Source organism: Rhipicephalus microplus, chromosome 6 (assembly GCF_043290135.1).
Source record: "Rhipicephalus microplus isolate Deutch F79 chromosome 6, USDA_Rmic, whole genome shotgun sequence".
In the NCBI taxonomy this organism is placed as follows: Eukaryota; Metazoa; Arthropoda; class Arachnida; order Ixodida; family Ixodidae; genus Rhipicephalus; species Rhipicephalus microplus.
This window is the reverse complement of record NC_134705.1, coordinates 148,852,961-148,925,049: the sequence shown is the minus strand read 5'-3', so window position 1 is coordinate 148,925,049 and position 72,089 is coordinate 148,852,961. Positions and strand designations below refer to the sequence as shown.

At 45.0% G+C, this 72,089-nt stretch overlaps 2 protein-coding genes across 3 annotated transcripts; one reads left to right on the top strand and one right to left on the bottom strand.

The window, feature by feature from the left end:
- Positions 1-16,827: 16,827 nt before the first annotated feature.
- Positions 16,828-26,086, bottom strand: LOC142764993 (uncharacterized). Its single transcript, XM_075865539.1, has 5 exons — positions 25,721-26,086; positions 24,699-25,033; positions 23,351-23,585; positions 20,822-21,247; positions 16,828-17,763 (listed from the first exon to the last, which is right to left on the bottom strand). Exons 1-5 carry the CDS (start codon positions 25,910-25,912, stop codon positions 17,215-17,217), a joined length of 1,737 nt encoding a protein of 578 aa, XP_075721654.1. The 5' UTR covers positions 25,913-26,086; the 3' UTR covers positions 16,828-17,214.
- Positions 26,087-26,796: 710 nt separating this feature from the next.
- On the top strand, positions 26,797-70,858 carry LOC119185163 (hapless 2). 2 transcript variants are annotated; one of them, XM_075865538.1, is made up of 15 exons: positions 26,797-27,086; positions 27,781-27,921; positions 28,983-29,078; positions 29,142-29,209; positions 33,168-33,339; positions 36,435-36,566; positions 37,458-37,579; positions 38,621-38,663; positions 42,239-42,429; positions 43,012-43,253; positions 45,212-45,309; positions 48,711-48,870; positions 49,764-49,929; positions 52,222-52,375; positions 70,670-70,858. In XM_075865538.1, the coding sequence occupies exons 1-15, from the start codon at positions 26,880-26,882 to the stop codon at positions 70,670-70,672; spliced, it is 1,995 nt and encodes a 664-aa protein (XP_075721653.1). In that variant the 5' UTR covers positions 26,797-26,879; the 3' UTR covers positions 70,673-70,858. The 2 variants fall into 2 exon arrangements, with proteins under 2 accessions (XP_075721653.1, XP_075721652.1); XM_075865537.1 differs by lacking the exon at positions 70,670-70,858 and adding an exon at positions 56,467-56,980.
- The last annotated feature ends 1,231 nt before the right edge of the window (positions 70,859-72,089 follow it).

Genomic DNA, 72,089 nt, shown 5'->3' with positions numbered 1-72,089 from the left:
ACCTTAACTGAGACACAGTGTTTCAGTTTATACACTTCGTATCACAAGCACCAAAAGATCGATGCGAACACTACAACAGCGTATTTTAACGGGATAAAAATACTCTCTTTGTGCAGTCTATGATAAAAACAGCACAATAATGACAATAGATGCTAATCGAAATAGAGAATGTAATAATCACGTCACTCAACATTAGTAGTATCCATGGCAATACTTAAAAAATACGAACAAGATACAAGAAGCCTGGTCATCCGAATGAATTATTACTGCGATGATTCACTGTGATTGAAGGAAGTAGCAGCACGCAAACAAGTTACGAAGAGTTAGGCAAGGACTTATCTCTCATCGTACATGGCATATATGACAGACTAGCAGTTCTATGTTTTCAATTATAAAACGCGTGAACACATTTTTGGGCATCTTTTAAAGATATTTTTTCGAACGGCCCAGTCTCTTTTAAAGTTTCTTTTTTCGGCAATATTGAAAGTCACATTTTTGAGGCGACAAATTGCTAAAACTTGTGCTATGTGCTACCTAAATGCCGGAAATTTGGGATGGAGAGAAAGAGTGGAGGATAATGAAAAAAAAAACAGTGAAACCATCTGAATTCTGCCAAGGTTGTTTTTTACCTAGATGAGCATTTTTGCAAACTTCGAGGGTAGAATTTTAACGATAAACGGGAACTTCCTTAAAACACAATCATTATTACAAAAAACTCATAATGTTGAACAAAAAGTCTTCTTTTTCTGCCACGTTGAATTCTGTTCTACCAGTAGTTCTTCAAGTTTGCTTCCTGAAAAAAGTCGAGAACACTTTGTTCTTTCTGCCGGCTCTCCATTCTGAACGATATAGGATTAGAAGTTGCACATAGAGGGCTTTGACGAAATGAAGGTATCGACATTTCTTTTCAGTCCTCAACTCGTATGTGGCTCTTCAGTTTGATGATATACGACTTTAGTGTTTTATTCTGTATGGCCAGTACATTAAAGTACAGAAATATATTAATAAAAAGTAAGTTTATTAGAACAGGAAGGAAGAAAGAAAAATTCACCGACGTTCGAAAACTCTACTGAACCAAGCTGCTGGATACAGAGAAAAACAAGGAACACACGCATAAACGCATGTACTTTTCAATAATTCATTGTTGGTCTAGTCGGGTCTTACTTGATCAATGATGTTAAAACTCTTTTTCTTTGTCCGAACTATCCTAAACCCGAGGTTGTGTTTTATGTCTTTAGAGGAAATGTAATCTGTTTTAGTCAATTATGCGGCAGTGCAGTGCATACGCGTCTATATAGTATGCATTAAAATAGTTTCCTAAATAAAGCGAAAAAAACGTCGTTGACATCTCCATCATAGAAACCAGTTTAACATGAACGTAAAAGTTCCGCTTACAGAAGTAGGTGAATATTTACTGTACTATGAGATGAGACAGCTTGCCACTATCTCCTGGCGTATGGCGCCGATAGCACTGTTCAACGCCGAGGCAGCGAAGCGGCCACTTGAAGGTATATCTTTATCCTAACGGCTAACGTTCGTGATCAAAGATTGTTCGATTCCTTGTGGTAGCTGTAGTAATTACCGGAAAGAGCGTGATCAGAAAAAGTGACATAACAGCCAGAGGAGCGCCTCCGATTGAGGGCAGAACTTGGATGAACTCTCCATTTCGTGGCATGTTACATTATTCAACACCATGACCGGACTAGAGGGAAGCTCAAAGCGTGTGCGTTGCGTCTTCCCTTTTGGCTGTAGCAGTCTGGCCACGTTTTCTCTCGGGGCTAGCGTTAGCGGAAAACGTAGTTCTAGTGCTAGGTGAGGCAGGTGCCCATTCACGGCAGTGCCTAAGCACACGTCGCACAGCTACGTTTGGTATGGATGATGAGCCAGGCAGAAGTTTTGGCTAAGGCCATCACATCGCGCTGTGTTAAAGCATGACAACTGTGCATAGCTTGGAAACATACCGAATGGGTTGGTGAATCACGGACGGCACGATGAAAGTGGAGTATTGTACCACATTCAGAGGCCGACATCAGTCAGTCGACAAAGGGCTCTGAGAGAGGAAAGTGTGAGGTATTAGAGACACGTTTCTAATGCCTCCAGTGAGTGTGACCATGACGCAGTGCCGGGCATTTGTTGTCGCGAAGCGACTGGTCATGAGTTCAACTTCTATTGAGGAAGGTGTTTTTTATGTATGATCGTTTCGTTTTTTCGATGTCATTTCCGCGACAAAATTACGTCCCTGAAGTCTTGCTGGACCCCGGCGTATACCACTTTCACCTTAAAGAATGCGTTGTTAAGCTGTTTATTAGCCGGCAACCAGCGATCATACGCTAAGGCAACAGTCACGGCCAAGCACGGACTAACAGCGCGAGTGGCGTCCTTGTTGGGTAACCCCACTAGAAGGTAGTCAAGAGTTCGACCAATTTCAGAGTTCGGAGGCTTCGCTACAATTACCCCTTGATCGAAGAGGGAGCCGCCTGGCGACCTAACAGCTTGTTACTATGAGCGGGTCATAATAAAACTTCAGGCGCTCCACGTTGATGATGTCGCGCCCGCGGCGGTGCATGTCGGAAGATTGTTCGACGGGTTGGATCAGATAGTCGACCGGAGATGTGCGCTAAATGACACGGTAGGGGCTTTCGTATTTGGGAAGTAGTTTGGAAGAAAGACCAGCTACAGAGGTCGGGATTGAGAGCCATACAAGCACACCAGGAAGAAACGTGGCTTCAGAAGTGGTGGAGCTATCACGAATACTCTTCTGCCGCTCTTACTGTCCTAAAAGTCTTGGCAAGCTCGCGACACTCTTCAGCAAGCCTGGCTGTCTCAGAAATGGGTGCACAATCAGATGGATCCGGCGTGTACGAGAGTGTCGTATTCATGGTGTGCGACGGGTGCCTTCCGTACAGCAAGAAGAAAGGTGAAAAACCGGTCGTGCTCTGAGGGGCAGTGTTGTAGGCATAGGTGACAAAGGGCAGTATATTATCCCAATTCGTATGGTTAGCGGCTATGCACATTCAAAGCAAGTCGCCGAGGGTTCGGTTAAAGTGTTCGGTGAGGCCATTCGTCTGCGGGTGGTAGGCAGTAGTTTTGCAGTGGACAGAATGGCACTCCGTCAGATTGGCTTTAACGACATCCGACAAGAAGACACGGCCTCGATCACTGAGAAGCTCTTGGGTTGGTCCGTGGCGCAGTATGAACTGATGCAGCAGGAAGGCTGCAACATCGCGCGCAGCAGCCGCAGGGAGAGTGGTGCTTTCGCCGTATCGGGTTAAATGGTCTACGTCAACAATGGCCCAGCAGTTACCAGCCGACGTCCCAGGAAAATGTCTATACAAATTGATATCTACGCCCCAAACAGACGGTTAGGGCAAGGTAACGGTTGCAGACTGGCGCGCGACATGTGTGCTGACGATATGTGGCATTGGCAAGTCAGGCAAGAGCGAACTAACTGCGGCACGTAGCGGTACATCCCGCGCCAGAAGTGGCGTTGTCGATTGCGGTAGTAAGTTTTGGATACCCCAGAGTGCGCGCAATGTGGATATGAATATCACATATCACATATCACTCAATATCACAGATCAGATTATAACATATCACATATCAAAATCACATATCTCCGACCGCAGACTGTGGGGTGACACGAGCAACTTCTGCAGGCCTTCGGCGTCGTAATTCCGTTGGTGTAGGAGGCCGTGACAGATAGCAAAATGGTGAGCTCAACGACGCAAGGCACGCGTGGATGGTGTTGCGGACGGATCAGAGAGCAAGCCAATCAGCGGGGCGATCAAATTATCCTTTCGCTGTTGGGTAGCGAAAATGTCAACATCGATGGCAGAAACAACAATTGAGATTACTGAGTAGGGCACGTCGTCTTCAGGCAGAGGGGAGCGCAACAGGGCATCGACGTCAGCATGCTGCCGTTCATTCCGGTACAGCACGTGGATGTCGTAGTCTTGTAAGCGAAGAGCCCAACGGGTGAGACGTCCTGAGGGATCCTTCAATGATAACAGCTAGCATAATGGTCGGTGATGAAATTGAATGGGCGACCATACAAATAAGGTCGAAACTTTGTAAGGGCCCAGAAGATCGCCAGGCGCTCTTTCTCTCTGACGGTGTAGTTTGTCTCGGCTCTCGTGAGCGTACGGCTTGCATATGCTACGACTTATTCAGGGAACCGTGTTAGCGCTACACCAGGACAGCGCCAAGGCGAAAATAGCTGGTGTCCGTGTGCACCTTCGTTGGGGCCGTAGGGCCGTAGTGGCATAGAATGGGAGGAGACATGACGAAACGGTGGAGCTTTGCAAACGCGCTGTTACACTCGGATGACCACGAATTGAGGGGCCCGTTACTTCCAAGGAGCTTCGTCAGCGACGATATGATCATGACAGAGTTTCGTATGAAGCGTCGGAAGTATGTGCACAGGCCCACGAAACTACGAAATTCTTTGACGGACGCAGTTTGGGGAATTCAGCCACGGCCCGAAGCTTGGCCAGATAAGGAAGAATGCCATCCTTGTACACGGCGTACCCTAGGACGGTGAGTTGCCGTGCTACAAAGCGAGACTTATTCAGATTTAGTTGCAAGCCCGAATTTCTCACACGTGCGAAAACTTTTTTCAGACGTTGGAGATGTCTGGAGATATCCGGAGCGAAGACAACGACATCTTCGAGGTAACACAAGCACGTGTACTGTTTCAAGTTGCGCAGAACGGTGCCCATCGTGCGCTCAAAGGTCGCAGGTGCATTATATAGACCAAACGGCATGACGTTGAACTTGTACAAGTGGTCGGGTCTGACGAAGGCGGTCTTCGGTCAAGTGTAGTCAGCCATGGGTACTTGCCAGTACCCCGACGGTAATTTGAGAGAATAAAAAAATCGGCTCCGTGAAGACTGTCGAGCGCGTCATCAATGCGCGGCATTGGATAAACATTCTTGCGAGTGATCTCTTTGAGCCGTCTGTAGTCCACACAGAACCGCACAGAACCGTCCTTCTTCACCACAAGAAGAACAAGAGATACCCATGGACTGTCTGAGGGCCGAATAACGTCGGGTCGGAGCATATCAACCTGCTCGTTAATTACCCAACGTTTAGCAGGCGACACGCGATATGGACGTTGCCGTAAAAGTACATGGGCACCAGTGTCGATGCGATGCGTAGCAGCGGACGTGCGACCGAGAAAACTTCGCCCGACATCGAAAGAAGAACGATATTCTGCAAGAGGTCCAGAAGCTGAGAACGCTGTACCGCCGTAAGGTTGCCAGTAATGGAGGGGCCAAATACATCAGCAGATGACGGATCAGAAGTCGAAACAGCATTGATGGTACGCGAACTGGGACAACGCGAGTCATCAGGTACGTCCAGGACTTGTGCGTCGTCGACTGGTTCTACTTTGCCGAGACATTCCCCTCGAAGCAAAGAAACAGTGTACGGGGATGGGTTGGTTACGAAAATAGCGGCGTTGCCCTGGGTGACTTGCACGGACGCGAAAGGTACTAGCCATTCTTTCCTGCTACAAGCACGGTTGGATGGCGAAACGAGTGCAATTGTGTCGGAGAAACCGGCGCAGTAGACCGACACAGCCGTCGTCGAGTTTGAAGACATTGTTGTATCGTCTTTCATGAGAATCTTCCTCAGTGTCGAGGGACTGTCTTCTGGCGTCAAGTGCGAGAAAGGTGAGAGTTCAATTTCGGCGGAGGCACAATGAATGATGGCGTCGTATTGGGGGAGAAAGTCCCATCTTAGGATGACATCATGAGAGCATGCCGGAATGATGATGAACTGGACGACATACAAAACATCCTGAATGACAACGCAAGCTGTGCACCCTGCTGTAGAATGAATACGATGCAACCTATCAGTACGGAGAGACAACCAAGAAAGTGGCGTCGTCACTTTTCGAAATAAGCGGCAAAGTTTTTCGTCCATAACTGATAGAGCAGCTCCAGTGTCAATAAGAGCCGATGCATGAACACCGTTTACAAGCACGTCAATGACACTTGAGGGGCCGCTCTGAGGGATTTCACATTGTGATAGCGTCGCAGTCTTTGCCTCTGGGACTGCGACGACTAGTTTTCCCACTTATGAGCAGCCGAACTTGGTCGCATGGGGGACAGGGAACGACGTCGTAGAGACGACGACCTTCGAGGAGATTGACCTGGGCGAGATGGCGGTGGAATAGACTGCGGTTCGCCGTGGTAGAGATGGCTTAGCTGGTCAGCAACAGGGGAAGAAACGGGAGCCGGCTTTACGCGAGGGCGATAACGTGCTACGTGACCGGCGTAACCGCAGGCAAAGCTGATGGGCCGGTTGTCGGGTGTGTGCCATCGGTTCGCCGGGGTAGGTCTCACCCATGTCGCAAGAGCCGATGGACGAAACGGTGGCTGGAAAGGCTGCATGGCGGGCTGAAGCTGAGGATGAAGGGTTGCGTCAACATACATAGAGGGCATACCCGCTGCATAGGACGGAGGTCGAGCGGCAGCTTCAGCGTAAGTAGGAGGGGCGGGTGCTGGAACGACTTGAGGCGGCCTGGTGATCACTTGGGCGTAACTCAGGTGTGCAGGAGCCCGAGGTTGTGTGTGGGGGTAGTATGCAGGCATGACCTCCGCTATTTCCTGCTCAATCGCTCGACGGATAGGAGGGAGAACGGTAGTGGCCGTTTGTCGAAGAGCCGGTGACTGGGCAAAGGGCAGGAGAGAGAACTGGCGTGCGAACGCCACTTGGTCACAACTGGCCTCCAAGCCAGCAAGCGTTGCAGCTCGTGGTGGAGAGCGACGGGTCATCGAACGCTGCCGGCGGAGCTCCTCGCAGCTCTGACCCAGTGTGATGACCTCAGCCACTGTGCCGGGGTTTTTGGCGAGCAGCATCGTGAAGGCGTCATCGTCAATGCCTTTCAAGATGTTTCGGATCTTGTCAGACTCGGACATGGTGTGATTGGATTTGTTAAATAAATCAAGGACATCTTCAATATAGCTGGTGAACGACTCACCAGCCTATTAAGCGCGTTCACGTAAGTGCTCTTTGGCTTGCAGCTTACGAACGGCAGGGCGACGCAAAACGTTGATTACAGTGGTCTTAAAATTGGACCAGGTTGCAAATTCAGACACATGGTTGTTGTACCACGAACTGGCTACGCCCGCAAGGTAGAGCACCAATTTCGTCAACTTACCGTCCTCGTCCCATCTGTTGGCGAAACTCACGCACCCGTAAATGGTGAGCCAGTCCTCCACGTCAGTGCCATCGGTGCCAGCGAAGATGAGTGGATCGCGGATCTTGGGGACACCGGGACAAAGGAGTGGCATGGAAGGAGGCGTTTGCTGAGAGGTGTCAGGGGGCATGGCGGATGGCAGGGTATGTGATGTAAGCTCCAAGGGCATCGAAAGGAAACGCCGCACTCTCCAGCCAGCGATCATACGCTATGGTGACAGTCAAGGTCCAGCACGGATTCACTGCGCGAGCGGCGTCCTTGTTGGGTAGCCAACAAGGACGCCACTTACAAAGCTTACAAACGTACTCAAGAGTTCGACCCATTTCAGAGTTCGGAGGCTTTGCTACAGCGTAAATGTAGTCTTCGCAATGGGGATTTTCTCGTGGTTCACGTTGCACCTAGTAGCAATAAAGAAAAAAAAATCTGCATGCTCCACGTACCTTGTGAATCGACGTTATGCGGAGCATGTGGAGGGAAGGTGACCGTGTTGTAACTTTTTCATTGAGTGGCACGTCACTAACCGACACTAATTAATGTATAAATTCTGCACGCACAGACATATGTTGAATAATTGCGGATGTTGATATAACAAGTTGCTTCCGTTTGCTCCACGATGTCAACATGAACATGAAGATTAGCAATACCAGAAGCAATAAGCTGATAAGAAAGCACTGGTGCTCGTGGGGAAGGTAACCCTGGAATGCTACCGAAATTAACTCCAGCGCACGGCGCCCTACTACAAGTCTTATTACGCTAACGTGATGGCGGTAAGAAAATAGTACATATTGCCACAGCTCGACCATCGCAGAAGACGCGTGCCACAATTCGCGTTCGTAAAAGCCGCCAAGCAAGTAGCAAGAAAGCCGCGCTATGGAACGCCGTCCTGCACGCGCCACGATGCTACGCCTCGGGACCGGCACGAGACTCGAGGGGCAGAGGAAGAGACCGACGAAGTTGGAGTCAGCGAGCAAGAGACATTTTCGGCTGACCATTTTTAGCTTTGAGTTTACGGGCACAAGTTCGCCCTAAATAAAGAGTTTATAAAGTACCAGGTGCTATATTTATTCCTAACAATCTGGTGAACGTACTGGGTATGATTCCAAGCCCACCACAGGCAAGGGAGAGAAGCCCAGATTCCAGAAGATTGGAGCCAGCAGAATTGACACCTGTGCACCAACGCACGAGCCACCGACTACGTGGTGAGCAGCCTAAGTTTGGCCCCCTAATTGACTCATCAAGACCTGTCGAGACCTCAAGCACAAGCGTCACTGCGATGGCCACCCAGTCGATGCCATCTCCATCTCACCTTATTGTCGATTCGCCACGTACACCAGAGGTCTTCCACGGTGAGACCTTTGAAGACGCAACGGACTGGCTTGAAGGCTTCGAGCGCGTTGCACGTTTGAATGGTTGGGACGAAGCCCGAAAATTTCGTTACGTTTACGTCGCCCTGCAAGATTCGGCACGTACGTGGTTTGAGAACCACGAAGCGTCCTTGCTGTCGTGGGACGACTTCCGACGAGAGCTAATCGCAAGCTATCCGAACACGGACCGCAAAAAGAAGGCAGAGGCTTCTCTTCAGGCGAGGAACCAACGGAATAACGAGAGCGTGGCCATGTACATAAAGACATGTCGTGGCTCTTCCGCCGAGTCGACGAAAACATGGCCGAGGAGAAGAAGTTGCGGCACCTAATGCGCGGAGTAAAAGAAGAAATTTGTGCAGGCCTGGTGCGTAATCCACCGCGCACTGTGGCGGAGTTCAGGTCCGAGGCAACGACCATGGAAAGGACACTACAACAACGTGCGCGACTGTACAACAGAGACTTCAGCGTCTCTCCAGTCAGGGTGGAGTCAACAACCCTACCCACCAACGTTGACGTCCTCCGGGAAATGGTGAGTGCAATTGTTAAGGAGGAGCTCCAGAAACTGCAACTCCCCCAAAGTCCTCCAGCGATGCCCTCGATTGCGGACGTTGTACGTGAAGAAGTGCGGCAAGCAATTATCCAACCGCAGCCTCAGGTGCCACCACACGCAACCGGAACCTCAGCCACAGCTGTCGTACGCGCAAGTCGTACGGCAAGACATGAGACGCCCGAGCTTTGCAAAAGCTCCCGTTATGCCACCGACCTTTCCTTGCAGTACGCCACCGCCGATGCCAAAAGCGAGACCCCGCAAAAGTGATTTATGGCGCACGGCAGACCGGCGGCCCCTCTGCTACCACTGTGGGGAGGCAGGTCATCTTTATCGGACATGCCACTACCGTCGGGTCGGGCTACGTGGCTTCCCAGTGAATACACCTTGCCCTCGTAACGGTGAGCACCCTTACGAAATCGAAGAACATTTATCTTCGCGCTATGCCTATCCAAACACTCAGCGAAATGAATCGCGGTCGATTGCACCAATGCATTGGTCGCCGAGTCCAAACCCATCTTCTACTTTCCCGAGGCGTCTTTCACCAAGCCTGCAACGGGAAAACTAGAACCAGCGACCTGTGGAGGCAGGGCCGCTGATTTTCGGAAAACTGAAAAACCTACATCGCTAACCGGATCAGACGACGACACTGACACAACGACGGACAAGCGCCGTAATGGTGACGTGACATCCGAGCTACAAGTCAGAATCGACGACGTCGAAACCATAGCGTTAATAGACACAGGTGCAGACTACTCAGTTATAAGTAGCATGCTCGCAAAGAAGCTGAAGAAAGTGCTCACTCATTGGACCAGACCGCAGATACGCACCGCCGGAGGGCATTTAGTCAGCCCCGTAGAATTGTGTACAGCGAGAGTGGGAATAAGAGACAATGTGTACGTCTGCAGTTTTATTGTTCTCCCCGAATGTTTCCGTGAGGCAATTCTGGGCATGGACTTCCTGCAAGCAAACAGAGCCATCATCGACTTGCAGAAATCCCAAGTTTCTTTCTCTACAGAGAACACTGTGGCCGTGTGTCATGCGGAGCAACCAATTGTTTGGTCTCTTCGTATTGTGGATGAAGGTGTGACAGTGCCACCACGTAGCAGCATGACAGTTTCTGTGAAAAGCGACGTTTTTCGTGAATATGCCGGACTAGCTGATGGAAATATCGAACTGCTACTCACAAAGGGGATACGCGTGGCGAGAGGTCTAGTGAACCTGCGGAACTGATATACTGATGTGCTATTGACTAACTTTACCAACGAGGTACAGCGTGTGGCGAAGGGAGCAGCCATAGCATCACTTCATGACTACGTACAAGTCTCAGATGTTTGCACCATAGAAAAAGTACCTACAACGCCCTCATCAGTGGACAGTGTCCTCGAGAAAATAGATATTGACCGAGAGCTTTCATCTCTGCAGAAAGACCAGATTGTGAAGTTGATCAAGGAATTCGCAGAGTGTTTTTCCTCTTCATAGAAAGTCGGATGTACGCCTGTAGCAAACCACCGCATTGTAATCGAAGGGCATGTTAGACCAGTATGTCAGCATCCATGCCGAGTAGCTTCGAAAGAAAGAGAGGCGATAAAGAAGCAAGTACAGAAGATGCTCGAGGACGGTGTCATACAGCCCTCCAAAAGCCCATGGGCATCGCCGGTAGTGTTGGTGAAGAAGGACAACACCATGCGGTTCTGTGTTGATTACAGAAAACTCAACCTCGTCACGAAGCCAGACTTGTACCCACTCCGACGAGTCGACGATACGTTGGATAAACTGCGCAATGCTCACTTTTTTCATCGTTGGATCTAAAGAGCGGGTACTGGCAAACAGAAGTCGACGAACGAGATCGTGAAAACACGGCGTTTGTGACACCCGACGGACTCTACGAGTTCAAAGTACTCCCATTTGCTTCGTGTTCTGCTCCCGCTACCTTCCAGAGGATGATGGACACTGTGCTCTCCAGCCTCAAATGGCAGTCATGTCTTGTCTATCTTGATGACGTAGTAATTTTTTCCACTACGTTCGAGCAGCACGTACAGAGATTGAGAACGGTACTGGACGCTATTCGTATGGCTGCACTTGCGATCAAACCCGAAAAGTGCCACTTTGGATTCCGGTAGCTTCGGTTTCTCGGGCACATTGTCAGTTCTCACGGTGTCCGCCCTGATCCGGATAAGGTCACTGCGGTTGAAAATTTCCCAAGGCCAAGAGACAAGAAAGCTATGCGACGGTTCCTGGGGCTTTGTGCCTACTATAGGCGCTTCGTTGAAAACTTCTCCAAGATTGCGGAACCACTGACACGACTTACAAACAAAGGTGTGCCATTCATCTGGTACCAAGAGCAAGAAGACGCCTTCTCTGAGTTACGACGGTATTTGCAGTCACCTCCCATACTCGCTCATTTTGACGAAGATGCCAAAACAGACATTCATACAGACGCCAGCAACGTTGGCCTCGGTGCTATTCTTGTTCAATGGCAGAACGGGGAAGAAAAAGTTATTGCTTATGCAAGCCGCACTCTGTCGAAAGCTGAGTATAGTTATTCAGCTACGGAAAAGGAATGTCTCGCCGTTCTATGGGCCATCAGTAAGTTCTGTCCATATTTATACGGTAGACCATTCCGAGCCATCAGTGACCATCATTCATTGTGCTGGCTTGCGAACCTCAAGGATCCTTCCGGAAAACTTGCTAGATGGAGCCTGCGTCTACAAGAATATGACATCACCGTAGTCTCAAGTCTGGCCACAAGCACAATGACGCGGATTGCTTGTCACGAGCACCAGTCCAGACTTCGTCTCCTGAGCATGAACAAGACTCCGCATTTCTTGGAGCTGTGAATGTGTCGGAGATGGCTCATGATCAACGAATGGACCCAGAATTACCTCTGCTCATTCAATACTAAGAGGGGCAGCAAGTCGAAGTACCGCGAGTTTTCGTACGTGGACTACGTTCCTACGTCCTCCGCAACAACGTTCTCTACAAGAGAAACTTTCATCACACCGGTGAAACGTTCCTACTGCTGATACCATCATCACTGCGAGCGGAAATTTTAGAAGCGTGTCGTGATGACCCATCGGCAGGTCACTTGGGCATTAGTAGGATTTTGGCAAGAATCCTCCGGAGATATTACTGGCCGAAATTGATTGATTCAGTACAGCATTACGTAAGATCATGTCGAGAATGCTAAAGACGCAAAGTACCACCCCTAAAACCAGCAGGTCTTTTGAAACCGATAGAGCCACCGAAAATTCCGCTTGAGCAGGTCGGAATGGATTTGCTAGGACCATTTCCTTTGTCATCGTTTGGGAAGCGCTGGATAGTTGTAGCAACCGACTACATGACCCGGTATACCGAGACGTCATCTCTCACAAAAGGAACGGCAAATGAAGTGGCCCAGTTTTTTTGTGACCCAGATAGTGCTGCGACATGGCGCACCTAAAGTCCTTATAACTGACAAAGGAACTGCGTTCACTGCCAGGCTAGTACAGTCTGTCATGAAACTAACGCACACCGACCACAGAAGAACTACCGCATACCATCCGCAAGCTAACGGGTTAACTGAAAGGCTGAACAGGACGCTTGCTGACATGATCGCGATGTATGTGGACGTCGATCATCGGACTTGGGACACCATATTACCGCATGCTACATTTGCATACAATACCGCAGTACAAGAGACAACCCACTTCATGCCATTTCAACTTGTTTAGGGTCGGACAGTAATAACGACATTAGACGCGATGCTGCCTGTCAACAGCACGAATGAAGAGGACCCTGACATAAGCGAATATGTAGAAAGGGCAGAAGAGGCGCGACAACTAGCACGGAACCGCATCATTCAACTACAGGACGTCGACGCGCACCGTTACAATCTAAGACGAAGGGACGTTCAGTACTCCCCCGGAGACCAAGTGTGGGTCTGGACGCCTGTACGTGCACGTGGCCTATCGGAAAAGCTTATGCGGCGCTATTTTGGCCCTTACAGGGTTCTTCGTCAGCTAGGCTCATTAAACTACGAAGTGATCCCTTAAGGTCAAGTATGCACAACACGACGCAGGAATCTCCCGGAAGTTGTACATGTAGTACGTATGAAACCGTACTACGACAGGAACTGAACAAGTGAACTGACTCACGTCGTCTAACACAAGGACAAGTCCTATTGTTTAGAAGCAGTCAGCCGGCTCTACGCATCGGGGCGATGCTTGCTAGGAGGGGGACTAATGCCACAGCTCGACTATCGCAGAAGACGCGTGCCACGATTCGCGTTCGTAAAAGCCGCCAAGCAAGTAGCAAGAAAGCCGCGCCATGGAACGCCGTCCTGCACGCGCCACGATGCTACGCCTCGGGACCGGCACGAGACTCGAGGGGCAGAGGAAGAGGCCGACGAAGTTGGAGTCAGCGAGCAAGAGACATTTTCGGCTGACCATTTTTAGCTTTGAGTTTACGGGCACAAGTTCGCCCTAAATAAAGATCAATAAAGATCAAATAGTACCAGGTGCTATATTTATTCGTAACAATATAAAAGCTTTATAAAATGAGATAGCCAGCACTGCAACTCCGACGGACGCTTCACGAACATCGCGGACTTATAAAAAATAGTTTTGAGGCCTGGCGTGGCTCCGTGGTATAATGCTTGTTTGTCACGTAAAACGTTTGGATTTGATTCCTGCTGCGACTCTGACGCCAATTCTTTGCATTCGTTGGGTCAACGCTGCCGATGTCAGGTTTCTTCTAACGCTCGCGCATTAAAATTGCCAATCTGTGTTCTCCTGGTTCCTGGATAGATGTAAAATATCTCACAGCAGTGGCACATACCCGCATACACTACCCTGGGTATGTGCAACTGTTCTTTGGGAACTGAAGACGTACGCGACAATATTGTGACTTTATTCGTGTCATGACCAACGATTCCTATTAGGAGCGAAGCTCCTTATGGCGTGGCTTGGGCGTCCCTCGTATGTAACCACCAGTGGCACATACCCGAAATAGGTATAACACTTGACCTCCAAGGTGGTGCCAGTGAGAGATTTCTTCTGTGTGTTGTTTAACAATAAAAAATAGTGCTCAATGTACATGCCAATGGCTGCTAATGGGGAATGAGAGACATGAGCATTCGGCTTTTAGTCAACGCGCACGCTGCGATCCCCATTAGCAGCCATTGGCATGTACATTGAGCACTATCGGACAAGAAAGGGATGCTACATTATACTCGCTGAGTGTAACCTCCTTAGCTTTAGAAAGGTTTAGCGAGCGTTGAGCCGCAGTGCCATGAATACAATGAACTTGTATATACCATGAATGAACTCAAGGTGGTTAAAAATGAGAAGTAGATACGAAGCGCAAGCCGTAAGAAAGTAAAAGCCGAATTCTCCTGTCTCTCATTTCTCATTAGCAGCCATTGGCATGTAAATTGAGCCCTATCTGACAGGGAAAGGTTGCTACGTTATACTCGCTGGGCGTAACCTCCTTGGTTTTCGAAAGGTTTAGCGAGCGTTTGGTCGCAGTGCCATGAATACAGTGAACTAGAATATACCATGAACTCGAGGTGGTGAAAGGTGGGAAGTGGACCCAAAGCGCAGGCCGTAAGAAAGTGTGCGTGTGCCACCTCTCGTTTAGTCCTTGGAATGTCCGCTGGATGGCGGTGCTTCTATATGGGGAATATATGATAAAAAGATGCGAGATGGTGGGACTTGGAGTGTTGAATAGATGAATGAATGGACACACAAACAGATGCATGGATGGACGCATGAACGGACGCAGGGGCGGATGCACGAAATAACGCAGGGACGGGCGCACAAACAGACGCATGGACGGTCACACAGACGGACGCATGGACGGACGAATGCTTCGCCCCACTCTCCATCATTCACTCCGTGGATATGCTGCCATTTTCTTTTGTCAAACTATCTGACCTTCCTCTTTTAATTTTGGTGCACGTCAATTTAAAAGGCCACTCACCAGGCTCCCAAAATACAAAAAAAAAATTGCCCGCAGCTTCCCTCGGGGGAACACTGAGGAGGATGCGGACCATATAATTGGTTAACGGGGTGTTAAAGTGCGACTTACTTGGGTCGATGGCTAAATTGGTTAACGTGGTTGTGAAATGGGGTGTTAAATTGCGACTTACTTGGGTCGATGGCTAAATTGGTTAACGTGGTTGTAGGAGGGGGTGTTAAATGAGTGAACACGTACACACGTATGCGAAAGGGCGGCGCTGGTCAAAGGGACGTCGATCATTGTGTTTGTGGATTCGTTGGAATTCATTTCACCGCGACCTTGGACGTCGACGCGCCGTACAAACCAACCGACGAGCGGCAACTGAGCGAGCGAGCGCCGACCTTGAGTATATATACAGCACGACGGCGCATGCACTGTCAGCTGTTGAATGTTCTCGAAGCGCGACGCCACATGCGCGTCCACTGGAGAATCAGGAGAATTGTAGATGTCGAACGCGGTGTGTAGAGGAGGAAGGGTGCACAGATGGTGGAGGAGTGAAGCGCGCGCGGTGTGTAGAGGAGGAAGGGATGCACAGATGGTGGAAGAGTGGGCGACGGCGCGACGGCGCATGCGCGCGCGTCAGCTGTCGAATGTTCGAGAAGCGGCGCGGACGGCGCACTACAAGGCGCGAGTATAAGATGCTCCGCATCTAAAACAGCGCAATATTTTTCCCCGAGATTTGTCGTACTTCTTGACACACTATTTATACCGTGACGTCTACAGCATACATACTCCCGATTCTTTGATATACGCGAAATATTACACGTGATTTGTCTCCTGCACTGCTTTGCCATGCAGCTGCCCTACCGTTCTTCTTCGTGTCGCATGAATATTGTGCACAATCAACCGATCAAACTTCATTTTCTGTGTTTACAACTGTGCAAGCAGCGATAACTGCGTGCAGCCATGAAGCGCTAAATCCTGATAGGCTCTAGCACTTAGTGCTGATATTGTTCACGTGCAATCAAGAACTAAAAGATGCGAGGAGGATGCACCATGTGCATGAAAGAGAGGAGAAAACAACGCCTCGTCTTTAAACGCGGGGGTGGCGAGTTGGCTTTTAAGAGGGTGCTCCATACGTCGGTGCATAGATAGATAGATAGATAGATAGATAGATAGATAGATAGATAGATAGATAGATAGATAGATAGATAGATAGATAGATAGATAGATAGATAGATAGATAGATAGATAGATAGATAGATAGATAGATAGATAGATAGATAGATGACAGACAGACAGACAGGCGGATAGATAGATAGATAGATAGATAGATAGATGACAGACAGACAGACAGGCGGATAGACGGATAGATAGATAGATAGATAGATAGATAGATAGATAGATAGATAGATAGATAGATAGATAGATAGATAGATAGATAGATAGCGGCAGGCGGACGCGTACTGAAACCCACGTTAAAAATGGAAAGTCAAGTAGAAATGTTTGATTTCACTTGATGCTGTTCTGCTTTTTATAGGCAGCGTTGGTACAGATGAGCCTAAGTAAGGGATGGCAGCGCGTTCATTTCATAGCAGGTATAAAAATAACAGGAATATAGAAATTGAGAAAGTTTTGATAAATTTGTTTTTAAAGGGAAGTTAGACTGATAGGTATTCTTGTTGTTTATCAAATGACACAAATTTCTACAATTGCCACGTCGATGATAGCACATGAGAAACAAAGGTTATACCAGATTCGAGACCATCGCTTTGCAACAATTTAATTTCGGCTTATTTTCAGAGAATTTCTTCGGAGTGCACATCCAGAGTGCCTGCAATGTTCATTTGTAGCTAGCACTTTGTTAAGAATACCAAGCCGGGTTCATGGTCACCTTCTCCATAGGTATCACTCCAACATCGCAGGTACGGTTCAACCCTCATGAACCTGATTCATGAATATTTGAGCCCGCTTTTTTATATTTATTCAACTTTTAGTTTTCACCGGTTTTAATTTCTGAGATTCAGCTTCCAATACCGGTTTGCCAATACAGTGCGTGTAATTGAAGAACAGAATGATTTGGCATAAAATCCAGTGCTTCTGTGAAACGCCTTTTAAGCACGTGTTTTCTTCAGCCGGCTTTAAAGTTTTTAACTCGTCTACGCTTTCGAGTTTGTCTGCATGGGGTCGCAACATATGCATACGTGGCAGAATGGGCAGCGATACGGCGCCGGTGACTGCGCCGAAGTTGGCACAGTGGAAAAGGAGTCTGACGACGTAGTGCGTCCGAACTGGGAGGTCTGACCGGTGCGTGAGGCGCGATGACCGTGTGGCGGGTGGTTATGACCAGGTGCCGAATGGTTCTGACTAGGTACCGGGAGGTTATGTCCAGGAGGCGACGCGTGATGGCCATGCGCCGACATGTGATAACCGGGTGCCGAGGTGTGATGACCAGGTGCCGACATGCAATGACTGGCTGGTGTCTTGTGATGACCGGGAGGCGAGGCGTGATGACCGGCAGGTGGGGGGTGATGGCCATGTTGCGAGGTGTGATGACCATGCAGTGCGCCGTGACCAGGCCGCGCGGCGTGGCCGGTAGTCACTTCAGACGTGCCTTTAGTGGCTGCACAAGCGAGCACGTTTTCGGTACGCGTGGACACCTCGATCTCAGTCGTGGAACCGTCACTGCTTAAAGTGGTCTTCAGAACCTGCGATATAACCCAGCGTTTGTGAGTGGACCAGCATTTACTTCACGCGTAGTGATCTCTCGTTGTAGTATTTTTTTCAACTTTTCATTAGAAGGTGTTTTTTCGTAATTAGAAAATTAAAATATTTGTGCTTGTTCACAAAGGTTATCTTTACCTGCAGCCTTTCAGAACTTACAATGAGGCAATTTTGTTCATTGCATTTTCTTACTGTTTGCGCTGCTTCTAGCCGCCTACTGGGGCAGAGCAGAGATCACCTCAGCCATGTTGGAATGTGTGCCAGTGGTCAGCATTTTCGTCAAATTAAACTATCATTGAAGTCAATCACTAGGAATCATTCATACTATTTCTCACCTTTGGTGAACAATAAAATGGTTGTGATATAGAGCGTCGGATAATAAAGGAACGAAGAGGAAGGTGTAAGCTTCTGATGATAAATGCATAAACTCGAATGGATGTTGAAACAAGTGTTCGGACAAGCGGATTTCTTTTTTATTGCACCAGCTCCAGCGCACTTCCTATAATACGAATTTCTCAAAACATTGTAAAACACTGTTTACATATTGTGTTATGTAAGATGATTCCACGTATATTTGACACGTATCTGAATGGCTTCTCCAATACTGTGTCGGAAGCAACTGAATCCTCCTGTGGCTTACCTAGTATCTTGCCAACACATAATCATATCAGTACTCTAACCCACGGGTCGGCATTCTTTTGAGGCGAATGGTTAAGTTGCGTGAAGCGGACTTTGCGGAGCGTCGCACAATAAAAAGTCAAGGGGGTGGGTGTAGGGGTTTTGCTAACAAAGAAAGAAAGAAAATGGGCTGATAGTCAATATCTGTTATTGATAATAAGTAGACATAGGTAGTTATGAGTGGTATAAATAATAATTGTGTCTAATATTAAAATATGCATATATAATCGATATGCGTAATATGTTATGAGGCTAAGTGGTAAGACACAGCACAAAGTGAAGTGGAAGCAAACTTTCTTTTTTTCCTCTCTAATGCCGTTTGGCGTTCAAGCTGCTTTGTTGGCTTCAGATAAGAAGTGAGAGGGGCTGGAGGGAGGTGTAATGTCGTACTTGAGGCTGCATATTACTTCCCCGCGAGCCGCACGTTGCGGACCAATGCTATAATCTATTACATGCAATCATTTGGCTGAGCAGCTACGCACAAGTTACATTCCGGTATCCCATTCAGCCTGGGGCTGGATAGCAATTAAAATTATAGTTGGCATCTTTACTGACAAAAGTGTGCCCTTACTATAAACGCTTGTAAAACGTAAAAACAGCAAGATAAAATGCATGATGATTTTTAAGCATCCGTTTCTCCGTTGAGTGGTCGTGTCGCCGTCATCAATAGAGTGAACGAGTATGGACAATAGAGCGAACGCTGAACGCCATGAGCTGATTTGTTAGCGCTGGAATGCCTCGTGAGTGATCCCGTTTGTTCTGACAGCACATCGCATGCCTCTAGCATACGGGCACAAGGAAGGAGGTTTACCTGGGAGGATTGCGAGAATAAGACGTACGTTGGTTGAAGACATTCTTTGTCTTAGCAGGTTATTTGTTTCGAGTTGACTTTTCAGGAAACAAGTTCTCTCATAAAAAAGTTAAACCATCTCCCGTTAAAGAAAACCATATTGAGATGTGAAGCAGCGGGCACTAACGCTTACACTGGTGGTCACGTTGACGCTGGCGCTCATCAAGCGAAAGCTAAGACGCCCTTGACTGAATTCCTAACGTGCGATTCAGTGCCTGCATATATGGGGTGACCAGTGAACGGTTGCGCAGAGCGAGCAGTTGGTTTTTCTAATGCGAAGTAGCTCTTCGACCAGCCTGTGTAACGCTGTCCCTCCATCTGCACTACGACTCCTGGCCGCAGAAATTGGGATGGTGCCAAGCAAGTCCCGCCTTCCATCGCAGTGCGCGCGCGTTCACGTCACTCTCTCCCTAGCCTGCCACCACGCGCCACGTATCATCTCTCCCGCTTCACTTTTTCAGCCACTCGCAATGTTCGAGCGCACATCGAGTGAATAATCATCATCCGCGATTAAACTTACGCGAAACCCAAAGCACCTCGCGTGCATTTGCGATTTGAACAAACGCTTATTTTAGTAAACGCTCTTTTAGAGAGGGAGAGGGCTGCTGACCCGCAGGTCACGGGTTCAAATCCCGGCTGCGGCGGCTGCATTTCCGATGGAGGCGGAAATGTCGTAGGCCCATCTGCTCAGATTTGGGTGCACGTTAAAGAACCCCAGGTGGTCAAAATTTCCGGAGCCCTCCACTACGTCGTCTTTCATAATCATATGGTAATTTTGGGACGTTACACCCCACAAATCAATCGAGAGGGAGAGGGGATGGATAACTTTGCGGGTGTCACACGTGGGAAGCAGTGACAGGCTAGGGAGAGAGTGACATCAAAGCGCGCCCACTGCGAGGAAAAGCTTGACCTACTTGGCACTGCCCCAACACCTTCGCACAGAAGAGCGTGGTGCGGACAGAGTCAGCGTTACACAGGCTAGTCAAACTGCTGCTTCGCATCTAGTAATCAAGTTTTGAGCCCAGCTACTGGACGCCGGTATCCGCGTTGAGCGTTGTCGGCGTCGTCGTAATACGGCAGCCGGAGATGGGCACCTCCCTTGGCCTCTTTCCTCGTTATTTATTTGCGCGACATAACCACAAGTACGGCTTTTAATTGAATATGAACCAACTAACCCAGCAACGTTTCCTTCTAGGAAATGTTTTTGAAGATCATATCCAGCAAGAGGCCCTCTGCTATAGCAATCCAAGAACTGTTGTGTTCGGTTCCTTAAAGCCAGGATTCAGTCACAAGCCATCCGGAGATGCATTTTGCCTCTTATTTTCATTTTTACGTGCATTGCGAGCATGCTGTCTTGTGCACTGTGCAATGGGATCAAGAGTGATGTTCGCGCATTCACCGCCTCCCCCTCCCCCTCACCTGACCTCACGGGACCACCGTAACCTTTAGTGAGCATGGATGAATTCATCAGTAGAATATGAATACGCTGGCGTTAGACAAAATTTTCGTCCTACCTCGGTCGTATTTGAAGCTTGCGGAGGCGATGAAGATAAAGATAACTGCTGTTTCCCGTCTTTGCGGTGTGTCTCGTCTTGCTGGGGATGCCCCTCCTTGTGGTGCGTCTCTTCTTTGTGGTGTTTCCCCTCTTTGTGGTGCGTCTCCCCCTTGTGATGTGTCTCCTCTTTGTGGTGTTTCCCTTCTTTCTGCTCAACCTTTTCCTTCTTTTCGACCGACGCAGCTAACGATTCTCCTTTCTTGACTCGCTCGCGGCGCACGAACTCCTCGAGGCAGTCTAGGCAAGGCTGAAGTTGGCTACCATTGGCTTCCAGGTGTATCCCAGCCGCCGATGCAGCGGCGGCCACGATTGCTGCAGCTGCCGACGCACTACAACCTGACGCCGAGGTTGTCAAGCGTGCTACATCCATGGCTCCTCCCCATTTCTGCATAATAACGAAACGATCTACCAATACACTACTCCACCATGCACTGCTCAAACATGAGTCTTACTAATAGGTTGACGTCATTACCATAACGTTACGCTTATTTTGAAGACACAATCATACAGCACCGGCCTGGGCACTGGTACGTTGTGGCTCCGACTGACTCAGGATTGCCCTGACTTAGGAATCTTCCAACTATGTAATGGTTGAATGGTCTCTATTATATCTGTGGTGTGTCACCTTGTTGAAAGCGAAATGCACAGAAGTGTGGGATTGGCCTGGTTGGTAATCTTTTATTAAACTTTTCAGCGTAAAAAATTCAGACAACGAACACAACAGGAGAAAACGAGCGCTGACTTTCAACTGATTTATTACTACTAAGGCACACATATATATGTTACAAAAGAAAAAGATAAGATCGCATGCTTCAGCAAAAAAAACAAAGAAACTCACAAGCAAAAGCCAAAACAGACTCCAAGAAACCACGTGCTCACTCCGGACCATCACCTGCCGAATTTAAATAGGCCAATTCTTTTTCAGATAAGGCTATAGATGGTTTGCTGATGCAGCTGCCTCGAGCAATTGCTGCAGCTTCGATTATAAGTCTTCTGCATTCGTTAGGGTGACGCATGAGCCCTTGCCTTTTTTAACAATGGCTGGCGCCCACATTCCGAATGATGAGCGGCCGAAAAACCATCCCGTCCAGCACTTCTTACATTCTGGCAATGTTCTTGAAGTGTAACATTAAGGCACCTGCCTGACTGACCTACGTACTAATGTCCACTAGACAGACGTAAACCATAAACTATTCCTGTTGCACACTCAACAAACTTTTTATGGTGCTTAATTTTGCAGTTGCTCGCGGTGTTTCCTACGAGACTAGTTCATACACATAACTGAGACATTTTATTAACTGAGCAGGTGATTTACTGTACTCTCTTTTGGCTTTTGGTTGTGGGGTCTTCTTGGTTTTTTGCTTAATCATGCAATCTTCTCATCTTTTCTATAACATATGTGCGTCACAGTAGTAATAATCAGTTCAAAGGCTGCACTCTTCCTCGTCTCTTATGTTCGTTGTCTCGATTTTTGCGTGTTGCGAAGTTTAATAAAATAAATGCGCAGTTTGTTCACCGGTTTTCAAATAAAGGAAGGTGATCATGTCGTGAGCGATAGAAATACGTGTCACGTCATCATGACATTATTGTGGCGTAAAGTAGCTTGAATTTACGGAGCTTTCATCATGTTATACCGTCGCTCGGTGATGCCTCTGCTTTTGGAGGTAATCTAAACGCACCCTATGCGCTGAAAGCTTTCGCAGGCAGGGCTAATAATGTTACCAAGTGGCAGAAAAAGAAAAAAAGAAAGACAGTCGCTTTCCCCAGCAAATTTTTCCTGCGAGTCCGTAAGGAACCCTGCCGGTTTTAATAGTGCAGCTATTTAAGGTGACCGTAAAAATTGGTAACCGCAGAAAACCACAGGTAAGCATGCTAGATGCGATTTCGGCAAGCCCTCCTACAAATTTTAGTAAATGCGAGCGTTTAGCGAATGTTCTGCTAGGCGAAATGGGGCCCGTGAAACATGTATGTGAAAAAAAGAAAGCAAAGATAGGAAGAGAAATCGCTATATACTCACACAAACGCACCCGCACTCTCACTCTCTCTCTCTCAATATATATATATATATATATATATATATATATATATAGAGAGAGAGAGAGTGAGAGCAATAGGGTGAAACAACAATATACTTTTTATCATAAGATGCGGAACAGTAATGAAATGCATAGGAATAAAGATAAAGATACAAAAAAATGCAGAGCCTAAGAAGACCCCTCATGCACCTCCCTCTCTTTTTTTTTCAGACTTTGGAGGAATAGTAAAGAGAAGCAATTTTTTTATAAAGTATCATGTTTGTATTTTCATGTCGATTGATTTAAGAATATGTTTGCAAGAATAATAGCTTATTGCTATGTTCAGTGATGGGCTACTGCATGCATACTAGTCACTACGAGTTCTCGGATGATTTACTACAACTTCCTAGCAGAGAGCGTTTATTAACAACGTGCCACGTGGTGAACGAAAGTGGTTCCCGAAGAAAGGTTACCTGCAATTGGTTGCGGCTTCCGGGCTGATGCGCACGTTCGTTTTTCGCCATGTTCTTCTGGCTGCAAAGCATACATTCCTCCATTATCTTGATCAGAGTTGTTCGTGACTGGGGGAGAGACGGCGGTAGCGACCTCCCATGGTGCCATGAGCCCGAACGACCCTGCTTTTGACTAGCGTACGGGCAAACTTGTGCCTGATGTGTGTACCGTGGAGGCATGGGACTTCTGATGATACTGTAACGAGATTCACGAGTGTTTCATCATTCCTTAACGAAACTTCGGGGTTCTGTTCGCGAAATTCGAAATGTTGACATGAGGCATATTGTAACAAAGAATTTCGGTGTGGTCTTAACCAACTGGGATCATTAAGACGCACTTCTTTGAAATCGTTCGGGTGATTTTGTATGTCAACCATTTTTTAAAAAAATACGGATGCTTCTATGTTACGAGCAAGCATGAACAGGTATACCAGACAAAAATACACGACCACCACACCTTGTGCCTGATGCGATTGTAATGTCCTGACCGGCTCTCCTGCATCTTTCTCTGGTGTCCTTGTGAGTGTTCGCTAGATATATGAAAGCATTTAGTCAATGCCAACTAGACCACTGAAATGCTTAGTGATTTAAAATACGACTTCAAGATTCACAATTCTGACCACCACGAATATAAAACCCTACTTACCACTGCATCTGTCATTGAACAAATGTTTGGAAATAAATATACCAAGCATTGCCATGTTGTGTTCTAGAACTGAACGTGTAGCACGTGCATTTTTGACGCACACTTGCGATTTTTGCCTCATGTTTAAAAAGCGTAGTCATCCAGCAGCCAAAACAAGTGGTATTTATTTCGATCAGATAACATGTCTAGAAATTAATTATGGTTTTAGAGTTTTCTTTTCGTTTTCGAACTGAGTAAGGGTACTAAGAATGTCTTTTTTGCATGGTCGTTGTAGATCGCTTAACTGCGGAGCTTGTGGAGAGACTGTGTAAATTATTGCAATAACAAAATGCTTCTTCGAAGGACTATTGAATACAATTCATAACATCCACATAGTTGATGGAGGTATACCCGTGACATGCCTTTTTGAAGACTATAAAATAGAGGATAATTTTATAGTAGCTCTCACACTCATTTTTTTCTCACCGCAGGCGCTCACTACGTATTTATTATTAGAACTTGAGGCCACGTTCGCATTTTATTGCGGGCCTGCTTCCCAATCAAAGCAAAACAACGTGGGTACTCCTAAATTTTGTTAGTGGAGTTTCCCTCAAGTAAGGCTGACAGCCATCCTCGAGAATGATTCCGGCTTCCCTTAAAGACTACAACGGCGTGTATTCTCACCCAGAAGACATCGCCCTGAACGAACTCAACCTGGCCGCCTGTTGCGGTGACATGGCTCTGAATTTCGGCGTCGAAGAGCGCGCGATGGGCGTTGGTGGGCGGCTGAAGGGCGAGGAGGACCGGCTGTGCGGTGACGGCGAACGGCTCATGAGCATGTGCTGCTGCGGCGACATCGAGTGTCTGCTCGTGTGCGCCTCGTTGTCGAGCATTTCCACGTACGAGCTGGGCCCGTGGTGAATGATGCGCACCACCGGCGTTACACCATCTTCATCCACGGAGAAGTTTACGTCGCATTCGAAGTTCTGCCCGGGGGCCTCCTCGCCAATTGCTGCATCCTGTCACAAAATGTAGATCAGTAAAGGCGAGGAATGTGGTTTAAATGTGCAATAATCGATGTGTACTTGGGAATAAGGAACAATTCAGTGCAAGCCAGCGACAATAATATTCGAGGAAAATCACAAAGAGGCTCCGTAAAATTTACCAGGGTAAAACCGTCTGAGCAATACCAGCGTTCCGCGAATTTTATTGATACGAAGTAAAGTTAGCAGGATTAATTTGTGTACAACTGAATTTTACCTTGTATAACCTTGATATTTTGACTGTATTTGATCATAGGGGGATAAAATTTCAATGATAGCCTAACTGTGGGCAATATTATTAGGACAAAAGTTCTCTCAATGCAATACTGACAGACTCACACTACAGCTAGTCTAAAATGAGAGAATAATGCTGAAAGACTACGAGTACCATGAGACTCCGCACCACGACGACTCAATTTCTTTGCCTAAACATAGAGCGAACCGGAAAATAATAGGAATAGGTATACATAACACATGCCCCTGCTCCCATAATATGACAAGACACTGTCCTGTCATGCATCTCACTTATTTCTACTTTCTTTATCTGTCATCTTTACTTCCACTTCGCCATCGCCGAAGACGATAAGCCTTGTCCCCCCTTCCTCTTTGTCAATTATTCGGTTAATGTTATCTCGACCTTCACCATTCTTGTCTTTTTCTAACCTCAGGTAGCTGCCCCATGGCGCAGGACGGCCTCCGGTGGGACGAAGGTGGTGCCGCAATGGCAACCGCGCTTCCCTTCCTCAGCTCGTGCTCGGCGGCTGCCGGACCGCACATCCTGGTGTGCGACGCGCTCACCAATACGACCACGTCTGAGCCGCGCCTCGGCCCCTGTGTCAGCCTGGCCTGGCTCATGGCCGCTCACGATTCGGACCCCCTGGTGCTTCCAGGGATGGGGCGAAAGCCAGCGCCGTCCGCTTTCGGCCTCCTCGCTTGGGAGCCGACTCCACCGAGAAGCGAGGCGGAAAAGAATTTTGAAAAGAGTGACCAATGGGCCCGCAAAACGGGGACAGCAGAGCGAAGCTTGTGATATGGGCACAGCCCACTGCCTGATGTCAGGTCAGAGGTCACAAAAGTACGTTAACACGCATGCGAAAAAAGGAATGAATTGCTGTCAACAAGTATGATGGCGTGTTCACAGAAATAAGCCGAAACGTTTTGAGGGAACATAAATTACCCTTTAAAAAGTGAGAGCAGAAAAGCAGAGAATAGTGCAATTAATTGCATCATTGCTTCGATGGGCGAGTTATTATCACAAAAGTGCTCTAGTACCTCAAATTGGGCAATATAACTCGCTTCGCAGAAACTGTCTACAAATTCCACACCACAGAGTATCGTGCGGAACTGAGGTTGATGTCTAGAACGTAACATCGATCTGTGGCAGTACTATTCAAGCATTTCTTGTTTGGGGAAGTGGGGGAAAGCCAAGGCGAAGGCTCTCACCTTAACGAAAAGTTCAGCACGTTATCACAACGTGCTAAACCGTCTTGTAGCGTAAACCGTCTTGCAGTATGATGAACTTAATATTATTACTAAGCAGCGACAGCAACAGAAAGAAGGCAGATTCAAGACGAAGCGATGATGAACTCATCAGCTATCCAATAATTCATTATTTATACATTTTATATGTGATCATTTTTTTATGTGTATTCGTTTCTTGACCAATCCCCTAGAGTGGGTGTGAGCCATATATAGACTATCATCAGCATCATAATAGTAATTTTAAGGCCACGCTGCTCTGTGGCAGTGCGGCGTCAGACTTGGGGTTCAAGCCCGGGGCGGGTATGACTGGGGGCCTCCCATTCGATATGAACCGTAACAGATGAAGCCCGTCATGAAGGCAATCGTCGCCTTGCTTGTCATCGCCGCGGCGACTCTGCCCTGCGTGCTTACTTTCGCCGACGTCCAGATGAAAGCTTTGCTAGCGCCATGCGACAACAAGGCGTACGAACCGAAGGAAGTTCACAATGGTGTCACCAAATGCAAGAACAAAATACAAGTGACGCTACTTGTCAATAGCACTCCTGGGGTGAGTACATCGTTATGCCGATGTTACTTGAACACCAAGTGTGTTTGTATATGCACGAGTCACAAGCTGTGAACGCTGATGAGTACATTCGTGAAAATTAGTTTTTATTCAGTGACGCTGAAGGAAACAATTTTTTCAGTTAGTGCCATGGCTCTGAACACCAAGGATCATTAGAAAGTTCTTTTGTGTGTAAATTTCCAATATAAATTAATTTCTTAAACTCGGACCAAACAAGCTTGAAATGTAATCAAATATATATCGTTAGTTGTGTTTAGTTGTGGTGCACTAGTTGTCACATTACCCTAAACTTAATATAGTGCAGGAAAGGTCACTTTTTTTCGTCCATGTAATCTCACCTCGTAACCGTCAAATTACATGTCTCTTCGATTTATTCGGTTTTGTCTATCGCGAAAACGAAGTCTAGCGAAAACTTAACATTCTTTTTTTTATTCGCGCCTTTGTAGTGTTGAGAGAGGGCTGTGTCAGTCTTGAGTAATACATCAATAATATCACTACTTTAGTATTATTGAGCTTTTCTGGTACTGCCGCGTTGTTAAATCACTACAGGTAATACCGTCCAAATTATTCAGATTGATAACGTAACTTCAACAATACAACTAAATTACGATGTTAGAGTTATGAAAATTTCTAAAATAAAACCGACTTTGACAATATGTGTACTTTTTCCTCCTAGGGAAACATAGGAAAGGGCTACGTTCACTTAACCGAAGTTTACGAGCCGGAGTTGGAGAGAACGTCCCGCCTATTCAACACCATCGTGATTCGGCTTAGACAAGAGGAGTTGCTGCTTGCCTACCCTATGAAATACATGGCGGTGAGTTTAGACCTATACTAATATCTTTTCTTCAAAGCAACACGCGTAATACTACAATAATCATTTGGGACGTTAGACCCCAACAATTATTATCACTTTTATCCAACGAAAACACATCACTGTTATCAATGTAATCTCATTGTCAACACGGAATCCCATGAATCCCGCGAAATCATCATGCATGGGCAAGTTGACCATGCTATAAAGAACGTTATAACCAGCGTCAATGCTTGATGAACACAACAGAGCGCTGTAAAGTGTAGGGATCCATCGCATAGGATACAGAATGCTTAGGCTTGTTTAGGAATGTTTAAGAAACTAGATGGACCTGATGTGTGGCATTCTACTTTCAGTGCTATAGATATGGTTGCAAGAATAGTTGTAATGACCACCTTAACCTCGATTACGGCAAGGGCGTAGGCTACATGAACGCATACTGCCCAGTGGCACACCACATAAATATCTGCATTTCTTTACAAAGCTTTTTAGCGCTTTCAAACGAAATTCTAAAGTTAAAACAAAACGAAAATACGGGAGTCAATGAACGAAGAAACGAGATACGGGAATGCGTGTCAATGTTTCTCACACAAAAACACAAGAACATGTATTATTAAACAAAAGGAAACCTCAACAATGAAGAAATTAATTATTTCTAACTATTGCTGTTTTGAAGCAATCGCATGTTTTCCCTTGTTAATTATTTTTGTTTCTAAATATTTTGTTCAATTCAGTTTATTTAAATTGGTGGATCAAAGTAGTTCCTCGGTTGCTTCATACGTTTAAGGCATTCTTCGTTTTGGTTCCGAAATACTGACTGAAGAATATTAAATGATCAGCTCATTAAAAAAATTCCCGGTGAAAGATGAGCAAGCAGGGCACGCACATAAACAACCAAGTAGCAAGTGACCTCAAATAGCAACAAAATATTACTAATATAAAATAGAGAATACACACAAAATATTCCTAAAATTGCAATAAAGGGCAACTGCGTGATACTTGTACAGCATAAATGATTGTTAAGGCGTTCGCTCAGGTTTTCCCATGCGTTCATCTTCTGGCAGAATGTCAACGGAAAAGTCACAGAGAAGGTCGTGGTACATGATTCATGTGACTTGACCGTTTGCGCCGGATACGTAGAGCAGAAGATGGCTCCTAAGGTAAGCGAATATAATATGATGCTTCGTGCTATAAGATATAAGATGCAAAATATGCCATTTTAGGGTTACTGCTGCGGCTGCGATGATGACCAAAATTGTACCATTCACTGCTTACAGTACAGCCCCGTTTGGTGAGTAGCTGGATAATACTTTCTTGCCCCGTGCAAGAAAAGTATCCTAATTTATTTCTGAGCATATGTCACCGAAAAACAAAAAGATTGAGTACTTGCGTAAGGAGCAGCTTTGAAAGCATTTGAAAATATTTTCGTAAGTATTCTCTGACAGTTTGAAGGGCAAACTCCCGTAAGTTACTTCCTATAAGAACATGCATGTATTTGTCGTTTACATGGGTATAAATCACAGCCTTCGAGAAAGCAGTGTCTCGAGGTGCTGTTTGTTTCTTTCTGCCACTCCCTGAAAGATGAAATCCTCATCTAAATCTTGCCGCACATTCTGCGCCATACGCACGCACAAGCTGGTGCAAACTGATCTACAAAAAAAATAGGGAAAGTGTGCGGGAACGCAAATTCATCTGCATACAACCCTCAGACACCGAAGTACGTTTGGTGGTTGGTGTCCCTGCTCCTCAAACTTCCCCACTATAGAAATTTATGACGCTATATAATTGGAAGCATTTGTCCGGCGTTCTTACACCATGTTGTTGCCCAATTAAACGTCCCCTTTATTGTTAGAACGAAATTTCATTAACATTTCATCATTTATGAGATGTTCTTTTCGTTGCAATTTCAATTGTAGGCCAGAAATTATTTTTTGAAGTCGTAAGTCTATCAGCTCTTGCATTCATGCTACAGCTTGGTTATGAAAGTGCGTTTTTTACGTTAATGAGGTATACCGAAAATTTTTCCTTTAGAATGTGCGATGAAATGGTTTTTGTGAAATAACTATTCACTTTCTTTTATCTGATGAATAAAGCTGATTTTAATATTGAAGCACAACGTGGTGTGAGTTGTGTTTAAATGTGGAACCAAAGCATGACTTTTTTATATTTATTATTTTTTCTCGTCATAATATTGAAGTTGAGTGCTCTTGAAATGTTAATGATGCAACAACTGATGCTGTTCGCACATTATTGTTTATTACTTTGACATACATACAGAGATTACTATTACAACGGGAAAAATTGGCATATCCCACGTACAGTGGGATATGCCAATATGTGCGAAGTATGTGCAATATGTGCAATATATGCAAGTATGTGCAATATGTGCAAGTATGTGCAAGTGAAGTATGTGCAATATGTGCAATATGTGCGAATATGCGAAGCATGAATGAGACAGCTTGATATGTCGTTTTAAAATCAGCGCAAAATTACGAAGTGGAGATAAATAATGCCGTACATGACTTCCATGTCATGATTATTATGTCTGGAAGTGTCTTTTTATTTTCGTCATCTATTCACATCACGTGAAACTTTCCGATGGAGGCGGAAATGTTGTAGGCCCGTGTGCTCAGATTTGAGCGCACGTTAAAAAACCCCAGGTGGTCGAAATTTCTGGAGCCCTCGACTACGGCGTCTCTCGTAATCATATGGTGGTTTTGGGACGTTAAACCCCACAAATCAATCACATCACGTGAAACGAAATTTAGTATATATTAGTGGAGATAGCGAAACGACCGCGAGCATGCTATTAGAGCAGTATGTTGCCATGTTTTTACATGACACGCATGTCAGGATTACCATGTTTACACCAGTCATACATTTTGTCATCCAATGACATTACCATGTTTACACCAGTCATACATTTTGTCATCCAATGACGTCACGTAACAACAAATTTCGTTTACGTGGAGCTAGCCAAACGGCAGCGAGCACATCATGAACGGCCCATTGTACTCAAATGTAGCGTTGACCCACACGCACACTGGGCAGGACGACGCTACGTTAGCAAAACGCGAGCACTCTATACTCTGACGGCAGGCGCGACCGGCGTGACCCGACGGCAACCGGGGCAAAATGCGACCTGCTGCATTTCGTGCTGATGCATTACCCAGACAACACTGCGTCTCCCTCTTTCTGTGATGGCGCTATGCCAGACGCGCCCAAACGCGCATGCGAAAAAGCAACGCATCACGGCGTATGCCTGCGAGTATATCGCAGGACTGGCGCCTGGCGCGGCAACGCCGGCGTGACGCAACAAAATAAACGCCGGTGAGCACGTGCACCGCGTCACGTCGACACGCATTGGCGCCTTCACTGTGGCATGTAGTCATGTTCTCACATGACACGCATCTCATGATTATCATGTTTTCACCAGTCACACACCTCTGTCATGCATTTACGCTACGTAATACCAAATTTGGCATGTGTGAAGCGAGCAAAACGGCCACGAACGCATCATGAGTGTGGCATGTAGTCATGTTGTTACATGACACGCATGTCGTGAATATCATGTTTGCACAGTATCATACATTCGGCATTTATTCACGTGCCGTAATACCAAATTTGGTATATGTGATGTTAGCGAAACTGCCGCGAGCGCATCATGAGCGTAGCATATAGTCATGTTGTTACATGACACGCATCTCATGATTATCATGTTTGCACCAGTCACATACCTTCGTCATTCATTCACATAGTGTAATACCAAATTTGATATATTTGATGCTAGCGAAACTGCCGCGAGCGCATCATGAGCGTAGCATGTAGTCATGTTGTTACATGACACACATGTCATGCTTTTCATGTTTGGGTCTGTCGCTTCTTTTCGCCATGCAATTATGACAAACCATACTAGTTTTGCAACATGTCATGTGAACGAAAGCACTGCAAGAGCTGCAGGATTATAAAATGTAAATCATGGCATTCATGACATACATGTCATGATTTTCGTGTTATGACTAATGAAATATGTTCTTCATACAGTCATGTAATGCCATACCAAGTTTGGTATTGATACCATTATTGAAACGGCCAAGAGAGCTAAAAGTCGTAGGCGGCTAGATAGATATATAGATAGATAGATAGATAGATAGATAGATAGATAGATAGATAGATAGATAGATAGATAGATAGATAGATAGATAGATAGATAGATGGATGGATGGATAGATGGATAGATAGATAGATAGATAGATAGATAGATAGATAGATAGATAGATGGATAGATAGATAGATAGATAGATAGATAGATAAAATAGATAGATAGATAGATAGATAGATAGATAGATAGATAGATAGATAGATAGATAGATAGATAGATAGATAGATAGATAGATAGATAGATAGATAGATAGATAGATAGATAGATAGATAGATAGATACGCTCAATGTCGCCGAAGTTCGCTGAGAAATGCTTCCCATTTTAAAGCAAGCTAGGCACCCTGCGAAATTTTTAAAGAATATGGCAGACAAATTGCAGGAATACTATTGGTCTTCGAATACCCCACAAGAACGACTGAGCTGTTTATGTACCCCAAATTTAGTAGTATTTAAACAAAAACAACATTCATAGAATCTCCCACTTGGCCTTTTCTTTCATTTTTTCGCATTTTTTTCTAGCAATCGAGTGTTTTCAACGCACTATATGACAATTTTTCTTCAAGTACATTTCAGATGTTCGCGAAATGACTGAGTCACTCGATGTGGATGAGAAATGGCCGCGATCTGGTGGAGAATCTATACACTTGTTAATCTGTGAATACTGATATTCTGTGTAGGGGATTATAGCAGGTTGGAAATCAGAGTCATGAATATTTTAAGGCAAACATGAGTCTGAGCGTGAATAAAGATATGGCTGCAAAATACAGCTCGCCGAATCGAAAATAAAAAAAATGGAACGACTGATACAATGTTAAGGAATGCAAACGATATTTAACCTAAGATATGCACTTTATAAAATCTCCAGTTTTGGCAAATGCGTCAGTAGAGCGTCCATCTGCACCGTATGTATAAAAATTTTCGCGCCTTTTCATCGCCATGTCATTACGATATAGACGCTAATGGGCCCGATACTCAGTTTGTGTTTAGGAGCATACGTATGTCATGTTAATGGCACTGACAGGCCAAACGATTCCTTGATATGAGGACACATTCACTATAATTATAACATGCATTCGAACCTTTACAAGGTATACCATGTCTCTCCTTGGACCCCCCATCATCAAGCAAGAAATGTATGTGGAACTGTTCGTCCAGAGGGACCGCGCCAGGCTACCGGAGCGATGGCGCACTTTCTCGGAATACCCAGAGGAACTAATGCTGAGTGCCGATCACCCTGAAGACGTCAACAGCGAGAAGACGGTAATGATGCTGTAGCTTTTGCGCAAATGGTCATCGTAATATGAAAGGGTAAACGTTACTTTCTTTATTAACAAAGCAAAAATACTATATGAAAAAAAAATTATAGCAGCTCCCTGAAAAAAAAAAACGATGGGGTGAGGCGGAGCATCGCAGGGAGTAACAGCGGTGTTTTCAACGACGGTGTTTACTGGTACGCGGTGTTATATTTGCTGTGAACCTTGCGCGTTAATACGTTGTTAACTTGGTTTGTTACCACTTATCGCGTGAATGTTGGGTTGAAAGCTTCCGCGGTGCTCCGCATCACCCCATGGTTTCCTTCGGGGAGATGGTGTAATTTTAGTTGACCTCCACACATTGAATTTTTTCGTTCCACAACGTACAGAAGAAATATCTCACCGTCATTATCCCAGAGATGAAGATTCAGTGCCTATTCGTCACTTCCATGTACCATGGCACCGCTGAGCGATGGCGGCCGGAAGCTCTGCTGAGATGATTGAAGTTTTAAACCTGCTTCAAACAGCAGATGTGCCTGCTTTTGTCCCCGCGTTTGTGGCCGTTTTTCAACTTTTTGAACAGCCTCGATATTAACCAAACCCTTTTGTTTTCTCAAGTTGAAGGGAAAGTAGAAAGAAAAAGAAAAAGCCGACTGCACAATTTCACTGCGAACCTCGATACTCACAGCCAATGCCTCTCAGCTAGGAAGCATTGTGACATCCTATATACACCGAAAAGAAAAGTAAGCCTCCCGTTCAAACTAGTGCCCCAAAATGCCAAGAGTGCTTAAGAGGGTCAAATTAACAGCCAAATAACCAAGACCCGTGAATCTAAGCAGCACGCATTTTGTGTACGAATACAGCAACATCCAGGTTAGCAGTTTTCATGCTCAGTACGTCCGCTTGACACGGTCGCTGTGCGAACAGTACCAAAACTAAATTAACAATGTGTTCCACCTCACGTCTAGAATAGAATAAAAGGATTGGTTCCAAAACGTTCATCGCATTATTAAACATCTGAGGCCTCTGCGAAGTGCCTCAATGGCCTTTCCATCTGCAGCGATTTTCATGCAATCTTATTAGCTGATGGTACTTTTTTTTGTATGCCCAGTGCCATGCTATGTTTGTGTACTTCTCCAACGCCAAAACATAGAATATTAGCGCGAACGTCACCTCTTAAACGCGAAAGTTGCGTATTACCACTGGTTTCGTTTGGCTTGTCGACTTATTCAGTTTTTATACTCTGTTGTTTCTTTTTTTTTTGCTATGAATAAAGCAACCCAAAATCATATTGCCGGTAATATGAGATTCCTCGGCTGGTGCTGGTGCTTCAGTAATGAAGAACATTTTTTTGTCTACTTATTCTACTTCAGGAGTTTTGATGAGCTGAACAAGCTTCACGCAAAATGAAATGCAAAAAATACGCGTTGGATCCAACCGTTGGATCCAAAACACGTTGGATCCAAAACGCGTTGGATTCAAAATGCGTTGGATTCAAAATGCGTTGGATCCAAAACGCGTTGGATTCAAAATGCGTTCGATCCAAAACGCGTTTGATCCAACCATTGGATCACCGGATGAATCTCGAAGTGACGGCCATCCTTGAAAGCGAGCCGAACTGGAAGAGAAGGTTATTACTCGAGTCGTGGCACGTACAGAGGAGAGCCCGTAACATCAACCGCTCTCTCGGAACCCTTCCCCCAGTATATATGCATGGACTGCGCTCCATGACAAAACGAGAGAGAGAGAGAGAGAGAGAGAGGAGGTCATTATCCGCCCCGCGAGTGCTTTGAAGACACCGCTACTACGTAGCCCCGCAGTCACTCCTGAGGAGAGTACCAAGTCAGTTTCGAAACGTCGGGTTTCTTCAAAACTTTTGGTTGGAGTCTAAATCATCTCCCAGTTTCATACCCAACCGACAGACTTCTGGCGAATGTTTAAATTCATATAAAATCTTTGGTAGAGTGCAGCAAACATGACATACATATCTTAAAAGTTACAATGGTGCGTGTCCTTAAACTAGAAAGTTGTTTTTATTCAAGATTGTTCGAAGCATGCCAACTGTACCAAAAAGCTGTGTGTACAATGGCATTATGCTCCTATTTATCATCTCTGCATCCCGGTTTGCGGCAATGTGCGGGCAAACATCGCTGTGATAAACTTAGCTCCACAGTGTCGGAATTCAAAGCACGTCTTTACGTATATACACATGAGGACCCCATCATGACTTATAAATGTTAGTGCACCTATCAGCTACGAAATACCCGCGCGATTTTCAACCAAACAATCATGATTGGCCAATATATCTTTTCCTTTTTAGCTTTATATTCAGAGCCCTACGCGCTTTATTAAGTGGGATGAAAAATATCTTGAACAAAATTTTCCTTTCTGCAACAATTTTGCGTGTTCGAAGGCCTCGAGTAGGATTATTTGGGGGGGGGGGGGGGGGGCTCTCCAACAAAAAGTACTCGGTGCACGCTGTGAGACATGTGACGCACAATTTATTGTTGCATGTCTAAGGCATAACTTTATTTTGAAGAGAGGACAAATAATCTGACTCATTGCTCAGTCGCCTTTCCCACAGAAAGGCTTCATGTGTTTACGTTTATCGTGATTTTCGCTGTCGCCTAGAACCTCCAGTTTGAAAAACGAATTCAAATCTATGTTGAAGGTTTTGTAATGAAAACCTCTTATGTTTAGCGCATTTTGCATTTAATGTAAATATGCATATATATAACCCCTTCTTGATAGCTCGCAAACGTATTGAGCTTGTCTGCAGATGGCCTTCTAGAGCGCCAAACGGTTAAGGATAGCAATGCAGCAGTTCGGTTGGATTGCGTTCACTCTGCGTAATGATTCATATTTGACCTGGATCTTTGGCAATGTCGGCTAAGTTGGTTAACGCGATTGTGATTGACGAGCGAATTGAAAAACAGTGCTTCTTCATTTCCAGAGCAAGGAAGAGAGATTGTGGCATTTTAAAGCTACTTAGGAAACAAAAACCTCTTTTGTAGGTCTTGTGTCGAACTTGTTCCATCACGAGTGACCGTACTTGTTAGTCTGGTTTTATTAACGCCAGGTGTTTTCGTCCACTCAACGCAGGTCTCAGCGAGTTTTCTGTCGGAGAAGGCAGCAGAGTCGGCGTTTGTGCTGAAGGACTACCGGAAGTTGCGCGTTCTTGTGCCCTTCCCACCAGTAGGAATCCCTGTCGAAAATTTTGCATCTATTTACACTGTGAGCATCACTTGTGCAGTTTTCTACAAATTAATGGTTCATTTCTACAGCATATTCGTGGCAATCATACGTAAAATGTTTGTTTCCAGAGCATAATCTTGGCAATTTCTTGAGAAAATACAGATTAACTGACTGATAAAGCCATAAACTTGTAATGAATCAGTGGCTGAAAGAATATAGTTCAGGTCTTTAGATGTACAGTGTTTTGTGAAATTTCCCCTGACCACGGTACTAGAGGAACACATGAGTTGTTTGCCTGAAAATGTTTGATCAGCCCTGTACATTGTCGAGAAAACATACTGCACCCACACAGGCTTCCATTAGGGAACTAAATATTTTGCCTTCTGAGCTTCAATTATGTTATTTATGGCTAAATTCGCGAATTCTGAACTTCATGAATCGCATCCGCTTTGGCTACCACTAGTTTATTCTATATACACACCACCGCTTACAAATGAGGAAGCGTATCTCATACGCCGTTCGAAGGAAACTTCGTTTCCATGACAATTTCGACCGAACGTCGTGTTTTCTTTGGGAGGCAGAAAAAATTGATTCTAACTTACTTCGGACAGGCTAAAGTATGCCATCACTCAAGTTCTGCAAAAGTCTTTTCAAAAATCATCGAAGATTGTCTGTTTTGAAGATCAAATTTTCTTGATATACCATTTAATTCGTAACTATATGGCTAGGTCCTGCAACATTTCAGATCATTAGCAGGGAAGCATAGCGCTTCGTTACTATATGCTGTCGTATATGAATAGTTTAGTGTGTAACACACCAGAACGTTGAGTTGCAGAGGTTGCGTAAATGATGCCGGCTGGTACGATCTTAGCTGTTCGTCTGTACGCGCATAGTGAATAGATTACGCTGTTTTATTTGTGCTCATGGCAGAAGGGGTCGGACAGTATAATGCTTATTCCGAGCAACTTGACAAAGCCTGCTGACGTCATGGAGTGCATAAACAAATCTTTGGCCAACGCAACGAAGCACTGCCATCCACAGCATCATGAAAAGTAAGTGTACAGGAACAGGAAAGCAACGCTATTCACAAATCAAAAGTATAGTACTGACGTTCAACTTTTGTTAAAATAAATAATATATAAAGAGGTATGGTGGAGATAGCTGCGCTTACCTGGGCATTTTAAAGTTTAAAGTTCGACAGACATAGTCGTCAACTTAGGCAGTTTCATATCAAATGGGTTAGAATGTGTAAAACTTTCCTTTTTACACCTTACTGCACAACACACCAGTCAAAAACATTGGCTACATATTACGAAAGCATGAACAAGGGGGGTAGTGGACGTCATTTATTCCTTGAAATACCCACTTACCACGAAACTTTGATTGTACGGGATAATTTGGAGACTTCGTGTTTTGACCGTGTTCGCTTTTCCTGCCTTGTTATATTTTATGGGCTCCATTGTGAAGTATCCAGTGGGTTCGTCCGCGACATTTGTCGGCTCATTTTCATGCTAATTTATGTGACTGTTTGATGTAAACAAATGTTAACGTAGTACCACAGATACAGTTTACTTGGGGCAAAAACATGACATGTTGTACACTTAGCGTCTATCAATGCTTCCATTTACACTCGTTAAGCATTCATACGCTGCAGCGAATGCAGATCGAAGCGTATAACGGCGTGTTTACAATAGGTATAGCTGCAAGTTGCGCTTGCTCAGCTACTGCATTTTCGTGGTGCACATCCAGTCCGGATCATAGCAAACGTTGGCAACGGCGTCAGTTCGCGCACTCAGTGTCAGCTTTCGATTACCGGGAGGGCCTCGTTTGCTCATGCATATGCCTTCTGTATGACAAGTTCATTTATTAGGTGGAAGAGCCAGGTAATCTGAGTGACGGGAACACAATCATTATGTGATGTCCATTATTCCGAAGGTAACACGATAAGGCGCTTACTTGCTCGTATGTCCCAGAAACACACCTTTATTTATTTACAAATACCTCACAGGCTCCACGTAGCAGTGTTATGTAGGGAGGTTATAGTCATAGGCAAAAAACATATGAATAATACATGTTCTTTTTGTGCTTTACAGGTGTCTCGAGGGCGAGCCTTATGATATTTTCCTCGACGAAGAGGTGAGGCATGTCACCTTGTAAGATAAGTAGAATATTTGAGGCGATAAAAAATGTCCTATATTCCCGAATTGTTTTCCGCACAATCTTTTTTTCTATATCGCGAGAGAACTTGTCATTGCTGTTCTGTGTAAAAAAAAAAGGGAACACGCTATGGTGCGCGTCACGCGTTTTGGCGGAGATAATTATACTTGCGTTTCTCTCGAGACAGTATGACAAGAATAAATGAGTTCGGCGCGAGAAAGCTACCATAATCCTAAATTTAGGGGTTTATAAACAAGCAGGTATGCAGTTATGTATTGTTGAACGTTCTAAGCCGTGTGACAAACCACGCTGACTCTCAATTAATAATTTTTGTTCCAGAAAAAAAATAATATAAACACGAAAGTTGGGACAGAAGCCATTGTTGAGACATTTCGTTGTTTACTTATTCATCAGCTATGTGTAAATTTTTAATGTAATACTCAACGGCAAAAATTCCGAACATAATCAGTTGAGTAGCAAGAGTGCTTGAAGGACGGGGACACAGCAAGCATAGAATGCAAGTGCTCGTTTGTAGCATGTCACTTTACCGTAACTGTTCCACATCGACAAGGCTAAACATCACGACTGGTGAAGTAGAAACAACTGGCTATTATCAATTTGTAAATGTGTCTGAGAATATACAAAACCTCATACCTTAAATGATAGCTTGATTCTCTTAGCATGATTGTTAACACGTACGTACATGTCAGGCTATGTGGCGTTGTTGGATGCGAGAGTCTGTTTCTAGGTATAAAGATGACTTTCCAGTATTTTATATCGTATTCCTCTATGTGGACGATAGTGATTTCTTGTTGTGTAAATATCGAGTACATACGTAGCGGTTGCTTCCCAATGGTTTTTCTAAGATGTCAGTGCTTAAAATCAAAAGAGCGTACTTTTAATGAAAATATGTGTGTCTGCTCACGTCAATCTATTGTAGAAAGCTTCATTTCGGCACTTTGTTCTCATAAATATTTTTAGATGTCACAAAAATTCAGCATCAATCACCCCGGTGATGTAGTGGCTAAGGCAAACTCTCGTTCTCGACTACCAACCAAAAGGTCTCGGGGTCGAATGCCGGTAAAGGTAGCCGCCCTCAGATGCAGGGGAAATGCCATATATGTAGGTGAAATGGCGAGTTGATCGGCGTAACATGGCAGAGCCAAGGCCTATGCCTTGCAGCGGGCAAAGTTTGGCTGCTGTTGCCGCTCTAGTTGATGATGATGATGGATGATGATGATGAATTGTTAGTGGCGGCAGCGCTTACCTTTAAGGTGTCTTCCACAAAACGGCGTTACCCGAAACTTAGATGACATGACTTTCAGGTGCCTTCTACTACGGAGTCTCTCGTATTATCATGAATAATGAAAGGTAAAGCCACGACAATGGCTAAGAAAACCTGACGTAGAATACAATAGAGAAAAATCGTCAGCTCAATGATTTGATGCTGAGCTCCGGCACTACTCAATCAGACAAAAATTAAGAGCTAGAACAAACGCATTTCATGTTTTTGCAATATCTCAGCAAAAAGATGTCAACCATGTGTATCACACAGATCACGTAAGTACGGCTGTAAAAATGACTGCCTTATATACGTCCTTTTGAGTTCTCCAGCGAAATTATAAGTTAAAGGTGGTGTAAGTTGTTACTAATTACTGAATAACTAAAGGTTGCCACGTTGATGGGCTGGATGAAAAACTATACTTCCGCGTCGTCCAATCGTTGCTTGTTTAAATAGACCGTTAGTACCGTGGTGCAGACGTTCGGTTTTCCTGTTGATTTGTTTGATAAAACAGTGAATTTGTTTCGGAAAACCAGCAGGCCTGCTCGGAACGTGCAGTAGTCATAGCGAAACCTTGAACAGCCACCTTTCAGAGTTTTTTTTTTAAACACGAAAGTGTTTTATGCCGGGGTTCACCATGGCTCCGCTGACTTGTTTCCTTCATGGATGCGACGTTGAAAATTATGTACTGAGATACTGGAAAAGAAAAAAACCAGGAGGCAAAGATTTGACGTTGAAAATTGTGTACCGAGATATTGAAAAGAAAAAAAAACCAGGAGGAAAAAGATCATTCCCACGGAATTCAAGCAGCAACCTCTCGATTCTCAGCGTGCGGCGCCAACCGCTACGCCACGGAGCGTACGTTGCCGCGAGTGCTAACGGAAAGTCGTTTATATACACCATACACCGTTTGACAGTCCTCAGAGCTTCGAAAATTTAGCGCGTATTCTTTAACAATGGCGAGGTGGTGCGATGGGCTCGGACTGGGCGCGGCATAAGGGTCACCGCCTTTACAAATCGCCAGGAAGCATGATATCTCTTGCGCGCGCACTTGTCAGACTCGTCATTTGGGAGATGACGAAGGTCACTTTCACGCTGCCGTGGCTGCGTTTACGAAAACAGCAGGCTGCTTACACACGTCCAAGGAACAATTGTGACAGTTATTCGCGTTTGTCCCGTGTATACTTGTGCGCTCGTTTCGTGCGCTTTTCTTTCTGTTCGAACAGCGTGCTTTATGTTTTGAGCTTTGACAGTTGTTAGACCGCGCCCGTCCTTTGTCATTATACAACATGAAAGATTGCCGCAGTAACGCGTTGCGGAAACATACATTGCCTTCAAGCGTCAAAACTTGAAGTTATGTTAATAACTTTATATTTTAATTGAGGTGTGCTCAGATTTGGGTTCATGTTAAAAGAACCGCAGGTGGTCGACATTTCCGGAGCCCTCCACTACGGCGTCTCTTATAATCATATGGTGGTTTTGGGACGTTACACCCCACATATCAATCAATCAACTTTGTATTTTATAGCAAGTCAGCCATTACAAAAGGCGCACACGCTACTGTGCCCGTAGAGCCACGTAATAGGTGCATAGCAAGTTCATCAAAAAGATTAGATACACTGAGTGTTTGAAGTACGCACTAGGTCAGGATGTCACTATCGCGTTCAGCTCTTTAAGCCTAACCTTAAAACTCGCATAATTATAGTGTATAAAAAAGACATTATTTATGTCATCTTTCGTCATTCTTTGAAAAAACCTGTTAACCGCTACACACTTGCAAAGAATTTTGTACATTTTTTTATGCTGGGGCAGACAACGATAAAGAATTATACTTGAAACTTTTGTAATAGAATGAAGCATTCAATGACTGACTTAATACGCAATTCGCATTGTGTGATGCTTGGCTGTTCACTCGCTTTTATAAAACGATTTATTACTCACATTACAGCAACCGACATAAAGCCTGCCTAAGGTCTGTTTGCAGCGGAGTTTAAAGCTTTGGCTTCGCTCATCAATGTAATACTGGGCTCGCATGCAGGGGGCCCGGGTTCAAATATTATTTGGTTCTTTGTCTTCTTTATTTACTCAGTTTTTTTTAATTTCGCGCAATTTTTGTTACGGACACCAGCGTTGGTGGCGCTGGGGGACATTGTTGTGATCTCATAGCAACGTTCGCTGCAAATTGGAGAATTCGAGAACATATACTTTGAAATACATTTACATCACATTAACTAGAGAGTAAGTTTTTAACATCTTTATTCCTCTTTTTCAGCAAAAGTTGGCATCCAGTGAAGATCCTTCACCGCTCCTGCTGAGCTACTTCAAGGATAAGCTACCAGAGTCGCCCATCCTCTTCAACGAGACAAGTGGCGAACGGTTCCTGAGTTTCATCTATGAGCACCCGCATCTGAGCCTCATTCTTCTCGAGATCAACGCCGATGATATAGTCCTACTCAGACAAGGGTACTCATTTTGATTCTGAATAATTTTCTTGGCTGGCGTAATCATGTCGGCAATGCCCCAACAGCCAATGTGTAAAAACTCCCCGATTTCTCAATGTGTGCTTTTATTCACAGCATATATACAGCATATATCTTAACTTGGTTTTACGAAAATAGCACTCCAGTTAATGCAGATCGCCAGTGTGTTTGCCTATTCATGACATTTTTAGGCGAATATACGCGAAAGTTCCACGGCCTCATGCCAAAACGCTGTGATTTGTTATTCGCTTTTCAGAAGGCACGTTACATTACGTGCGTGCGATACATGCACAGATGTTGACAATTTAGATGTCGTAGGTGAGATATCACTGTTCGGGGTTGCGTAGATTAAGATGGTAGTAGGCGTGATTTAACCGATACCACTAGGTCATACTGCACTTTGATATCCTTGATGTAAGGCTGCATATAGCGCTCCTTTTTCTGAGAGTGTCATTTAGACTTTTTACAGCTGCCAGCAACACCTCATGAGTGCTGGCTATTCAGTAAGCAACCGAAATGATCAATTGTATGATATTTCCTGATCCTCTTACTTTGCATAAAATAGCACAAAAGGCCGGATCAACGTGGTGTCGGCTCACAGCAGCGACTCCGGTTCCTTGGTCCGCATCGAGGTGACAAACCTAGGCGAGCTGGCCACCATCTTCAGTGCACAAGTTACCCAGTGTAGCCACGGTGTGGCCAACAGCGATACCGACGCGGGCCTGGTAACGCCGCAGAGAACTCTACTTCTCCTCACGTCTGTGCACTTTGGTGCTCTTGATATACGCGATGACCTTAAATGCATGGGTAGGCATACATTTATAATGTACACCGAATTATAGATTTGGCAGCGATGCCATACTAGTGCTGTTTCGATAGCCTATCCTTCGCAGAGTTACCCGGAATGCATCTCGTGTGTGGCATAACTTAATCTGTGTTCAGTGGATTATTTCACGGAGTATGTTCATTCAGTTATGAAGTCCAATAAAATGTCATGCTCACCGGAGAGGACGACTAGTCCTGATACGGCCAGTAGGCCTTGAGTCCTTCAGCAGTTTAATCACGTGCAACCTAGCAGCGATGGCATCTTCACATCTCGATAAATACATATGTGTACAGCATATTATGTATTTAATGTAATATTACTTTAATTTATGTTATTTTTAATGGCCATGTACTTTTAGGCCGCAATTTTCTGGTAATTTGTCTTAGCAATCCATGCGATTTTCGTTTATTTGTATTGAACGAATAAACATTAAACCATCGGTAAGCTGGAATAAATACCTGGTAATATGGCACTGGTACCATGTTTAGTCGTGACCATAACATTAGAAGTAGCTGACCCTGTCGCGGTGGTCTAGTGGCTAAGGTACTCGGCTGCTCACCTGCTGGCCGCGGCATCTAATCACAGCTGCGGCGGCTTTATTTTTGATGGAGGCGAAAATGCTGTAGACCCGTGTGCTCAGACTTGGGTGCGCGTTAAAGAACCCCGCGTGGTCAAAATTTGTGGAGCCCTTCACTACGGCGTCTCTCATAATCTTATCGTGGTTTTGAGACTTAAACTCTATGCATCAACGAATTGTTACGGTAGTTTTTAGCGTCAAACAAAGACGAGAGACAGACAAGCGCGAACTATGAACTGATTTTATTCGAAAGGCACACACACACACACACACACACACACATATATATATATATATATATATATATATATATATATATATATATATATATATATATATATATATATATATATATATATATATATATATATATATATATATATATACGTAAATAAATTCACAGTTACGAGTCATAGTAGCGAAAATAAATTCCATTAGTTACAGGTGCTCAAGCAATCTATCCCAGTAGCATGCGACGAGATACAAGACTTTGCCAGCATGTCTCGCCTGATCTTCCAATAAAATAGGCTCCCTCATTTTCTCGCGCAACCTTCTCTTATGATCTCGGGAGCAGCTTAGGTTCTCATAGCAAGGGTGCGCAGCCGCACCTACTGCAATGTAAAGAAAGATTAGAACAAGATGTCCTTCTCAATGAAGCCTTATGATGCAATAATTTCTTACTCAATCACAAATTCTGCTGACCAACATAGGATTTTTCACAAGGTAATGGTGTATCTTATAATACCTTTTTACTGCACTCAACTGAAAAATATTATGGCAGAATATATGCTTGCCGTGCAGTAGGTCGTGGCTCGATTCTGGCTTAAGCCGGACATGCTTTTAATAATATTTATTGTTATAAATCTCATGTTTTCTCTCAAGGACTACGCCAATTTCTCGCTCGCTATCATCGATGCCGCCGCCACCAGCATTTCACAGAAACTAGTGGTTTAACGCTGTGTCACCCCGAAGGACGGTTCCGTAAACATACAGTGGTTTAATAATACTTCTTCGTCATTCTTTGACTAGTTCTTCCTCCTCTTCACTTGCTTCGCCATTACAATATCATGTCACAAGAGGTGAAATGCCTGAAGCAAGAAGAAATGTCTCTCACTACGCTATCGAGTCAATAAGAGGTTTGTTGTGTATTGACTTGTTGGGACCTGGCGCATTGTACCTGTGCACATAGGTATGGTGAAATGAACCAATACTACCAACGGTGGCAAAAAAGAGAGCTCACAAAGTAGGTGAATGCGTTAACTGCGAAAGCAATATTGTGCTTTATTCCATTCAGATGAGAGCGAGTGTTCTCAGTAAACACGTATTCTCCGCATGATTCAAGCACAAACTTTCTATTCACAGTGGAACTCCACGATTCCGAGTATGGAATGATTGCGTCACGATCCGTGATCCTGAGGCCTGGCAAACAGTGCATCTGCTACCTCTCCTGCGAATGCAGCGTCAGTACCCATTTTGTCTCTTAAATCACGTCCCCAGACTCTGTATTTCGCGGTGGCGAAACAGCCCAGACTGTGAGAAAAGTGAAGCACGACAATGGGCTGGTTCTATTGTTTGTCCCAGCGTCTGCACAGTCTCACTTTCAATCAAAGTAATTCTGCTGTGCAGCTAAGCACTATACTCGCATGCAGCCTTCGTAATGTAATTTCGTTGAAGTTATATATACGTTAAAGCCACAATGACTGAGAAATTACACATATTTGCTACTTTTTTATATCTTGGTTTTTAATATGGCAGGGCGTTTGAGTTCATCAATAATAATAAATTGACCTCCAATGTTAGCCTTTAGAGCCAGCAGAAGAAGTGAATGATGATGAGTGGAGTGAAGCGTCTGTCCGTCTATGCATCCGTTCATGCGTTCGTCCATCCGTGTGTCCGTGCGTCGGTCTCTATGTCTGGCCGTCCACCCTTCCGTCCATATAGTGAACACTTGAGGTACCGCCATCTCGCATCTTTTCATCATATATTCATTATATACAAGCGCCCCGCCGCGGTGGTCTAGTGGCTAAGGTGCTCGGCTGCTGACACGCAGGTCGCGGGATCAAATCCCGGCTGCGGCGGCTGCGTTTCCGATGGAGACGGAAATGTTGTAGGCTTGTGTGCTCAGATTTGGGTGCACGTTAAAGAACCCCAGGTGGTCAAAACTTCCGGAGCCCTCCACTACGGCGTCTCTCATAATCATATGGTGGTTTTGGGACGTTAAAACCCAGAAATCAATCAATCAATCAATCAATCAATCATTATATACAAGTACCACCACCAAGCGAACATTCTAAACGAGATGTTGCTACTACAACACGGCACGTACGGCCCACGGTGTAAGGAGCTTCACCCCTAAAATAAATAATCAGATTATGAAACACGCCGTAACTGTTGGCTACAGTTTAAATTAGGAGGGCAGTTTATTGTGTTTTAAAATCAGAAAACAGCCAACAGACCAGGTACCACACATAGGCAGGCGCTGCCTCCTAACTGTGGATTCATGGACATTCGCACACACGCCACACACACACACACAGACACACGCACACACACACCCACGTACATGCACGCACGCACACACACGCACACCCACACACGCACACACACGCACACACACACACACACGCACACCCACATACATGCACGCACACACACACACGCACACACACACGCACACACATACACACACATACCCACGCACACACACGCACACACACACACACATACCCACGCTCACACACACACGTACGAGCACGCACACGCACACACACACGTACTTGCACGCACACGCGCACACACACACGTACATGCACGCACACACACACACGCACACACATACCCAAGCACACACACACGTACATTCACGCACACACACACGCACACACACACGCACACACACATACCCACGCACGCACACACGCGCGCACACACACGCGCGTACATGCACGCACACACACATACACACGCGCACACACGCACACACACGTACGTGCACGCACACACACACACGCACACACACACGCACGCACACACGCGCACACACACACACGTACATGCCTGCACACACACACACGTACGTGCACGCACACACACACACGTACGTGCACGCACACACACAAACACGCACACACACATACCCACGCACACACACACGCGCGCACACACACTCGTACATGCACGCACGCACACGCACGTACGTGCACGCACACACACAAACACGCACACACACATACCTACGCGCGCACACACGCGCGCACACACACATACCCAAGCTCACTCACACACAGGTACATTCACGCACACACACACGTACATGCACGCACACGCACACACAGGCACACGCACACACAAATACCCACACTCACACACACACACGTACATGCTCGTACGTGCACGCGCACACACACACGGACACACACACAGAGGCACAAACACTAACATGCGCGTAATTCATAACAACCAGCCGCGTGAGGAAGCATGAAGAAGCTTACAAAACGCTTATCTCGCCTAATAAATCTGCATATATATGTGCCTTTTTCACGAAATAATAATTTGTGGGTCACCGCCTGTCTTCCTGCCTTATTCTGCAGTGCTCGTTTAAAATTGATTACGACTAGCCCAATGTTAAACGTTGCTTCAGTGTTCTTAAAGCAATGAATGGACATAGGCGCTTCCACCCCGGCATGGTGGTTTATTAGTTGTGGTACTCGACAGCTTATACTTGAAAGTCGCAGGTCTGAATACCGGCCACAGCGTCCGTATTTTAATACAGGGGAAATGAAAGGCTAGAGGCCCGTCTACTTCGATTTTGGCGCGCGTGAAACAACCCAACTGCAGTGTGAAACTTTCTAATCTCTCTATTTTGGTGATCCTGGTAATCGCATCGTCGCTTTGGGGTGTAAAACCACATCAAAAGGTTAATTTACTTGATGTAACAGCATTTGGTCCAGTTGATACATGGCTTCAGCTTTTAAGAAGTCAGCCCACTTGAACCTTAACAGCACAATGTCTGAGCCAAGAAGATACCTTGGCAAGAATTATGTTGAGTAGCACGATTGGTTATATCTCCTGAATAGTATACGTTCACCTAGCCACCTGAGCTTGGTATTTCTCACATGTGTGACCACTCCCTGTCTGAACGCGTTGTCTAATCATGCGTTGGATATGGAAGTGCTGACGTGTTTATTTGATGTCCTCATGACTTATGAAATGTAATCTGGAGACGGTATCATGTGCTGCTTTTCTGATGCTTCTCATGCAGCTCAGCTCACTCAGTCATTACGCATATATATATATATATATATATATATATATATATATATATATATATATATATATATATATATATATATGAGGGCATTTCCGTGGCAAAATTTTGAAATTAGGTATCGCGATACGTCCACTGTACGTCACTCTTGAAGCAATTGAAAAAAAATTATTTTGATTGGGCTGTTTCTGTTAACTCTAAGCAACCAGACAGAGAAACAAAAGGTTCAAATAACGGTTTTAAGCTCAATAGTCCGTATAGCACACGGAATTGCAGCATTTCTGTCATTTTGGTATTAACGTGAATAAAATGGACTTATCTTTATCGCCGTTGTTTGGGCAATGGAACTGCCATCATAATAAATAAAGTCCATTTCTCAATCCTCTTTCCTTACGTAGAAATAGAGCATTTTAATGCACTAAATATTTATTACAGACCGTCAATAAAGAGGACAGCACGTAGCCTGGAATTCCACTCAAGAATGTATACATGCATAATGACTCATGTGATTCTTTTGTCTGCGATTTTCGCGGCTTTTTTTATTCTGTTTGATTGGATCGCACGTTCGCTTGACGCTTCGCATGTTAACATAAGTGTGGGAACGAGAGCCTGTCGTGCCACTTAATCACCGAGTTGGATGCACTCAAGGCGGGGCTCTACAAGAGCCGCACGACACGCTCCAGTGACCGCAAGACCTCCCGTGACCGCGTAGTCCAGTTTATCATGTACTGCTTCCTGACTACCCTTGGTGCAGGTAAGCTGTAGCATTGCTCTTGGATATCTACGTCACAGAAGTAACACCACTTCGATGTGTAGCGCTTCGTAATACCCGAAACTGATTTCCCATAATATTCAGAAGCGCAAAATTTTGAAATGTGGTATACAGGAGCTAATAAACGTTAGAATCACATTTGTACAATTCTCGGTGAATTCAGGATCAGAAAACAGCTATGCTTCATGTTCCGGTTAACGCTTATTCCTACAACCCTTAAGAGAGCACGATTAGATTTACGTAATAAAGTGTGAGGAGTGGGGCAAGGTAAGGAAGGAGGGCGGTATTAGAATCTCAAATGAAATTCTCATTTTCGCTATACCAAGTGTCGGACATTGCCGTTGCCAACCCTTTGGGGATAGAAATCACCTGAACAATATTTTTTTAAGAAATAACATTTGACAGCCATACATTTATTGCACAAGGCCAAAATGAAACTGTACGTACCTCTTACGTTTAGTAAGCACACAAATAGTTTTCTAAATACGACTCAAGCAATCTCTGACATTGCGTATGATTGCACATCAACATCAATATAGCGTACACGCCTACTGAGATGAAAGTTTATTTCGTTTTTTTGCAGGGTCTTCAGTAGCGTTAACAAAGCAAGACAATAACGAATAAATAAATATATTCATGGACATGAGTTCTCAATTTACAGTAAACAAGCCAAGCCCTAATGCGCAAAACGATAGCGACATGTCCCACAATAGCTGCTTGGCTTCTCCCATGCCGTGGTCAACATGCATGTATCACACTAGAAATTTTAATTTAGGTTGTTTGCATGTTAAAAAAAAGTAACTGTCTGCTTTGTGCGCCGGCGAAAAGGCTGAAACATGAGAGGTGGCTCTTGTACTATGTTCTTTTCATGACAGGGTTTCTGAAGGGATGCCTCGGGGTCATCGGCTGTGGAAGAGTTGGCCAATATGGCCTGCACTCGTGTGTCTATGGCAGAGGCCACTTGAAGCAATACTACGAGCCTGAACTCTCGAAGTATACTGTGCAGCACGACAACGAAGGATACCCCATACATCCTAAGACGTATGTAAAACATCGGCTAATACTTTGCACGCAAAATGGGCACTGCAGACATTTCTAAGCCATGTACTGATGTGTCCAACGTTCAAGAAAACACCTGCACGCTCAGCATATTCGGATTAGGTTCTCTTGCTGCACTGGCTTATATTTCCGCAAGGCTTTCCTGGTGGTTGACAGCTCTAACTTATGTTGACAGACTAGTGACGTGCATGAAGATTTTTTTCCTTATACGCTGGCTGTTAGAGGACAAGTGATATGGGTGGTGTTCATTCGAGTATTCCCTTTAACAGCGGGCCTTGCTGTACATTGGTAAAGGCGACATGGAATTGGGATGACAGCTAACCCGAGAAGACAATCACGATCGCGTACATGTATTAAAACAAAAAACATGGCAGCATATCCACGGAGTGAATGATGGAGAGTGGGGCGAAGCATTCGTCTGTCCATTCGTTCTTGCTTCCGTCCGTCCATGCGTCCATCTGTGTGACCGTCCATGTGTCCATCCGCCCGTCCGCGCGTGCGTCTGTTCGTGCATTCGTCCCTGCGTTCGTCCATGCATCCACCCCTGCGTCCGTTCACGCGTCGATCCATGCATCTGTCTGTGTATCCGTTCGTCCATGCCCCGCCACGGTGGTCTAGTGGTTAAGGTACTCGGCTGCTGACCCGCAGGTCGTGGAATCAAATCCCGGCTGTGGCGGCTGCATTTCCGATGGAGGCGGAAATGTTGTAGGCCCGTGTACTCAGATTTGGGTGCACGTTAAAGAACCCCAGGTGGTCAAAATTTCCGGAGCCCTCCACTAAGGCGTCTCTCATAATCATATGGTGGTTTTGGGACGTTAAACCCCACAAATCAATCAATCAATCAAATCCGTTCGTCCATCTATTCAACACTCCAAGTACCACCATCTCGCATCTTTTCATCATATATTCCGCATATAGAAGCACCGCCATCCAGCGGACATTTCAAGGAATAAACGAGAGGTGGCACACGTACACTTTCTTACGGCTTGCGTTTCGGGTCTACTTCCCACCTTTAACCACCTCGAGTTCATGGTATATACTAGTTCACTGTATTCATAGCACTGCGGCTCATCGCTCGCTGAACCTTTCTAAAACTAAGGAGGCCACACCCAGCGAGTATAACGTAGCAACCCTTTCTTGTCAGATAGCGCTCAATGTACATGCCGATGGCTGCTAATGGGAATCGCAGCGTGCGCGTTAACTAGAAGCCGCATGCTTCTGTCTCTCATTCCCCCTTAGCAGCCATTGGCATGTACATTGAGCACTACCTTCCATTTTTCAACAACTCACAGAAGATATCTCACTGGCACCACCTTGGAGGTCAAAATGTTATACTCGTTACACACTACAACGACTAGGAGGGACTAACGGGTGCCGTTATAAGGAGCTTCACCCCTGAAAAGTGAAGTATGTACTATAGAAGTGAATGTAGTTGTACTTCCAAGACTGTTGTTTAGTCTTTACAGCATGTTCTCTTATAGTTTTCGTTCGCCTGGGTGGATGAGTGGCTAGGCTGATCGGCCGCTGACCCCAAGGTCGTGGGTTTGATCCCGGCCGCACTGGTCAGATTTCGTTGGAAGAGAAATGGTAGAGTCCCATGTACTGTGCGATTTCAGTGCACGTTAACGAACACCAGATCGTTAAAATTTTCCGTAACCCTCCACCACGGCGTCTCTCATAATCATATCATGGTTTCGGCAGGTAAACTTACCCCCCCCCCTATTCTTAGTATTAGTCCGAAGGTGATAAATTATACTATGTGGTGCCTGGACAAGGAAATTTCTTTGTAAAGATCTGCAGCACTGCTGGGTTGCTAAACTGTACCTCAACGGAGGAATGGAGGACCAGCATTGTGGAATACCGACCCAAAGTTCAAATAGTTGAAGAATTCAGCTGTATTACTATCATTAAAAATGAAAGACAAAGGTTAAATTGCAATTTTAAAGGAAGGTTTTTATATAATACTGTCTAATACATAAATAAGTAAATAGCTTTGCTTGTCATCTTCGGAACATATAAAAGCACATTTATAATTATATATATATAATTTTGATTGTATTCAGAGATATTTAGCGCCAATCGAATATTGTCATATTGTATTGTCACGCATATTAGCTAAAAGCTTCACAAAAAAGTGGAACAGCTGTCTACTATAAATAGCTGTCAACGTACAGGATAATTAAAATTGTTATGTTACGTTAATGCGATGATCACGAAGACTTGCCTTCACACAGGCACTTCAAGTTTCTTCGAATCACGATTTTTTTACCGCAGAAAGCTTCGTACAAGAGTAATCAGCTACTGCACAGAGTTCTTCCTCAACGTGGCATTCTTCTTCATCTGGCCTGTACTGCTTTACAGCCGAACAGACAGTCGGGGGACGCCACCTAAGTATGAGCTTCTCGACAGCAACAGCAGCAGTCTTGAGGTGAGCTTCTGGTAGCAAGCCCCCTTCGCCCCTACGTAATACTGTTTGAGCCATGAGAATGGGAGCTTAAGCTATGTTGATCAGTCCAACAGCCTTGAATATTTCTTAAACACTGCAATGAAAAGATTATTCACAATCATTGTAATGAGCGTGGTGATAATATGAGCGCCACACTCAATGTGCATTTCAACATGTGTGTGGTTCTTGGAGCAACATTGATATAAAAGCGTTTGTCTTGGGTTTGGTAGCTACCTCCTATAGATTCGGTCACGGTAAATCTTAGTTTTTTTTGGAACTCATGTTTGTGGTAGGAACAGTGTTCCAAGGTCTATCTGGCTGGAAGCAGTATACTAACATTTAAAAAAATTATCTGAATGATAATCTGGCGAATGATAATCGAGAAGGTATGACCAGTGCTCACGCACTAACGACGGTAACATAGTTATAGGCGTTTGAAGGTTTCCAGATGGTTTCGTGGGAAGCGCCTTTAGTTCAAGAGTGAAGTTACAATGGCGGTGTTGAATGACTTATCTAAAGTGCAATACATAAATGATGTGATATAAAAGTGATGTCTACGAAAAAAAAATCCAGCAGAGCCCGCACATTACGGGCATCAGCTTTAAGCGAAGCACTTATCAAGCAGCAGCTTTGTTCTCAGTGAAGCGTTGCCAGGTGAATGCGTGTCTGTCTCTGTCTCTGTTTCTGTCTCTGTCTCTGTCTCTGTCGGTTGGTCGGTTGGTCGGTCGGTCAGTCGGTCGGTCGGTCGCGGTCTGTCTGTCGGTCGGTCGGTCGGTCGGTCGGTCGGTCGGTCGGTCGGTTGGTCGGTCTCAGACCACCTTGATCATGCACACAAGGTGACATTCATTTTTGCTAGGGACGAAGAAGTTTCTATATTCACCATTATCATTGTGCATAAACGAGTGGAACTCCCTCCACCTAACTTTGCGGAAATAACAGATCCTTCCCTTTGGACTTGATGCTACAGGGCTATCTTCATAGTGACTAACATTTCAACCGGCGCCTGGTTGTCCTCGTTTTATTTACAGTCATTGTTTGCAATATCCCTACAATGTCCTTATGTGCAATTTTCATTAGTGATTTCACATTTCTTTATTCACATTGATAAATGTGCTTATGGCGAATATGTGGTTCAATTTTCTCGCTGTTTCCTTTTTGTTAAATTTTGGTCTTTTTTTCTGATTACGTTGATTGAAAGATATGTACCCATATAAATCCCCCTCCTGTGCAATGCCCAACAGGGCATTAGGGTATTGAAATAAGTGTGCGCGCGCTGTTGGGAAAATGTACTTGACTGATGAACATGAGATCAGCTGATGCCGCCCGTGGTTATGCTTTAGTACCATTCAAATTTATTGAGAATAAAACTTTAAAAAGAGTTATAATAATAACAATAATAATAATATACTAATAATACTTTTAAAACAATGCTTATTTTCAACATGTTGGATATGAATAGTCCATATGGGTAAAGGCAGATTAACTGCCTTTAGCCGTAGGTGAAATTTTGATGTCAGCATCGCAATTTGGCAGTGTTCAGCATTACTATTTGCTGGAAATTCATGCCATCGATACACTAAAGAGCTGTTCTTTTTGTCAGGAAAGATATATTCTGCAACATGTATTTGCGAAGATGCGCCGAATATATAACGTGTGGAAGTACTCTTTACAACCATGCAGTCTCGGGCAGCTTCGCTTTATCGTCTTTTGTTATATCAAACACACGACCGCGTTTAGTGTCGCTAGACACTCTTATTATGGTGCCCACCAAACAACGAAACGAATCGTCAACACCGTCTGTCCTCTTTGGTGGATCTCCGCGTGCCCACTGGGGTCGACCGAAGAAAAGCCACCCTTCTTCATCGCTTATGGCTAGGAGTGGCTTTTACAAAATCTTATTCATTTGTCATAGGAATGGCCGACAAAGCTCTCTGCGATGTATGTCGTTGCGAAGAGACGCTACACCACATCCTGTGCGACTGTCCGTTGTATGACTTCCAGAGACACTCATTGTCGTCTGTTCTTGCGCGCATCGACAACAGCCAAATGTCTGTGGACACTATTCTTTCAAGTGCCCGAGAGAAGACATTGCAACAGGTGACAAAAGCTCTGTTGAAATTCCTACGTGACACTGGCTTTAACAAGCGGCTGTAAAAGCAATGTCACACACCGCGAAAGACAAGACTGGACTATGACTGAGTGTGAACGCGTGTGAGGCGGAATGTGCTGTGTTTATCTCTCTTCCCTCTCTGCTCTGTATCTTTCATCTCCTCCATGCGCCTTCCATGCGCAGGGTAGAAAACCAGCTGCCTACAGGCTGGTTAACCTGCCTACCGTTTTTTTCTTCCTATTTTCCTCTTTCCTTACGGCGGCGCCATCACGTGCGCGTGGCTACGCACCGGTGCCGCGAGAAACGCGTGCCGCTTGAAATTATCTCGCGCAATCGGACTGAGTGACCACGACTTTTTGAGTCCGAAAGTGGCAGCACCTCAGCTTCAAGCTGTGATAGCGACATCAGCCTGCGACATCCGCAGTCCTTCGAGGTTGGTTTTCTTTACGATCTCAAGTTGTCTCTTACACCGCACGTTCGTTGTTGATTACATTTGTACACTTTCTTGGAGCTACCCTGCTTACGTGTGAGCTTTGCATGACACTGAGGTGATATGTGCTGGCGCCGGTTGCAGAGCTTTCTCATCACGACAGGAAGTCCACTCGCAGCACATCTCGGCTTTGCACCATACTGTGACGTGGTCATGACGTTCATGGAGACAGTCTGTAGTAGACTGTACGTCAAAGATGAAACTGTTTATTAGGCCGAGCTTGTGGCCGGTAAACGGAGAGCCATGCTACAGCATCACGATGGCACTGATTGCGGCAGACAGAACGTTGGCCGTTGATCAACTGACATGCAGTGACGTGTGTCGGCATGTGTACACATGCGCTCGAATATTCCAGCATGATGACTAGTGACCAAGTGTGTTCCTGATGAATCGGTAATGTTAGCGTTGTGCGCTTAGTCTTGACAAAACGATATAGTACAATGCAGAATATTTTAGAACACTGAGTCGCAATTCGCACTGACCATTGCTGATGAATTTTGGCGGCGTAAATCAAATACAGCAAGAGCGAAAACGAAAACGCACGTGGCAATATGGAGCTGCACCAAACAGCTTTACCTATGCGTGTGGTTGTGCCTATTTTTCAGTAGTATTTGTGAGAATGCAAATAAATATGCTTAAATACATAATTTGGAAGGCCAACCCATTCGGTGAAAGGAGGCTCATAAAAAGAGTTGATACTAGGCCAACAGGTAAAGTTCGTTGCACATCTTATTAATACAAACATTATTCACACCGGGCATTCGTCTAAACAGAAACATCGGGAGGCTTTTCTAGTAAAAAAGCAACAATAAAAATCATGTGAAAAGTCGAGGAATGCACCTGCATTGAGCAGCGACCTAGTATGTTTCACCGCTTCGCACAGGCAATGAAGGAGTACTCTGCTTCAAATTTTGCTAATCACTCGTAATTAAAAGACTCCATAGAACATCTATTACTTTTTGTGCTATTCTTAGGTCCTTTATCTTCAAATCGTGCATTCTGAGTCGTCTTATTTTGAATGCTCCTGCATAATTAGTGTTTTATGGCTCTGTTTTTAAGCTGGCCTCAATATTTATGCAACTTTGAAATTTTTCCATTACACTATATTTTTGTTGTTCGGCAAGTTGTATTTTTTAGAAAGCGCATTTTATTATGCATAATTTGGCATATTTTAATGCGTGCTGGAGCACCTTTCGAACTGGAAACAAATCTTTTATTAAAGCGTATGAAAAATAGCCATTTCTCACGGCAACGAAAGAGTTAAATCACTTCTTCGCTTGAAACGACTATTTTCGCTCCTAACACATTTCGTCGCGATTTCGTAGATTTCTGCAAACTGGAATTTCAGAAATCTTTCGAAAAGCAACATTTCTAGTAACTCCACACATCAAAGTGCCCCAGCTTAATTTTTTTAGTAGGTGTATATCTGTGGTGTATATTTATTTCCAATTACATGCGTTTTTTTCGTTTCAGGATGACTCGGATCGCATTACTCATCCAATTAGTGAAGTCATTATACCGGTACAATTGTCGAACGGTCGCAGAACGCGTTCGAAGACGTGGGAAAGTGCAGCAACTTCGTAGTTTTAATAATCGCGCTCCTTTTAAACATTCTTTGTAAATTGCGTAACACTACGGTGTCTTTATATACAATTACGACTTGACTGCTGGCAGTATGTTTGAGGAGAGCGAAGCTCTATCTTAATCGAGTAAGCTCAATTGTTGGCATAAAGAAGACTTACCAAGTGCATCTGTAATTACATGACGTTCAAGGTGTAGGTTATAGTCCGATGTAACATCGGCAGTCACGTTAAAGCACATACATCAGTTGCATCAATTAGCAGTAATTGATGAAACCGCGCACAGCTGCAAGTTATTGCTGTGGTGCCGACGAACTCTATAGGCTGTAGCTTGCCCATCCATAATATTACATATCAACAATGTTTACTACAATGATCTTCACGGGGATAGGCAACACTGCAACCACACATGACGATAAACAGGTACCTTATATGCTGATTGAATACATTTATTTTCTTTCTGTAGAGGCTGTTTGTGTGTACAGGGTCACCATGACAGGTTTGGTGTGTTCTAGAGAAAAATTGGCCAGTTTAACGTGCGATGTTTCCTTGTCTTATTATGGAAGCCATAGATCAAGCGCAAGAACGCATTCTCCAGTCCGTCATATACGCTTATTCGTCACCAGTGGCAACATGAAATTGTTTTCTGACATAGCTGATAGACTTGTTGCATGTCCAAATACACAGATATTATGACTACTCAGCCATGTTCGCCATGCTTCCTAGCCAACCTGTGACCCCTTCGACGTATATCAGGTTAGTTAGCTGACAGCGAGAGAGCCCAGACATGACCCACTGATAGATAGATAGATAGATAGATAGATAGATAGATAGATAGATAGATAGATAGATAGATAGATAGATAGATAGATAGATGGACGGACGGACGGACGGATGGATGGATGGATGGATGGATGGATGGATGGATGGATGGATGGATAGATGGATGGATGGATGGATGAATGGATAGATAGATAGATAGATAAAACTCTGCCGATGAATGAACCAAAAATCTTTTGCATTTAAAACTTATGATACATTTGAAGAAATTAAATGATGACACATAACACAAAAGAACAGGACGAGCTCCAAAGTTTCAAATTATTTGATTCATAGATTCAAATTATTTCATTCAAAGAAGATTTCATAGCACAAGCCAACCACACTATGAGTGCACACGAATCACAGTTTTCTTTAGCAACAAAGAAACTGCAATGTGCTGCTGAGAACGCTCACCTCTTTATCTTGAAGGGATCCTGAAGCCACGCTCGTGTTGCCGTTGCCACTTTGCCTGCATGCCTGTATCATTTCTCTTGCCGCCTTTATTTTTTTTTTTTTTGCTCGGCCGATTTGCTTCGCTGCAATGAACTTGCACTAGCAACACAAACCTTGCAACGCTTTGCCATCAGGCTGCCAAAACCTTTTTTTTTTTTACATAGAGACGGGGTTGTCGACAACTAAAATTGAAACACTGCCCGGTTCTGTCTATATATTCTTTCCCGCAACTTCATGTAATATTGTTCACCACTCCAGATGTCTACTGAGTGTTTATTGTATTCCGCTGCTATGTATCCATAATAAAGCGCTATATATTTTTTTTCTCCTTTTATACACAGAGAAAGTAAACGGGCCAAGTATTCGCAGTCTCCAGTTGAGATTCTAGCATTTCGTCTTGCGGATGCAAAGATCGATCATTCTGAAACAAGCAGACCGACCATGGAGGTCGAGCGGCTGGCTATATCAATCTGAGCAACGTCTGAGGTCTTTCACTTCTCGTGTCAAGGCGTACTTATAAGCTCATAGATGTTGGCTTAACCGAACATATATTCCCTGTTGCATGATGGGCCAGCCATTATCAATCATGCAGAAGTAATAAGGGTCCCTCATTTTCGAGTGTGCTTCTTTGGCCACACTTAGGTTCAGCTTCGTTTGATAGACTAAAGGCCAACCGAAAAAAATATTCGCAGTGAGTCACACAGTTTCTACGGAGGAGAGTTTTATAACAGCATTACCTATTCATTCTCCGTCTTCCTCTTTTTATAAATGGAAAGTGGCTGCCCTAACAGGCTTGATCACTTTGCATTTAGGTGCGCCACCATGCAGCAACAAAAATGATGCTGTAAAGCTGAATTTAGATATATTTTAGCTGTTCACTTTGTGGACGGGCACGTTGGATACTCAAATGTGGCAAGTCGTTCGTCTGTTTATGTACTATATCCTGTTTACATACGATAGGCACACTCGGCAATTAACATTATGTATAAATATAGTATACAGGCGTGTCTCTTACGTCCTTTTTATTTTAAAAAAGTGTTTTATGCGGAAACTAATGTCATTTCAACGTGACGCTTCGCGTCGTTGTTTAATGTGGATACAAAGTTTCCATAGCTCGTAATTTTTATTATGAACCAAGTTTCCTATTCCATACACTGAATGCTAAGCTGAGCTTCAGAGATGATGTCCAGCAATAAACTCGTGCAAATATACGTGCACGCGCGACGTGTCTTTGGTTGCGAGTATACTTATCATAGTTGAGAATAAATAGTTCTCTTGGCGGTCATTTCCTTTCATGCACATCTATAGTATTATTTCATGCGTGTAGTGTAGCGCCACAGAACCACTTTTATATTGTTATGAGCAACATCGTAGTGGAGAGCTCCAGAAATTTCGACCATCTGACTTTCAGTTACCAGCGCCTAAATATATTTACTTGGACTTTTGGTATTCTCGCCGCCGCCGAAAGTGAGTCTACGACTGGGATTTGATTTCGCCGTCTTTTGGTCAGCTGTCTAGCTTCATAATGACTAGACCGTCACGGCAGGTTTCGCTCAACATCAAGTCCATGACAAGAAACTCAAGGCAAATAAATGCGTTGCATTTACCGTGCTTAAGGAAGTAATAAACGAAAACCTCATGTGATTCTCGCGTATGCTTGCATACGCGAGAATCACATGAGGTAAGATTCTCGCGTATGCTTGCATCTTTCCTCAAACAAAAACTGGTGTCATAAATAAACAACTAGACCATAAGCCTTCTCTTTATATTTTAATAAACAAAAGCTCATCTTTCATTTGGACCGACGCACATAATTGCCCTGTGTCATATACAAATAGCAAGCAACAAGCGCACAGAAGCAAAGTTCTTCAAGAGCGTTTACAAGCAGCCTATAGCCCAAGGAGTAATACCAAACAATGGATTAGCTCACGCAACGGCCTTGCTCACGCAGGGCGACAGGGAAGCAAGACTGCGCATGCTCTGAGCCCTATGAAAGATGCGTGCCTTCGCGCACGAAGGGGGATGCGCCCGCTAGGTCTCCGCAGCTATATATGTTGCGCCCGCTACATCATTGCGTACCTCGTCGGCGTCTCTCTCGCGAGATCTCGAGTACCCGAGGGCAATACAGGCGAGCTATATATATATATATATATATACTCTCGTGTTGTTTAATTTGTGCGCATGTCAGGAGTGCATTGGTTACTCAAATTAACTATGCACCATGACGTCATGACGCGCTAGATCATGTCAGTTCACCTAAACCGTCAGCATCTTGCCAGCGTAAAAAAAAAAAAACTAAGCCGACTAAATATAGGATAACAGGGCTCTTAAGTATAGTTGAAAAGTATGAACGTGCGTATTAACGCGTTGAGATGTTTGAAGAGCGATGCGGGGAATGCGTACAGACTTTTCAGAGGCGTCAGGCGGGCGGCCACGTTAAAGCTAATCCAAAACTTAACGTGATTAGCAACCATGCATAGCCTCAGAGATGTGCGCCTAAAAGCGGATCTCTGAGGGCAGCATTCATTGTGGCCCAACGCATGCCCTCTTTCTCGCTTGCGTCAAAAGCTGCGAAAGCTGCGTGGCGTCAAAATGACGTTGCGGAAGAAAGACCGTCAATAGGCAGCGCACTCCGGCCAATCAGGGGAGACCGAATTGTGCATGCCCACTAATTGGATACCGCGAGCGTAGCTCCCCAGCAAAGATCAGGCTGAGAGCAGTGGAGCGGTCACGGAAACGAATGAAATTCATGTGAATTTCAGCGTTATCATTGATTTGGAGCTTATGAAGGGTGCTTGTTCCTGATCACCGAAGAGGCGTAGTAGACTGTAATTGATGTGAAACCGTAGCCGAAGGCATTATATAGATCTAGCAGCCTTGGTTCCTGCGCGCCGAATACTTAGTCATGTAGACATACATTTTTACGAAGGACGAAGAACCGAATCATCACGCGAAGCACCACGACAGGTTTGTTGATCGTGAATAGGCTGTCATGTACATATTAATCTTGAACTGTGGCGGCTTTTACGTGTGTCATACCAGCAGTTGATGATCACCTGCGAAAGCATGCCGAATGTTAAGAACTAAATAAATAAATTATAATATACATTGAAGCACATGTGGAAGCACCTCCGTGTAGTAAGGAGCTCAGATGATTTTCTTCCATGTGCGCAACTCTTATAACTCTTGAAACAGTTTGCATGGCTCACGAAAAATTGCCATGCATAAGTGAGAGAGCTGGAATTCGTAGGAGACGCCTATGCTTACAGTAAGGGTCATTTTCTTCTTACCTTTTGGCAATGCTTGTTCGGTTCTTTCTTGTTATTTCTTCTGTGCCAACAGTTAAAATGCCTGTAATGATCAATAACCTTTTGATGGCATTAAATGCTCATCTTCGCCGTGCCCGTGTAACCCCTGATGTTTCGCGTACCACCACCACCTTAAAAAATGGAATTTCCACTAGCCCTTCCATTAAACCAATTCTCGCTCTCGACAAAACTCCACTTGTCAAGGCCATGACCTGCGTCTTGCGTCGACCAGCATCACGTATATGCCAGCCTAATGCTTCCCTACCATATAAGGCGCGAAGCAACACTCAAACGCAAGGTTGTTGACGCTGATGTGAAGGCCACGTTTATAGGATGCTGCGCACGGCAAACTAATGCTTTAGGAAAGAGTTTCAAAGGTAGCGTACTCATCGCACAGCATGTTGTTCGTGTAGAGTCTTGCGCACACTAAACTATGATTTTCTATCGGCCGCAGTAATTTCTTTGCTGCTGGCATTTTGTAAAATACAGTCCAATCACTCTGATAGATAAGCAATACTTGTAATGATGCAATGATCTATTGAAATGAGCTGCATATGTAGATAGCGTTCATTAAAAGCTTTCTACAATTTTCGAGATGCAGCCGGAACTCATAACTGTTATCTAAGTAGGAGCTTCCTTTAGTAAACGCCTCTCCGAAGCAATGAATGAAAAAAAAATGGGTGCAGTATTTTGCCCAAATTTTTTTTCCTCATAAAATCAAGCACAGCCCGCATAAAATGTTTGCTTAGCCCTTACACGTTTTATAAATGATTTGGCTTTCATGATATGCAGGTCTTCTTTATCACCATGCGTACAGTTTTATAATCCACCTTTAGAAAGTACAAAGCGTTGACTTTTGTTGCACATACGGTTCTCTGAACAAGGTTTCTAAAAGCAGAAGCACATTTTCATTGCCTTTCTAGTAATGATAATAGTAATGGAATAATTTCCGCATTCCAACGACACGTGGCAGTTAATTTTCTCGGCTCACAGTAAAGGTTTATGGTGGCGTTACCTTAGCACACAGTGATTTTTCACGCCGTCGGAATGGCGGTGGACGTCCTTTGCATTAGCTATCGTTGCGGTATATAAGCACCTGTCATTATAGTTTATAGCCTCATAAAAAAAACGTGTCTCGCGAAACACGATGCCTAGAAATAGCAAATTGACGCTGCAAAGTTAAGCTGTACGCAAGTGGTCCATGAACTAAATAAGAAAAAAGGAAAGATGAGCATTATGTCACGCCAAGAAGCCGGGCACCAGGGAATGGATATTGGAGGAAGCAAGCCCGTAAACGACGGCTTTCAAAACAACGTGCTCGCATTCTTGCGTGAGTCCCAGCGGTGAGCTCCACGAAATTCTAAATTCAACAAATGCAAAACTGAAATTGATTTTATTGAAGCGCTTCTGGATAGCGTTAAAAATAGCTCGAAACAAAAGCCAGCTTTTGACCTTTTTGCGTGAGTTGTTCTCGGTTCTGCAATCGCAACTGACACCATGCTGCGACAAAAGTGTTTTGATAGCAAGCGTTTCAATATATTCCTTGTGGCCGCTGCCAAAGCAATGGAATTCCTGGTATTCGTTCCGGTTTTCTGAAGGCGCTATTTGCTTCGCAAACAACTCCATCAAAAAATTCCGAATACTTCGAGCTGTGAAAATGCTTCTTACGTCGTTTTATTTGTGTTCTAGGTTTCAAAAATTAAACCAATTGTGGAATGAGTACTCATTTGTCTGAGAAATTTGTGGCATATATTACTGTAGCACTAAATTGTGTAATGGTTTCAATAAGCTGCGCATTGTAACACTAATAAATATACACTGCGATGATTGACATGAACTTTTAGTTAGTCGTGGGCTAACTTGTTCCATGTGTGAGATAGCAAAATATAAACCACATCATAATAAAAACAGTCTAAAAGCCAAAAATGTGCAAGAAAACTTTACCGTTAAAATAATTTCAGAACTCGCAACTAAAGTAATTTTACACTTAATTATTTATTTATTCATTTATTTTAGAGTGCGTATTTTTAGACGCCCGTTCTGGAGTCAAGCGGCGTCACAATTGCAGCCACCATCACGTTCGATGATGTAACCAATAAACAGGAAAGAATAAAATGAAAGAACTAAAAGTGCTAGGGGCTTGCACACTGCCCTGTGCGTGGTGGTCGAGTAATATACTACAGAGCAACTCTGAAGCGTTAAACTAACGTGCAACAACACTCTGTACATGATATTTAGCAAGGAATCGCGATAGTCTATGTAATAAAGAGTGACAAAAGAGTAAAATAGCTAATCATCACACAATGCCAAGTACACGACGAGTGTGGTATCTAATGCTTCTCACCCGCTGAATGTGCTCAGCCACATGCAGCTGTTTAGCGGGTGCCTCGCTGGTATGCGAAAAAGCGATTAATGTTGCAGTGAGTATACCATTCTACACAGTAAACAAAAATTTGCCGAGATGGGAGTTTTTCCAGCATATGATCCCTCGAAACTCCCATGCCCCGCTTGTTTACTCCCTGGTACCGGAGTGAAGTCGGCACATGTCGTAAAACACCCCTTGCCTAATGACGGAGTTTGGGAAAGACATTCTTAAATCGCCACGGAGATTGGGGTTACGTGGTTGGAAACTTCCTATGGGAGTTTAAAAAAACATTTTTGTCGTGGCGTTGTGTGTGTGTGTGTGTGTGTGTTTGTGTGTGTGTGTGTGTGTGTGTGTGTGTGTGTGTGTGTGTGTGTGTGTGTGTGTGTGTGTGTGTGTGTGTGTGTCACCACGCCAACATGATGTTTCAGTGCTTTGTCTGGGTCACCGTGTGATCATTAGTCCACTAACAACGATATTATCAGTGCTCTGAGGTTTCGCAATGGCTCGTTATTGTTTGGTGTGGACTTGTCAGGGTCTTTCGAACCGTTCAACCGCGTAGGACACCCATCCGTTTCCTCATTGAATGCCGCAAATAACTCGCTTCAAATGGCCGAGTTACAAAAAAAATGGCGAAGAATAATTTTAATGGTAATGAAAGTAAGTTGTTGTGATCGCCAGTGCTCGCTCCTGGAGTTGGGCCATGCAAAACTTCTGAGTGATGTGAAGGGGGCTTCACTGGATTTGGGCAGTAAGCTGGCCAGCGGCCGGTATAACAACTGCGCCGGCGACGCGCTCGGAGCTTCTCAAAGTGTCACCGGTTATTTTACGGGCCACAACTTTTAGGCGATACGACCTTGCTACGTCATCGGTATCAAGCCGGCTATGTATAGCGAGCTTCCACTGCTGAACCAGCCACCATGTCTACCTCTACGATCTCACACCGGCCACCAGCGAAGTAAAGAATGTGTTTCACGGAAAATAAAGACTTCTGGAATGAATGACAGTTTAAGCTGTTTATTCCGCGTGATTCGACCGCAGCTGTCAAATGACTAATGCGAAGGCGAGCGCCGATACGTGGCATAGGCGCACAGAACCAGCGTATCACTGCCCATGCATGAACTGCTAGCAACAGGAACCGCGACGGTGAATCGTCTCGTTCGTTTTAGTGTGTTCCTCCACAGCGTAAACTGGAGTATAGCGGTTGCCTATTTTTGTGCGCGAGATAAATATTGAAGACGAGAACTGCACAAAAGCAAGCATGTTCTGATCGCCAGCAGTCGTTCATGATATGGCCGTTCCGTACTCCTGGGAGAGGCCTAGTGGTTGAGCCTCGGTTCTTCGCCGGTGCTGCTGAATGTATGCCGTTGAAGTGTTCGTTCACATGTACTCGGGCTTTCCGTACGTTTCAGTGCATTTTATGGATTCACAAACAGCACTTTTAATGGCCGTTTTATTTACCGTGCTCGACAATTGCCCTCATGACCTCATCTTCGGGAATCCCGGCTGCGGCGGCTGCATTTCCGATGGAGGCGGAAATGTTGTAGGCCCGTGTACTCAGATTTGGGTGCACGTTAAAGAACCCCAGGTGGTCTAAATTTCCGGAGCCCTCCACTACGGCGTCTCTCATAATCATATAGTGGTTTTGGGACGTTAAACCCCTCATATCAATCAATCAATCATCTTCGGGAAGGACTTCTTATTGACACATTCTGCCCTGATTGACTCTTCCACCGGCACTCTTTATTTATAACTTCCTCTTCTTCTAGATTCTCGCCCCGAGCTGCCGAAAAGCCTCTGTACCACAGACTTCAGTCGGATACCTCCAAAAGCCCTCAAATTCAATGAATTGGCAACTAGTTCACTCGTTGTTGACGGGTATTACGTCGTCACACCTATTCCAGATGTTCTCCTGGCGCGCGACATCACTGTGCCACACTCCGTCGTAACCATGACCTTTAACCTAACATGTCTGCCTATTATAAATTTCGGTTTCACGCAGCAAATACTACCGCTTGGAATTTCAGTCGCCACGCTTCGACCCTTAATAGGCGGCCATGTCACCGCTTTTGCGGTAGACGCATGCTCCGATCTTTCATGTCGCCCGCAGGATGCCACATCCCTCGATGCGGCCTTGCGCCCTATGATCGACCCGAAACTCAAACCTGAGCAATCCGACGCTCTATTCCGCCTTCTGGCTTCCTACCACGACATAATTGACATCGACAGCAGTCCACTCGGTCAGACTTCCCTCGTGAAGCACCTCATTGTTACTAGTGATTCTCCTCCCATTCACCGCCGACCACACCGGGTGTCTGCGACAGAGCGTAAGGTAATTAAAGAAAAAATCAACAAGATGCTAGCCATAGGAATTATGGAACCCTCCTCGAGCCTTTGGGCATCTCCTGTTGTGCTCGTTAGAAAGAAAGATGACACGTGGCGCTTCTGCGTCGATTACTGTCATCTTAATTGAATCACAAAAAAGGAAGTTTATCCTTTTGCCCCGAATTGATGACGCCCTCAATTGTCTTCATGGCGCGCGATACTTTTCTTCAATCGACCTACGTTCTGGTTATTGGCAGAGTGCGGTGGACCAGAAAGACCAAAAAAAGACTGCGTTTGTAACTCCCGACGGCCTATACCAATTCAAGGTGATGCCGTTTGGGCTATGCAACGCCCCAGCCACGTTTGAGCGTATGATGGACTCGCTATTACAAGGGTTCAAGTGGTCAACATGCCTGTGCTACCTGGATGATGTCCTTGTATATTCGCCTACATTTGAGACACACCTTCAGCGTTTGTCAGCGTCTCTCGACATCTTCCCCACTGCTGGCCTTCAACAAAACTCGTCGAAATGTCACTTCGGCCGCCAGCAGATTACGTTGTTGGGCGACCTTGTCGACGCATCAGGTGTGCAGGCTGACCCGGAGAAAATTCGTGCCGTCACGAGCTTTCCTGTACCCCAGTCTGTCAAGGGCATCCGGAGCTTTGTGGGACATTGTTTCTATTTTAGAAGGTTCGTGAAAAATTTTGCAACGATCGCTTGACCACTCACCAACCTTCTGAAGAAAGACGTGACTTTTACGTGGGTTTCCACCCAAGCTGCTGCTTTTTATCACCTCATCGTCATTCTCACGACTCCACCTATATTGGCCCACTTTGACCCGTCCGCTCCGACAGAAGTCCGAACCGATGCGACTGGTCACGGTATTGGAGCCCTCTTAGCCCAACGCCAGCGGGGATTGATTGATATGTGGGGTTTAACGTCCCAAAACCACCATATGATTATGAGAGACGCCGTAGTGGAGGGCTCCGGAAATTTCGACCACCTGGGGTTTTTTAACGTGCACCCAACCAAATCTGAGCACACGGGCTTACAACATTTCCGCCTCCATCGGAAATGCAGCCGCCGCAGCCGGGATAACGCCAGCGGGGACACGACCGAGTTATCGCCTACGCTAGCCGCCTACTCACAGCTGCCGAGCGCAACCATTCAATAACAGAGCGTGAATGTCTTGCTCTTGTTTGGGCAGTAACGAAGTTCCGCTCATATTTATATGGCAATAACGCATCACCATGAGCTATGTCGGCTATCGTCACTGAAGGATCCTACTGGCCGGCTCGGGCGCTGGCCTCTGCGACTGCAAGAGTATACCTACACGGTGACGTACAAGTCCGGACGCCTACATCAGGACGCAGACTGCCTCTCCCGCTACCCGGTTACCGAGTCGAGCACTATGCCTGACACCGACACCGAGCTTTGCGTCTTTTCTCTTTCGCAAATGACATGCATTGGTGACGAGCAGCGCCATGATGCGTCCTTGCGTGCTATCATTGCGCACCTCGAATCACCATCTTCCAATCAGTCCTATCGCTCATTCGTGCTCCACGTTGATGTACTGCCATTGTTTTCAGCTGGATGGACTGGCCCTGCTGCTTGTCATTCTGAAACACCTTCGCTCGGACGTTCTACATGAACTTCATGACCTTCCAACTGCTGGTCACCTTGGTGTGTCATGCACTTAAGACCGAATACGCCGACGCTTCTTTTGGCCAGGGCTTGCGAGCTCAGTCAGAAGATACGTTGCAGCTTATGAGAAATACCAGCACCGCAAAGCACCATCGACACTTCCCGTCGGATGCCTTCAACCACTTGACATTCCGTCAAAACCGTTCTTCCACGTTGGCTTGGACCTACTTGGCCCTTTCACTTGTCTTCCTTGGGTAACAAGTAGATAGCCGTGGCCACCGACTACGCCACGCGCTTTGCCATTACACGAGCTCTTCCAACAACGGCGCCACAGATGTCGCCGACTTCCTCCCCAAGGACGTGATTTTGCAACACGGAGCCCCACGGCAGCTGCTTACAGACCGTGGCCGCACCTTTTTGTTGAAGGCTATAGCCGACATTTTGCAGTCCTGTCAAACGAGACAGAAGCTGACTACGTCATACCACCCGCAAACCATTGGACTCACGGAGCGTCTAAATCGAACTCTTACAGACATGCTCGCTAAGTATGTTTCTATACCAACCACACCGACTGGGATCTCGCGTTGCCGTACATCACATTTGCCAACAATTTTTCTCGCATTGACACTGCCGCTTACTCTCCATTTTTTCTGTTTGGCCGAGAACCTACATTACCCCTAGATACATTCATTCCGTCTACCGCGACACCGACCAGCGAATATGCCCTTGACGCTAACACTCGGGCTGCTCACGCACGTGAAATCGCCCGCACTCGATTTTTGGCCTCTCAAGAGAACCAGCGGCGTTTGTACGATCAACGGCACCGTGACGTGCACCTCTTACCCGGTTTATTGGTGCTGCTGTGGTCCCCGACGCGCCAAGTCGGCTCGTCCTTTCCTTCTACACAGGTCCATATCGAGTCCTCCGTGAGGTTACTCCTGTGACATACGAAATTGCCCTGCTGCCTCATCGCCTTCAACTGCCTCACAAACCACCGATATCGTACATGTAGCACGCTTGAAGCCTTACCACTCTCCCGCTAACGTTGAAATCTAGATGCGCGGAGACGGCGCTTCTGCCGCCGGGGATTATGCTATTTGCATGTGACATTTTCTGGGACGATGCGCGTGTGTGCCTGATGAAGAGGACGAAGAGTGGTTTCCGATCGGTGTCTGGACTACCGGTCATGCCGCTGCTGTTGCTGGTTTGAAGTATATTTCATCCACAGCCTCGTCAATATGGCGTCTCTCTTCCGTAACATTATTGTAAGATTCGAAAGTAATTTGGTTGAACATATGCTTCAAATGCAACGGCTGCCGAATTTTTTTTTCAACGGATGTAAGAACATGTGCACCTGAAAAGCTTCCCACTTATTGTAAATAACCCCTTAAATCTATGCAAAAAGCTCATCCTGTTGAGGAATAAATTTTTTTACTCCCTCTGGACAGTGTTCTCAAAAGCTCCATTGCGGCATGCGCTAGAGGACAAGCCATTTACTCTCTTTTGGGCTTTTTTTTTCCCACGCAGTGTAAAACGCAAAAATTATAATTTATGCCGTAGCTCATACTTTGCAGAAAGCCTAAACTTTAAACGCAGTTTGCCTTGCTCCAACATGAAGCTGCGCTCAGGATATACGTTAGCCAGTATACTATTCTTCGAAGAACGTTTTTTTTTTTTTGTGGTGAAATTGGCCGAAGCTTCGTTCGTTAAGCGTTCCTCGGGTGTCAACATGTCTTGTCAAATCGTGTGAAAGTGCTTATGATCGTTCACGTCTGATCGTTCGATCATTCGCGTACGATGCTCGAGTCTGGGCACGAGACGCGAGCATGCGCTGTGGGGATGTGGACGGCGCCGCCGATGCTGAAGCGCGACTGAAAATTGCTGCGCATTTATTATTACTGACCGTTACGGGTCCTTTTAACGTGAGTGCGTTGTTAGGTGCATGGAAAACTGTCCTATACTAGATGAACCACCAATACACCTAAGCTGCAACACATCTGCACCCTTCCTTCCATAGCAGATGTGATTGCCCACACTCAATTTATACTGTCCAGTTGATGAAAGGGTTCACGGCTTTGCAATTCTGGCCGAAACACGCACAACTTTCACTCGATTGGTCGCACGTTGGCAGTACCCTCGCGTATTACCAATATTGCAGGATATCGGAATTGTCGACCTCTGTAGATCAGTGGTCAGGGTGCCCTGCTGCTGACCCGGAAGTCACGGGTTAGATCGCGGCCGTCACTGTTTCATTGATTGATTGATGTGTGGGGTTTAACGTCCCAAAACCATCATATGATCATGAGAGACTCCGAAAACTTCGACCTCCTGGGGTTCTTTAACGTGCACCAAAATCTGAGCACACGGGCATACAACATTTCCGTCTCCTTCGGAAATGCAGCCGCCGCAGCCGGGATTCAAGCCCGTGACCTGCGGGTCAGCAGCCGAAAGCCTTAGCCACTAGACCACCGCGGCGGGGCCCGTCACTGTTTGATGGGAGCGAAATTGTAGAGGCCCGTGTACAGTATACTGTGTGACGTTAGTGCACGTTAAAAACATCAGATGGTAAAAAATTCTGGAGTCCTTCATTGCGGTGTCCCTCACAATAATATATATGTGAATCCTATGCGCATGCATATAAGTATATAACTGCGCATTGTACATTTTAATGTACTTAAAGTGCCTAATATATTTCTTTCCATTTTTCTTGTTTTTTTCTTCTTCTCTGGCTTTGTTTCACTTTTTATTTAGTTTTTTGTCTTTGTTTTTCTTTTCGATTTTTTTCTTTTTTCCTCGTTACCTATATTTAGCAAGTGTATAATTAGGTACATTTGACCTTGTAGTGCACCTGTGCCCGTAGTGAATGCACTATGATATCAATTTGAAACTGTTTAGCGACTATTATTGTGCATTTCCCCCCCCCCCCCATTTATTAGGTGTTGTACCCTGTCGTTTCGCCACCGATGGGTGGCTGGGGCTTTGTCAAGCTGAGAATGGACAGCTTTTTTCCCGGCCAACTTTTTTTTCACCGTAAATGTTTTTGTTTTTGGTGAAAATAAACTTCTTTGATTGATTAATTGATTGATAATATCATATTTTTCGGGGCGTAAAGCTCCGTATATCATCAGAATCGCACAAGTGTTTATAGCTTCATTCACAGTCGTTTTTTTTTCTTTTTCAGTAAAAGTGAGTCGTCAATGCCCTGCACTTTGGCTGAGTCTTCTCGGGGAAACTGCAATGCCTACAAGCAAAACGCCGTATATTACTCGCTAAAGAGTCGACAGGCTTCTCGTCTCTATTGGGCCGATAGCTTTTTGAGGCGTTCAGCGAACAGTTTTGACGGATAAATATATTATTGCATGAACGGTAACTGCGAACTCATTGTATCAATTGCAAAAGAGTTTGAGCTTCATAATGAAAAGATTATTCTGATGAAGAACAACTACGTAAAGTATTTGCTTAAAACGCAGATGTGACAGATGTGGCAAGCAATGCACGAGTCCTAGCCGCATCCTCAGTTTGCAGGAAAGCCCAGAGATTTTCTTTAAAGATAGACATAACCAGGAATAGCCCAAAAAAATTAATTTTGTAGAAACGAATGAAAGATTTACCTATCTTTCCCTGGCGTTATATTTATGGTTTGGGCCATTCAATGAGCTTTTTTCTAACATGTCAATAATGCATGAACTTCTATTCGGTCCATTTAAACATGGCGTTTAGAAAACGTTGAAAACAATTCAGAGTATTAGTGCTCTACTATAGGAGAGCATAATATCGTCCCGTGGGTTTCACACTGGATGAGACCAACGCCACTGATTTATTTACTACCGAGAAAAAACTCGCATACAAGTGGAGCTGGCACAGCAATATTTGTCCTAGAGAGGTCTTTTTATAACCATGGTTGTTTGTATCATTTCGCACTCTCAACAATCGCTCTAAAACAAATATATCTGATGGTTAGGCATTGAAAAGATAATGTTCTGAATAAGTTACACGTCATGTTTAAAACATTTATTCTTAAATCAGGTGCTGTGGTAGACGTCGTTGTGGCCTTGATGCTTTTAAGCTCTTAGTTTGGGCCTCTTCCTACACTGCATGATATATCGTCTGATATGCTTTGTTACATTGCTATTTAAAATAACGGGGACCTCCAACTGTTATTAACTGAACGCTTTAGTGAGCAGCCACAGTCTAAAAAGCACCAGTGGGGATCAATTGTTTTATATTATTTAGCCTAGTCATCAGTGTACGTTGCTGAATACTTTGCACTTGTGTCAAGAATTCTGCGTGAGCACAAGAACCAAAAAGCGTAGAGAGGATTAAGTTTGGTCAACCACGGTGACGTTTATTTCGGTAACATACAGTCACATATTCCATTTCTGAACAACAGAAGATAAGACGACACCGGGAAACGTCATCCGTTCACAAGTAAGTTGCTGTCGCATGCACACATTCATAAATTGTCCTAAAAGAACCTAATCATGTGCCATATTTAGATTGAAAATTATGTGGGTTGGTCACATAATCTATAGTACTATTGGCTTATACAATAAAACTGGAAACCTATATTCTGGATTTGCGTCAAGTTTTATGACGCAGTA

Bases quoted from the DNA above. Each gene is read 5' to 3' on its own strand.
- LOC142764993 (XM_075865539.1), bottom strand. From the start codon at position 25,912: ATGAGCCAGGCCAGGCTGACACAGGGGCCGAGGCGCGGCTCAGACGTG. The intron at 25,034-25,720 runs GTTAGAAAAAGA...ATTTTGTGACAG, and splicing joins CCATGGGGCAGCTACCTGAG to GATGCAGCAATTGGCGAGGA. The intron at 17,764-20,821 runs GTAGGACGAAAA...GTTATATCGCAG, and splicing joins AAGCTTCAAATACGACCGAG to GTTCTGAAGACCACTTTAAG.
- LOC119185163 (XM_075865537.1), top strand. From the start codon at position 26,880: ATGAAGCCCGTCATGAAGGCAATCGTCGCCTTGCTTGTCATCGCCGCG. The intron at 42,430-43,011 runs GTACTCATTTTG...TGCATAAAATAG, and splicing joins ATAGTCCTACTCAGACAAGG to CACAAAAGGCCGGATCAACG. The intron at 49,930-52,221 runs GTATGTAAAACA...TTTTTACCGCAG, and splicing joins TACCCCATACATCCTAAGAC to AAAGCTTCGTACAAGAGTAA.